Raw genomic sequence first — 72,089 nt, 5'->3', positions numbered from 1 at the left:
AAGGGAAAACTCAATTCATCACAAGAGAGTAGAGGGGGAGAAACATCATAACATCCAACTATAATAGCAAAGCCCGCGATACATTAAGATCGTATCACCTCAAGAACACAAGAGAGAGAGAGAGATCAAACACATAGCTACTGGTACATACCCTCAGCCCCGAGGGAGAAATACTCCCTCCTCGTCATGGAGAGCACTGGGATGATGAAGATGGCCACCGGAGAGGGATTCCCCCCTCCGGCAGGGTGCCGTAACGGGTCTAGATTGGTTTTCGGTGGCTACGGAGGCTTCTGGAGGCGGAACTCCCGATCTATTCTGCTCCCTGATGTTTTTAGGGTATATGGATATATATAGGCGAAAGAAGTCGGTCGGGGGAGCCACGAGGGGCCCACAAGGGTGGGGGCGCGCCCAGGGGGCAGGCGTGCCTCCCTGCCTCGTGGCCACCTCGAAGCTTCCTTGACTTCAACTCCAAGTCTCCTAGATCACGTTTGTTGAGAAAATCACGTTCCCGAAGGTTTCATTCCGTTTAGACTCCGTTTGATATTCCTTTTCTTCAAAACCCTAAAATAGGCAAAAAAAACAGCAATTTGGGCTGGGCCTCCGGTTAGTAGGTTAGTCCAAAAAATGATATAAAAGTGTAAAATAAAGCCCATTAACATCCAAAATAGATAATATAATAGCATGGAGCAATCAAAAATTATAGATACGTTGGAGACGTATCATGGGCCCCCTCTGGAACTTCTTTCGCCCAATATTTTTTTATATATTCTAGAAGTAACTTCCGTGAAGTTTCAGGACTTTTGGAGCTGTGCGGAATAGGTCTCTAATATTTGCTCCCTGTATAGCCCCTGTTTTTCTGTTTTTTGTTATATCCTTGCATTTTCAAAAGACATAAATTATATATATATAGTTTCAACCTCAAACATAGCCCATGTATCCGTCATCTAGCTGTCCATCAATGCAACAGAACACATAGGGTATTAAAACGTCCAATACATACATAGTTTCACGGAGTTCATCAACATACATGATACATGCATAGTTTCACGGAGTTATTCAACATACATTGTTTATCAACGCAAAATCAAAACAGAAACTAAAACTAGCAGTCCATTGGTCCAGCTTCCATGAAGTGAATCAAATCTGCAAAAATGGGAGTAAGCAAGTTAGAAGAAGAAGAAGAAGGAGGAGAAGAAGAAGGTATTTACCCTTTTCCTTCTCATTCTTCTTCTTTTATTCTTTCCTTTTCTTCTGTTTCTTCTTCTATTCTTTCTTTTTCTCCTCTTCCTTGTTTTTCTTCTTCTCATTCCTTATTTGTGTCATTTTAGAGCTTACATAGGTAATTATGCCATTTTTAGCTAACTAAGCTTATTATGTCAATTTGGAGGGAATTAAGGTAAGTATAGGTCATTTTTGTGCTAACATAAGTAATTATGCCATTTTTAGCTAACGTAGGTAAAATGGATCATTTTGGAGCTAACCTAGCTAAAATGGATCATATTGGAGCTAAAGTAGGTAAAATGGATCATATAGAAGCTAATCTAGGTAAACTTGCTCATTTTGGAGCTAACCTAGATAAAATTGATCATATTGGAGCAAACCTAGGTAAAATGGGTCATTTTGGAGCTAACTTAACTAATTATGCCATTTTTGAGTTAACTAAGCATATTATGCCATTTTTGACATAAGTAAGCTAAGTATAGGTCTTTATTTAGCTAACCTAGGTAACTAAGCATATTAGAGCTAATTTAGTTAAGTATAGATCATTTTGGAGCTAAGTCAGCTAATTATGTCATTTGTAGGAAGATTAGCTAAGTCTAGGTCATTATGGTAACCATTTTGGAGGAAATAAAGCTAAGTCTAGGTGTTTATGCATTTGGTAGGCAAAACACTGGAGAAATGTTACCGTCATCACGGAGGTGAAGGGCCGGTCGGGTTTACGCCAGTGTCAGACGGAGAAGGACTGGTGGTGGTCGGGGTTGCGCCACCGCGAGACAAAGAAGGATCGGTCGGTGCTTGTCGGGAGGCATGCTGCACCAAAGATCATTTGCAATGTATCGTTAGCATGATGCAACTAAAATGTGAATACTAGTAAATAATGACCATTCAAATGAAACTCACTGTGTCCGCTATAGCAATCTGAGGCATCGGTAGAGGGGTCTAACCGTTTTTCTTGCACACGGTCTGCACATTTTGATTTCACGAGTCAGTGATATTAGTTAGTAATGAAACAAACATTACATGCATGATTTGGCTAATAAGCAGGAGAAACTTACCACGAGGAGCTCGTATAGGGCCCGGTTAGACGCGTCGTTCCGGTTCCTCTCCTCCTCCAGCATCCTAGCTGTCCTCTACTCCAGCTCGGTCTCCCTCTCCTTGGCATGCCTGTTTGCCTCCGCCAGAAGCTCCTGGGCCCTAGCCTCGATGGCGAGGTCCACTTGCCGTCGTCGAGGCGGTATGTTAAGAAGAGACCTCGCGTGGCGCTTCTTGATCTCCGGGAGACTGCTAGGACAACGTATCAGTCCATCCCCAATGGCTACCGAGCCATGTTTCCTCCCATCACTAGATATCATCACGAGCTCTGTATCAAAAGGACTCTAGCTTGGGTTGAAGTCATCCCCTTTCGTCGCCTTCCCCCAGTCTCTGTACCTCACAAGCTTGTTGTGGGAGGAGATGTTGGTGAAGCTCTCTGGATGATCGAGATCATCCTCAGAAAATGCCTTGGCCTTCTTGAATGGGGCCATATGGGCCATGGCATAGAGGTCGTACAGCGGTGGCACTTCCTTCTTGTTGTGTTTCTCCTAAAAGAGAGGGACAACATATTAGTTAAGGACTGAAGCTAGCATGAAGAATGAAATTGCATGAATCGTTAAGGGCTGAAACCACATACCCAGTGATCCCCGTACTCAAACAAGTTGGAGCTCCCTTGATGGTGTGGCACACCTCACATTTGGGAACGCTTATCCCTGGCCTTGTTGTGTTCGGCTAGCCATTGGGGAGAGCACCACTCATCCACCAACGCCTCCCAACAGTCCATCAAATCCGCACACCATCTCGGGGGCACCTAAGTTTGGCAAAGAGAAATTTCAGCGCTACGCCTACAAATGAAATCAAGGAAACTAAGTACAAGGCCTTAAGAATAGTTAATTACCTTCATGTACTTCTCCTTACTCAGATACTTGAGGTGGCACTTCTTCTTGGCCCTCCTAGTGTTATTCAAGGCGTAGTAGTCTCGAACAGCCTGCACCCTAGCCTCGTGTCGTAAGTTCTGAAGTAGGCGCTTGCACTCGGCTTCGAGAACCCTAGCCGCCTCCGCCTTGTGTTCCTCAGCAACCCTATAGAAGGTCTGCAATCGAACAAGACAATACTGATTAGTACAATCACTAGGTAATGTTGATTTTTAATTCTATAAAGTAGAAATTAACCAAAACCGCCGCCTCACAATGTCGGCCACCGTCTCGCACATGACACCGTCGACCCTCTCCTCTAGCGGGGCCGGGGCAGCCACGTACAGCTCCCAGCTCATTGCTAGCGGTGGAGCCTGACCCTCACCGGGCAGCATGACCCACCCCGCGAAGTGGTGCCAGACTAGAGTACCAAGGACCTGGTTGGGCTTGCGGACACCATCGGGGTGTATCCAACCCCTGCAGTATGAAAAGGCCAACACATTAGATATTAGTTTTAAGAAACATGAAGGACAAAGGTTAAAATAGAGTAAATGCGCTTACTTCTCCCCGTTAGGCTGAATCAACCACCTCTGATCGCGGGTCGCCGGCACGGGCGGGAGCTTCATACCACCACACTAGTAGACCTTCTTGCCCTGCTCAGCCAGCTCGCCATCGCTAAAACTATCGTCAGACCAGGTCTCCTCGCCATCATCATGGCCACTAGTCTCCGGAGTCACCTGGGACGAAGACTCTGGGACCGGAGTCTCGTGGCACGAAGACTCTGGGGCCCGAGTCTCCTGGGACGAAGGCTCTGCGACACAAGGCTCGTCAGCCCGAGGCTCGTGGAGCGGAGTCCGAGACGGGTCCAAGTCTGATGGCTCCACCTAAGACAGAGCACTCTGGTGGTCCGGAGAATCATCTTTGGGTGGCGGCGAGGAAGGCACAACAGCCTTCCTATCTTTCCCGCCGCCATGTCCACCTCTAGATCCCCTCTTCGTCTTTTCCCGACCTCTCCCAGCCGAAGAAGAAGGGCCTGCCGGTGTTGCCATGCTGTCTACGAGCGCTCTATGAAGCTGCTGGGGTGGAATATAGCCACCCCTCCCAGCACGCGCCGAGGAAGAAGGAGGCTCGGAGCGCTCTCGACCCACGCCCACCATCTTTCAACACCTGTAGTGACAAAGAGTAAACAAAATTAGTATAACATAAACATAATAAAAAATTGGTGGGTGAAAACAACACCAAAACCCCTTTTTTGATAATTCAAGATTTTGGAATATTTACATAGGAAATATTCTCTATAAATTCCAAGAAAATTCTAGCATGTATGACAATGCCATATTTGGTTATCTTGCCAAGTATCATCTCTTGGAGAACAAAATGACATCACCAAAACCCCTCAAACTACTTAACCTAACTAACCTAGAAACTAGCCTAACTAACCTAGTCTAAAGATAACTAACCTAGAAAATCAAACTGACCTAACTAACACATTCTACTTATTCTAAATATAACTAACCTAACCTAACTAACCTAGAAACTAACCTAACTAGTCTAAAGATAACCAACCTAACCTAACTAACCTAGAAACTAACCTAGCTACCTAAACTAAACTAAATTAACCTAAAATAAACTCCTTTCCCCCTCGATCTTTCTTTTTCTTCTTCTTCCTTCTTTTCCTTCTTCCTCTTGTCTTCTTTTTTTCTTCATTTTCCTCATTTTCCTTTTTCCTCTTCACTTCTACTTTTTCTTCTTGTCTTCTTAATATAAAAAACTAACCTAAAATCTAACCTACAATCTACTAACCTAAAAAAGCTAACCTACAATATATAATCTACTAACCTAATTAAAGCAACTAAATCTACTAACCTAATTAAAGCAACTAAATCTACTAACCTAATTAAAGCAACTAAATCTACTAACCTAAAGCAACTAAATCAACTAACCTAAATCAACTAACCTAAAGCAACTAAATCTACTAACCTAAAGCAACTAAATCAACTAACCTAAATCAACTAGCCTAAAGCAACTAACCTAAAGCAACTAAATGTACTAACCTAAAGCAACTAAATCAACTAACCTAAATCAACTAATTAACCTAAAGCAACTAAATCTACTAACCTAAAGCAACTAAATCAACTAAATTTACTAACCTAAAGCAACTAATTAACCTAAAGCAACTAAAACAGCAAGAAAAACAAGAAAAAAAATAAAGGGCAGAACCTCACCAGGGGGCGGAGCGGCGACGGGCGGCGGGGGCGGCTGGACGGAGAAGCACCGGGCAGCGGGGGCAGAGCGGCGCCGGGCGGCGGGGCGGCGGGCGGCCTGAGCACCGGGCGGCGGCGGCCTCGGGGGCCGGGTGCGGTGGGGGTCGGCGGCGGCAAGGGTGGTGGGGGTCGGCGGTGGGGGCGGCTCGGGCACGAGGACAGCACGGTGAGGGAAGAGAGACAGAGGGAAGAGAAAGAGGATGGCGTGGGCGCTGACCTTTTTTGATAGGTCAAATCTCTTTGTTGTCTGCTAGCATACGGCAAAGAGCCTAGGTAGTGGCGTGGGGCCGGGGGGAACGGCCGTTAGGAGGGCCACTTTCTTTGTCGTCCGCTAGCGGACGGCAAAGAAAGTGGCCGTTAAGTTCTTCTCATTAGTGGGCCACCCACCCTCTTTGTTATCAGCTGGTTGATGGCAAAGCTTCTAAGCCGTCAGCGAGCAGACGGCAAAGAGCAGGCTCACGGCAAACATGTTCTTTGTTGTCAGCTCATTCTTTGTCATCAGTTTTCTTCAAGCTGATGGCAAAGACCCTCTTTGCCATCAGCTAGCTGACGGCAAAGAGCTGGCTGACGGCAAAGATCCTGTTTCCAGTAGTGTAATATCTTTTATGGTCATGCACCCTTGATGAGTGGTCTATTTTTGTTGAATCTCGATAGTAGTGATATACATATTCATAATATTTAAGCCAAAAGATACAAGGTTAATAATGATAGTGCAACTAATTTGTGGCACTGCCGTTTAGGTCATATTGGTGTAAAGCGCATGAAGAAACTCCATGCTGATGGGATTTTGGAATCACTTGATTATGAATCACTTGATGCTTGCGAACCATGCCTCATGGGCAAGATGACTAAGACTCCGTTCTCCGGAACAATGGAGCGAGCAACAGACTTATTGAAAATAATACATACTGATGTATGCGGTCCAATGAGTGTGGAGGCTCGCGGCGGGTATCGTTATCTGACCTTCATAGATGATTTGAGCAGATATGGGTATATCTACTTGATGAAACATAAGTCTGAAACATTTGAAAAGTTCAAATAATTTCAGAGTGAAGTGGAAAATCATCGTAACAAGAAAATAAAGTTTCTATGATCTGATCGTGGAGGTGAATATTTGAGTATGAGTTTGGTCTTCATTGGAAACAATGCAGAATAGTTTTGCAACTCACACCACCTGGAACACCACAGCGTAATGGTGTGTCCGAACGTCATAACCGCACTTTATTAGATATGGTGCGATCTATGATGTCTTTTACTGATTTACTGCTATCGTTTTGGGGTTATGCTTTAGAGACGGCTGCATTCACGTTAAATAGGGCGCCATCTAAATCCGTTGAGACGACACCATATGAACTGTTGTTTGGCAAGAAACCCAAGTTGTCGTTTCTTAAAGTTTGGGGCTGCGATGCTTATGTGAAAAAGCTTAAACCTGATAAGCTCGAACACAAATCGGAGAAATGTGTCTTCATAGGATACCCAAAGGAAACTGTTGGGTACACCTTCTATCACAGATCCGAAAGCAAGATATTCGTTGCTAAGAATGGATCCTTTCTAGAGAAGGAGTTTCTCTCAAAAGAAGTGAGTGCGAGGAAAGTAGAACTTGATGAGGTAATTGTACCTTCTCCTGAATTGGAAACTAGTCCATCGCAGAAATTAGTTCCAGTGATTCCTACACCAATTAGTGAGGAAGCTAATGATCATGATCATGAAACTTCTGATCAAGTTACTACCGAGCCTCGTAGGTCAACCAGAGTAAGATCCGCACCAGAGTGGTACGGTAATCCTGTTCTGGAGGTCATGTTACTTGACCATGACGAACCTACGAACTATGAGGAAGCGATGATGAGCCCAGATTCCGCGAAATGGCTTGAGGCCATGAAATCTGAGATGGGATACATGTATGAGAACAAAGTGTGGAATTTGGTTGACTTGCCTTATGATCGGCAAGCCATAGAGAATAAATGGATCTTCAAGAAGAAGACTAACGCTAACGGTAATGTTACTGTCTACAAAGCTCGACTTGTTGCGAAAGGTTTTCGACAAGTTCAAGGAGTTGACTACGATGAGACCTCCTCACCCGTAGTGATGCTTAAGTCTATTTGAATCATGTTAGCAATTGCCGCATTTAATGATTATGAAATTTGGCAAATGGATGTCGAAACAACATTTCCTTAATGGATATATTAAAGAGGAGTTTAATATGATGCAACCAGAAGGTTTTGTCGATCCAAAAGGTGCTAACAAAGTGTGCAAGCTGCAGCGATCCATTTATGGACTGGTGCAAGCCTCTCGGAGTTGGAATATACGCTTTGATAGTGTGATCAAAGCATATGGTTTTATACAGACTTTTGGAGAAGCCTATATTTACAAGAAAATGAGTGGGAGCTCTGTAGAATTTCTGATATTATATGTGGATGACATATTGTTGATCGGAAATAATACTGAATTTCTGGATAGCATAAAAGGATACTTGAATAAGAATTTTTTTCAATGAAAGACCTCGGTGAAGCTGCTTATATATTGGGACTCAAGATCTATAGAGATAGATCAAGACGCTTAATTAGACTTTCACAAAGCACATACCTTGATAAAGTTTTGAAGAAGTTCAAAATGGATCAGTCAAAGAAAGGGTTCTTGCCTGTGTTACAAGGTGTGAAGTTGAGTCAGACTCAATGCCCGACCACTACAGAAGATAGAGAGAAAATGAAAGTCATTCCCTATGCCTCGGCCATAGATTCTATCATGTATGCAATGTTGTGTACCAGACCTGATGTGTGCCTTGCTATTAGTTTAGCAGGGAGGTATCAAAGCAATCTAGGAGTGGATCACTGGACAGCGATCAAGAACATCCTGAAATACCTAAAAAGGACAAAGGATATGTTTCTCGTTTATGGAGGTGACAAAGAGCTCGTCGTAAATGTTGGGGAACGTAGTAATTTCAAAAAAAATTCCTACGCACACGCAAGATCATGGTGATGCATAGCAACGAGAGAGGAGAGTGTTGTCTACGTACCCTCGTAGACCGGCAATGGAAGCGTTGACACAACGTAGAGGAAGTAGTCGTACGTCTTCCCGATCCGACCGATCCAAGTACCGAACGTACGGCACCTCCGAGTTCTGCACACGTTCAACTCGGTGATGTCCCTCGAGCTCCGATCCAGCAAAGTGTTGAGGGAGAGTTTCGTCAGCACGACGGCGTGATGACGGTGATGATGTTCTACCGACATAGAGCTTCACCTAAGCACCGCTACGATATGACCGAGGTGAAATATGGTGGAAGGGGGCACCGCACACGGCTAAGGGACGATCACGAAGATCAACTTGTGTGTCATGGGGTGCCCCCTTGCCCCCGTATATAAAGGAGGGAGAGGGGGAGGTGCGTCCGGCCCAAGGGGTGCGCCTGGAGGAGTCCTACTCCCACCGGGAGTAGAACTCCCCCCTCTTGCCTTGTTGGAAAAGGAAGGGGGAAGGGAGAAAGAGGAAAGGGGGGCGCGCGCCCCCCCTTCATTGTCCTATTCGGACTAGGGGGAGGGGGCACGCGGCCTGCCCTGGCCGGCCCTCCTCTTCTCCCTTAGGGCCCATGTAGGCCCAATAACCCCCGGGGGGGTTCCGGTAACCCACCGGTACTCCGGTAAAATCCCGATTACACCCGGAACGTTTCCGATATCCAAATATAGGCTTCCAATATATCAATATTTATGTCTCGACCATTTCGAGACTCCTCGTCATGTCCGTGATCACATCCGGGACACCGAACAACCTTCGGTACATCAAAACACAAAAACCCTAATTACGATCGTCACTGAACTTTAAGCGTGCGGACCCTACGGGTTCGAGAACTATGTAGACATGACCGAGACACGTCTCCGGTCAATAACCAATAGCGGAACCTGGATGCTCATATTGGCAACTACATATTATACGAAGATCTTTATCGGTCAGACCACATAACAATATACGTTGTTCCCTTTGTCATCGGTATGTTACTTGCCCGAGATTCGATCGTCGGTATCTCAATACCTAGTTCAATCTCGTTACCGGCAAGTCTCTTCATTGGACCCGATCTTTTTCATTGGACCCGATGCACTAGGTATGACACCTAGATCGGATATGAACTCCTTCATCCAGACTCCTTCGTTTGCTGCTTCCGAAGCAGCTATGCACTCCGCTTCACATGTAGATCCCGCCACAACGCTTTGTTTAGAACTGCACCAACTGATAGCTCCACCGTTTAATGTAAACACGTATCCGGTTTGCGATTTAGAATCGTCCGGATCAGTGTCAAAGCTTGCATCAACGTAACCATTTACGATGAGCTCTTTGTCACCTCCATATACGAGAAACATATCCTTAGTTCTTTTCAGGTATTTCAGGATGTTCTTGACCGCTGTCCAGTGATCCACTCCTGTATTACTTTGGTACCTCCCTGCTAGACTTATAGCAAGACACACATCAGGTCTGGTACACAGCAGTGCATACATGATAGAGCCTATGGCTGAAGCATAGTGAACATCTTTCATTTTCTCTCTATCTTCTGTATTGGTCGGGCATTGAGTCTTACTCAATTTCACACCTTGTAACACAGGCAAGAATCATTTCTTTGCTTGATCCATTTTGAACTTCTTCAAAACTTTGTCAAGGTATGTGCTTTGTGAAAGTCCAATTAAGCGTCTTGATCTATCTCTATAGATCTTAATGCCCAATATGTAAGCAGCCTCGCCGAGGTCTTTCATTGAAAAACTCTTATTCAAGTATCCCTTTATGCTATCCAGAAATTCTATATTATTTCCAATCAATAATATGTCATCCACATATAATATCAGAAATGCTACAGAGCTCCCACTCACTTTCTTGTAAATACAGGCTTCTCCAAAAGTCTGTATAAAACCAAATGCTTTGATCACACTATCAAAGCGTTTATTCCAACTCCGAGAGGCTTGCACCAGTCCATAAATGGATCGCTGGAGCTTGCACACTTTGTTAGCTCCCTTTGGATCGAGAAAACCTTCTGGTTGCATCATATACAACTCTTCTTCCAGAAATCCATTCATGATCATTATCATTAGCTTCCTCACTAATTGGTGTAGGTGTCACAGAAACCGGTTTCTGTGATGCACTACTTTCCAATAAGGGAGCAGGTATAGTTACCTCATCAAGTTCTACTTTTCTCCCACTCACTTCTTTCGAGAGAAACTCCTTCTCTAGAACAACTCCGAATTTAACAACAAAAGTTTTTCCTTCGGATCTGTGATAGAAGGTGTACCCAACAGTCTCCTTTGGGTATCCTATGAAGACACATTTCTCCGATTTGGGTTCGAGCTTATCAGGTTGAAGCTTTTTCACATAAGCATCGCAGCCCCAAACTTTCAGAAACGACAACTTTGGTTTCTTGCCAAACCATAGTTCATAAGGCGTCGTCTCAACGGATTTCGATGGTGTCCTATTTAACGTGAATGCAGCCGTCTCTAAAGCATAACCCAAAATGATAGTGGTAAATCAGTAAGAGACATCATAGATCGCACCATATCTAATAAAGTACGATTACGACATTCGGACACACCATTACATTGTGGTGTTCCGGGTGGCATGAGTTGCGAAACTATTCCGCATTGTTTCAAATGTAGACCAAACTCGTAACTCAAATGTTCTCCTCCACGATCAGGTCGTAGAAACTTTATTTTCTTGTTATGATGATTTTCAACTTCACTCTGAAGTTCTTTGAACTTTTCAAATGTTTCAGACTTATGTTTCATTAAGTAGATATACCCATATCTGCTTAAATCATCCGTGAAGGTGAGAAAATAATGATATCCGCCACGAGCCTCAACATTCATTGGACCACATACATCTGTATGTATGATTTCCAACAAATCCGTTGCTCTCTCCATAGTACCGGAGAACGGCATTTTAGTCATCTTACCCATGAGGCACGGTTCGCAAGTACCAAGTGATTCATAATCAAGTGGTTCCAAAAGTCCATCAGTATGGAGTTTCTTCATGCGCTTTACACCGATATGACCTAAACGGCAGTGCCACAAATAAGTTGCACTATCATTATCAACTCTGCATCTTTTGATTTCAACATTATGAATATGTGTATCACTACTATCGAGATTCATTAAACGGTCGATCTTTTTCATTGGACCCGATGCACTAGGTATGACACCTAGATCGGATATGAACTCCTTCATCCAGACTCCTTCGTTTGCTGCTTCCGAAGCAGCTATGTACTCCGCTTCACATGTAGATCCCGCCACAACGCTTTGTTTAGAACTGCACCAACTAATAGCTCCACCGTTTAATGTAAACACGTATCCGGTTTGCGATTTAGAATCGTCCGGATCAATGTCAAAGCTTGCATCAACGTAACCATTTACGATGAGCTCTTTGTCACCTCCATATACGAGAAACATATCCTTAGTTCTTTTCAGGTATTTCAGGATGTTCTTGACCGCTGTCCAGTGATCCACTCCTGTATTACTTTGGTACCTCCCTGCTAGACTTATAGCAAGACACACATCAGGTCTGGTACACAGCAGTGCATACATGATAGAGCCTATGGCTGAAGCATAGGGAACATCTTTCATTTTCTCTCTATCTTCTGTATTGGTCGGGCATTGAGTCTTACTCAATTTCGCACCTTGTAACACAGGCAAGAATCCTTTCTTTGCTTGATCCATTTTGAACTTCTTCAAAACTTTGTCAAGGTATGTGCTTTGTGAAAGTCCAATTAAGCGTCTTGATCTATCTATATAGATCTTAATGCCCAATATGTAACCAGCTTCACCGAGGTCTTTCATTGAAAAACTCTTATTCAAGTATCCCTTTATGCTATCCAGAAATTCTATATTATTTCCAATCAATAATATGTCATCCACATATAATATCAGAAATGCTACAGAGCTCCCACTCACTTTCTTGTAAATACAGGCTTCTCCAAAAGTCTGTATAAAACCAAATGCTTTGATCACACTATCAAAGCGTTTATTCCAACTCCGAGAGGCTTGCACCAGTCCATAAATGGATCGCTGGAGCTTGCACACTTTGTTAGCTCCCTTTGGATCGAGAAAACCTTCTGGTTGCATCATATACAACTCTTCTTCCAGAAATCCATTCATGATCATTATCATTAGCTTCCTCACTAATTGGTGTAGGTGTCACAGAAACCGGTTTCTGTGATGCACTACTTTCCAATAAGGGAGCAGGTATAGTTACCTCATCAAGTTCTACTTTTCTCCCACTCACTTCTTTCGAGAGAAACTCCTTCTCTAGAACAACTCCGAATTTAACAACAAAAGTTTTTCCTTCGGATCTGTGATAGAAGGTGTACCCAACAGTCTCCTTTGGGTATCCTATGAAGACACATTTCTCCGATTTGGGTTCGAGCTTATCAGGTTGAAGCTTTTTCACATAAGCATCGCAGCCCCAAACTTTCAGAAACGACAACTTTGGTTTCTTGCCAAACCATAGTTCATAAGGCGTCGTCTCAACGGATTTCGATGGTGTCCTATTTAACGTGAATGCAGCCGTCTCTAAAGCATAACCCAAAATGATAGTGGTAAATCAGTAAGAGACATCATAGATCGCACCATATCTAATAAAGTACGATTACGACATTCGGACACACCATTACATTGTGGTGTTCCGGGTGGCATGAGTTGCGAAACTATTCCGCATTGTTTCAAATGTAGACCAAACTCGTAACTCAAATGTTCTCCTCCACGATCAGGTCGTAGAAACTTTATTTTCTTGTTATGATGATTTTCAACTTCACTCTGAAGTTCTTTGAACTTTTCAAATGTTTCAGACTTATGTTTCATTAAGTAGATATACCCATATCTGCTTAAATCATCCGTGAAGGTGAGAAAATAATGATATCCGCCACGAGCCTCAACATTCATTGGACCACATACATCTGTATGTATGATTTCCAACAAATCCGTTGCTCTCTCCATAGTACCGGAGAACGGCATTTTAGTCATCTTACCCATGAGGCACGGTTCGCAAGTACCAAGTGATTCATAATCAAGTGGTTCCAAAAGTCCATCAGTATGGAGTTTCTTCATGCGCTTTACACCGATATGACCTAAACGGCAGTGCCACAAATAAGTTGCACTATCATTATCAACTCTGCATCTTTTGATTTCAACATTATGAATATGTGTATCACTACTATCGAGATTCATTAAACGGTCGATCTTTTTCATTGGACCCGATGCACTAGGTATGACACCTAGATCGGATATGAACTCCTTCATCCAGACTCCTTCGTTTGCTGCTTCCGAAGCAGCTATGTACTCCGCTTCACATGTAGATCCCGCCACAACGCTTTGTTTAGAACTGCACCAACTAATAGCTCCACCGTTTAATGTAAACACGTATCCGGTTTGCGATTTAGAATCGTCCGGATCAATGTCAAAGCTTGCATCAACGTAACCATTTACGATGAGCTCTTTGTCACCTCCATATACGAGAAACATATCCTTAGTTCTTTTCAGGTATTTCAGGATGTTCTTGACCGCTGTCCAGTGATCCACTCCTGTATTACTTTGGTACCTCCCTGCTAGACTTATAGCAAGACACACATCAGGTCTGGTACACAGCAGTGCATACATGATAGAGCCTATGGCTGAAGCATAGGGAACATCTTTCATTTTCTCTCTATCTTCTGTATTGGTCGGGCATTGAGTCTTACTCAATTTCGCACCTTGTAACACAGGCAAGAATCCTTTCTTTGCTTGATCCATTTTGAACTTCTTCAAAACTTTGTCAAGGTATGTGCTTTGTGAAAGTCCAATTAAGCGTCTTGATCTATCTATATAGATCTTAATGCCCAATATGTAACCAGCTTCACCGAGGTCTTTCATTGAAAAACTCTTATTCAAGTATCCCTTTATGCTATCCAGAAATTCTATATTATTTCCAATCAATAATATGTCATCCACATATAATATCAGAAATGCTACAGAGCTCCCACTCACTTTCTTGTAAATACAGGCTTCTCCAAAAGTCTGTATAAAACCAAATGCTTTGATCACACTATCAAAGCGTTTATTCCAACTCCGAGAGGCTTGCACCAGTCCATAAATGGATCGCTGGAGCTTGCACACTTTGTTAGCTCCCTTTGGATCGAGAAAACCTTCTGGTTGCATCATATACAACTCTTCTTCCAGAAATCCATTCATGATCATTATCATTAGCTTCCTCACTAATTGGTGTAGGTGTCACAGAAACCGGTTTCTGTGATGCACTACTTTCCAATAAGGGAGCAGGTATAGTTACCTCATCAAGTTCTACTTTTCTCCCACTCACTTCTTTCGAGAGAAACTCCTTCTCTAGAACAACTCCGAATTTAACAACAAAAGTTTTTCCTTCGGATCTGTGATAGAAGGTGTACCCAACAGTCTCCTTTGGGTATCCTATGAAGACACATTTCTCCGATTTGGGTTCGAGCTTATCAGGTTGAAGCTTTTTCACATAAGCATCGCAGCCCCAAACTTTCAGAAACGACAACTTTGGTTTCTTGCCAAACCATAGTTCATAAGGCGTCGTCTCAACGGATTTCGATGGTGTCCTATTTAACGTGAATGCAGCCGTCTCTAAAGCATAACCCAAAATGATAGTGGTAAATCAGTAAGAGACATCATAGATCGCACCATATCTAATAAAGTACGATTACGACATTCGGACACACCATTACATTGTGGTGTTCCGGGTGGCATGAGTTGCGAAACTATTCCGCATTGTTTCAAATGTAGACCAAACTCGTAACTCAAATGTTCTCCTCCACGATCAGGTCGTAGAAACTTTATTTTCTTGTTATGATGATTTTCAACTTCACTCTGAAGTTCTTTGAACTTTTCAAATGTTTCAGACTTATGTTTCATTAAGTAGATATACCCATATCTGCTTAAATCATCCGTGAAGGTGAGAAAATAATGATATCCGCCACGAGCCTCAACATTCATTGGACCACATACATCTGTATGTATGATTTCCAACAAATCCGTTGCTCTCTCCATAGTACCGGAGAACGGCATTTTAGTCATCTTACCCATGAGGCACGGTTCGCAAGTACCAAGTGATTCATAATCAAGTGGTTCCAAAAGTCCATCAGTATGGAGTTTCTTCATGCGCTTTACACCGATATGACCTAAACGGCAGTGCCACAAATAAGTTGCACTATCATTATCAACTCTGCATCTTTTGATTTCAACATTATGAATATGTGTATCACTACTATCGAGATTCATTAAACGGTCGATCTTTTTCATTGGACCCGATGCACTAGGTATGACACCTAGATCGGATATGAACTCCTTCATCCAGACTCCTTCGTTTGCTGCTTCCGAAGCAGCTATGTACTCCGCTTCACATGTAGATCCCGCCACAACGCTTTGTTTAGAACTGCACCAACTAATAGCTCCACCGTTTAATGTAAACACGTATCCGGTTTGCGATTTAGAATCGTCCGGATCAATGTCAAAGCTTGCATCAACGTAACCATTTACGATGAGCTCTTTGTCACCTCCATATACGAGAAACATATCCTTAGTTCTTTTCAGGTATTTCAGGATGTTCTTGACCGCTGTCCAGTGATCCACTCCTGTATTACTTTGGTACCTCCCTGCTAGACTTATAGCAAGACACACATCAGGTCTGGTACACAGCAGTGCATACATGATAGAGCCTATGGCTGAAGCATAGGGAACATCTTTCATTTTCTCTCTATCTTCTGTATTGGTCGGGCATTGAGTCTTACTCAATTTCGCACCTTGTAACACAGGCAAGAATCCTTTCTTTGCTTGATCCATTTTGAACTTCTTCAAAACTTTGTCAAGGTATGTGCTTTGTGAAAGTCCAATTAAGCGTCTTGATCTATCTATATAGATCTTAATGCCCAATATGTAACCAGCTTCACCGAGGTCTTTCATTGAAAAACTCTTATTCAAGTATCCCTTTATGCTATCCAGAAATTCTATATTATTTCCAATCAATAATATGTCATCCACATATAATATCAGAAATGCTACAGAGCTCCCACTCACTTTCTTGTAAATACAGGCTTCTCCAAAAGTCTGTATAAAACCAAATGCTTTGATCACACTATCAAAGCGTTTATTCCAACTCCGAGAGGCTTGCACCAGTCCATAAATGGATCGCTGGAGCTTGCACACTTTGTTAGCTCCCTTTGGATCGAGAAAACCTTCTGGTTGCATCATATACAACTCTTCTTCCAGAAATCCATTCATGATCATTATCATTAGCTTCCTCACTAATTGGTGTAGGTGTCACAGAAACCGGTTTCTGTGATGCACTACTTTCCAATAAGGGAGCAGGTATAGTTACCTCATCAAGTTCTACTTTTCTCCCACTCACTTCTTTCGAGAGAAACTCCTTCTCTAGAACAACTCCGAATTTAACAACAAAAGTTTTTCCTTCGGATCTGTGATAGAAGGTGTACCCAACAGTCTCCTTTGGGTATCCTATGAAGACACATTTCTCCGATTTGGGTTCGAGCTTATCAGGTTGAAGCTTTTTCACATAAGCATCGCAGCCCCAAACTTTCAGAAACGACAACTTTGGTTTCTTGCCAAACCATAGTTCATAAGGCGTCGTCTCAACGGATTTCGATGGTGTCCTATTTAACGTGAATGCAGCCGTATCTAAAGCATAACCCAAAATGATAGTGGTAAATCAGTAAGAGACATCATAGATCGCACCATATCTAATAAAGTACGATTACGACATTCGGACACACCATTACATTGTGGTGTTCCGGGTGGCATGAGTTGCGAAACTATTCCGCATTGTTTCAAATGTAGACCAAACTCGTAACTCAAATATTCTCCTCCACGATCAGGTCGTAGAAACTTTATTTTCTTGTTATGATGATTTTCAACTTCACTCTGAAATTCTTTGAACTTTTCAAATGTTTCAGACTTATGTTTCATTAAGTAGATATACCCATATCTGCTTAAATCATCCGTGAAGGTGAGAAAATAATGATATCCGCCACGAGCCTCAACATTCATTGGACCACATACATCTGTATGTATGATTTCCAACAAATCCGTTGCTCTCTCCATAGTACCGGAGAACGGCATTTTAGTCATCTTACCCATGAGGCACGGTTCGCAAGTACCAAGTGATTCATAATCAAGTGGTTCCAAAAGTCCATCAGTATGGAGTTTCTTCATGCGCTTTACACCGATATGACCTAAACGGCAGTGCCACAAATAAGTTGCACTATCATTATCAACTCTGCATCTTTTGATTTCAACATTATGAATATGTGTATCACTACTATCGAGATTCATTAAAAATAGACCACTCTTCAAGGGTGCATGACTGTCGGTGTCAAAACCGGCGGATCTCGGGTAGTGGGTCCCGAACTGTGCGTCTAGGCCGGATGGTAACAGGAGGCAGGGAATACGATGTTTTACCCAGGTTCGGGCCCTCTTGATGGAGGTAAAACCCTACGTCCTGCTTGATTAATATTGATAATATGGGTAGTACAAGAGTAGATCTACCACAAGATCAAGGAGGCTAAACCCTAGAAGCTAGCCTATGGTATGATTGTTGTATATGGAGTTGATTGCCTACGGACTACAACCCTCCGGTTTATATAGACACCGGATAGGGTTAGGGTTACATAGAGTCGGTTATAATGGTAGGAGATCTTGAATATCTGCATCACCAATCTTGCCTTCCACGCCAAGGAAAGTCCCATCCGGACACGGGACGAAGTCTTCAATCTTGTATCTTCATAGTCCAGGAGTCCGGCTGAAGGTATAGTCCGGCTACCCGAACACCCCCTAATCCAGGACTCCCTCAATGACCATAAAAGATATCACTCATATAAATAGAACAACCATTACTCTCTGATTTAAATGAATAACCGTATCGCATCAAACAAGATCCAGATATAATGTTCATGGTCAACGCTGGCAGCAAATAACAATTATTTAGGTCTAATACTAATCCCGAAGGTAGATGTAGAGGTAGCATGCCGACCGCGATCACATCGACTTTGGAACCATTTCCCACGCGCATCGTCACCTCATCCTTAGCCAATCTTCGCTTAATCCGTAGCCCCTGTTTCGAGTTGCAAATGTTAACAACAGAACCGGTATCAAATACCCAGGTGCTACTGCAAGCATTAGTAAGGTACACATCAATAACATGTATATCACATATATCTTTGTTCATTTTGCCATCCTTATTACCGCCAAATACTTGGGGTAGTTCCGCTTCCAGTGACCAGTCTGCTTGCAGTAGAAGCACTCAGTCTCAGGCTTAGGTTCAGACTTGGGTTTCTTCTCCTGAGCAGCAACTTGTTTGTTGTTCTTCTTGAAGTTCCCTTTCTTCTTCCCTTTGCCCTTTTTCTTGAAACTGGTGGTCTTATTGACCATCAACACTTGATGCTCCTTCTTGATTTCTACCTCCGCGGCTTTTAGCATCGCGAAGAGCTCAGGAATAGTCTTATTCATCCCTTGCATATTCATCATGAAGCTTTTGTAGCTTGGTGGCAGTGATTGAAGAACTCTGTCAATGACACTATCAACAGGATGATTAACCCCAGTTGAGTCAAGTGATTATGATACCCAGACATTTTGAGTATATGTTCACTGACAGAACTATTCTCCTCCATCTTGCAGCTATAGAACTTATTGGAGACTTCATATCTCTCAATCCGGGCATTTGCTTGAAATATTAACTTCAACTCCTCGAACATCTCATATGCTCCATGATGTTCAAAACGTCGTTGAAGACCCAGTTCTAAGCCGTAAAGCATGGCACACTGAACTATCGAGTAGTCATCAGCTTTGCTCTGCCAGACGTTCATAACATCTGGTGTTGCTCCTGCAGCAGGCTTGGCACTTAGCGGTGCTTCCAGCACGTAATTCTTCTATGCAGCAATGAGGATAATCCTCAAGTTACGGACCCAGTCCGTGTAATTGCTACCATCATCTTTCAACTTTTCTTTCTCAAGGAACGCATTAAAATTCAACGGAACAACAGCACGAGCCATCTATCTACAATCAAACATAGACAAGCAAGATACTATCAGGTACTAAGTTCATGATAAATTTAAGTTCAATTAATCATATTACTTAAGAACACCCACTTAGAAAGATATCCCTCTAATCCTCTAAGTGATCACGTGATCCAAATCAACTAAACCATGTCCGATCATCATGTGAGATGGAGTAGTATCAATGGTGAACATCAATATGTTGATCATATCTACTATATGATTCACGCTCGACCTTTCGGCCTCCGTGTTCCGAGGCCATATCTGTTATATGCTAGGCTCGTCAAGTTTAACCTGAGTATTCCGCGTGTGCAACTGTTTTGCACCCGTTGTATTTGAACGTAGAGCCTATCACACCCGATCATCACGTGGTGTCTCGGCATGAAGAACTTTCGCAACGGTGCATACTTAGGGAGAACACTTATACTTTGATAATTTAGTGAGGGATCATCTTATAATGCTACCGTCAATCAAAGCAAGATAAGATGCATAAAAGATAAACATCACATGCAATCAATATAAGTGATATGATATGGCCATCATCATCTTGTACTTGTGATCTCCATCTCCGAAGTACCATCATGATCATCATCGTCACCGGCGCGACACCTTGATCTCCATCGTGGCATCGTTGTCGTCTCGCCAATCTTATGCTTCCACGACTATCGCTACCGCTTAGTGATAAAGTAAAGCATTACAGCGCGATTGTATTGCATACAATAAAGCAACAACCATATGGCTCCTGCCAGTTGCCGATAACTTGGTTACAAAACATGATCATCTCATACAATAAAATTTAGCATCATGTCTTGACCATATCACATCACAACATGCACTGCAAAAACAAGTTAGACATCCTCTACTTTGTTGTTGCAAGTTTTACGTGGCTGCTACGGGCTTAGCAAGAACCGTTCTTACCTACGCATCAAAACCACAACGATAGTTTGTCAAGTTGGTGCTGTTTTAACCTTCGCAATGACCAGGCGTAGCCACACTTGGTTCAACTAAAGTTGGAGAAACTGACACCCGCCAGCCACCTGTGTGCAAAGCACGTCGGTAGAACCAGTCTCGCGTAAGCGTACGCATAATGTCGGTCCGGGCCGGTTCATCCAACAATACCGCCGAACCAAAGTATGACATGCTGGTAAGCAGTATGACTTATATCGCCCACAACTCACTTGTCTTCTACTCGTGCACAACATCAACGCATAAAACCTGGCTCTGATACCACTGTTGGGGAACGTAGTAATTTCAAAAAGTTCCTACGCACACGCAAGATCATGATGATGCATAGCAACGAGAGAGGAGAGTGTTGTCTACGTACCCTCGTAGACCGGCAACGGAAGCGTTGACACAACGTAGAGGAAGTAGTCGTACATCTTCCCGATCCGACCGATCCAAGTACCGAATGTACGGCACCTTCGAGTTCTGCACACGTTCAACTCGGTGACGTCCCTCGAGCTCCGATCCAGCAAAGTGTTGAGGGAGAGTTTCGTCAGCACGATGGCATGATGACGATGATGATGTTCTACCGACGCAGAGCTTCGCCTAAGCACCGCTATGATATGACCGAGGTGGAATATGGTGGAAGGGGGCACCGCACACGGCTAAGGAACGATCACAAAGATCAATTTGTGTGTCATGGGGTGCCCCCTTGCCCCCGTATATAAAGGAGGGAGAGGGGGAGGTGCGGCCGGCCCAAGGGGTGCGCCTGGAGGAGTCCTACTCCCATCGGGAGTAGGACTCCCCCCTCTTGCCTTGTTGGAAAAGGAAGGGGGAAGGGAGAAAGAGGAAAGGGCCCCCCTTCCTTGTCCTATTCGAACTAGGGGGAGGGGGCGCGCGGCCTGCCCTGGCCAGCCCTCCTCTTCTCCCTTAGGGCCCATGTAGGCCCAATAACCCCCGGGGGGTTCCGGTAACCCCACGGTACTCCGGTAAAATCCCGATTTCACCCGGAATGTTTCCGATATCCAAATATAGGCTTCCAATATATCAATCTTTATGTCTCGACCATTTCAAGACTCCTCGTCATGTCCGTGATCACATCCGGGACACCGAACAACCTTCAGTACATCAAAACACAAAAACCCTAATTACGATCGTCACCGAACTTTAAGAGTGCGGACCCTACGGGTTCGAGAACTATGTAGACATGAACGAGACACATCTCCGGTCAATAACCAATAGCGGAACCTGGATGCTCATATTGGCTCCTACATATTCTACGAAGATCTTTATCGGTCAGACCGCATAACAATATACGTTGTTCCCTTTGTCATCGGTATGTTACTTGCCCGAGATTCGATCGTCGGTATCTCAATACCTAGTTCAATCTCGTTACTGGCGAGTCTGTTTACTCGTTCTGTAATACATCATCCCGCAACTAACTTATTAGTTGCAATGCTTGCAAGGCTTGAGTGATGTGCATTACCGAGAGGGCCCAGAGATACCTGTCCGACAATCGGAGTGACAAATCCTTATCTCGAAATACGCCAACCCAACAAATACCTTCGGAGACACCTGTAGAGCACCTTTATAATCATCCAGTTACGTTGTGACATTTGGTAGCAGACAAAGTGTTCCTCCGGTAAAGGGGAGTTGCATAATCTCATAGTCATAGGAACATATATAAGTTATGAAGAAAGCAATAGCAACAAACTAAACGATCAAGTGCTAAGCTAATGGAATGGGTCAAGTCAATCACATCATTCTCCTAATGATGTGATCCCATTAACCAAATAACAACTCATGTCTATGGTTAGGAAACATAACCATCTTTGATCAACGAGCTAGTCAAGTAGAGGCATACTAGTGACACTCTGTTTGTCTATGTATTCACACATGTATTATGTTTCCGGTTAATACAATTCTAGCATGAATAATAAACATTTATCATGATACAAGGAAATAAATAATAACTTTATTATTGCCTCTAGGGCATATGTCCTTCAGTAAATGGTTACGTCGATGCAAGCTTTGGCACTGATCCGGATGACTCTAAGTCACAAACCGGATATGTATTTATATTGAATGGTGGAGCTGTCAGTTGGTGCAGTTCTAAGCAGAGCGTCATGGAGGGATCTACATGTGAAGCAGAGTACATAGCTGCTTCGAAAGCAGCAAATGAAGGAGTCTGGATGAAGGAGTTCATATCCAATCTAGGTGCAATACCTAGTGCATCGGGTCCAATGAAAATCTTTTGTGATAATACTGGTGCAATTTCCTTGGCAAAGGAATCCAGATTTCACAAGAGAACCAAGCACATCAAGAGACGCTTCAATTCCATCCGCGATCAAGTCAAGGAGGGAGACATAGAGATTTGCAAGATACATACGGATCTGAATGTTGCAGACCCGTTGACTAAGCCTCTCTCATGAGCAAAACATGATTAGCACCTAGACTCCATGGGTGTTAGAATCATTACTATGTAATCTAGATTATTGACTCTAGTGCAAGTGGGAGACTGAAGGAAATATGCCCTAGAGGCAATAATAAAGTTGTTATTTATATTTCCTTATATCATGATAAATGTTTATTATTCATGCTAGAATTGTATTAACCGGAAACTTAGTACATCTGTGAATACATAGACAAACAGAGTGTCCCTAGTGTGCCTCTACTTGACTAGCTCGTTAATCAAAGATGGTAAAGTTTCTTAGCCATAGACATGTGTTGTCATTTGATGAACGGGATCACATCATTAGAGAATGATGTGATGGACAAGACCCATCCGTTAGCTTAGCATAATGATCGTTTAGTTTTTTTGCTATTGCTTTCTTCATGACTTATACATGTTCCTCAGACTATGAGATTATGCAACTCCCGAATACCGAAGGAACACCTTGTGTGCTATCAAACGTCACAACGTAACTAGGTGATTATAAAGATGCTCTACAGGTGTCTCCGATGGTGTTTGTTGAGTTGGCATAGATCGAGATTAGGATTTGTCACTCCGTGTATCAGAGATGTATCTCTGGGCCCTCTCGGTAATGCACATCACTATGAGCCTTGCAAGGAATATGACTAATGAGTTAGTCACGGGATGATGCATTACGGAACGAGTAAAGAGACTTGCCAGTAACAAGATTGAACTAGGTATGAGGATACCGACGATCGAATCTCAGGCAAGTAACATACCGATGACAAAGGGAACAACATATGTTGTTATGCGGTTTGACCAATAAAGATCTTCGTAGAATATGTAGGAGCCAATATGAGCATCCAGGTTCCGCTATTGGTTATTGACCGGAGATGTGTCTCGGTCATGTCTACATAGTTCTCGAACCCGTAGGGTCCGCATGCTTAATGGTCGATGATGATTTGTATTATGAGTTATGTGATTTGATGACTGAAGTTTGTTCAAAGTCCCGGATGAAATTACGGACATGACGAGGAGTCTCAAAATGGTTGAGACATAAAGATTGATATATTGGACAATGTTATTCAGACACCGGGTGAGTTTCGAGAGGTACCGGATAATTATCAGAGTGTCGGAGGGTTATGGGAACCGCCGGGGGAACTAATGGGCCATGATGGGACTTAGTGGGAAGAGAGAAGGGCCGCAAGGGGGCTGCCCCCCGGGTCCGAATTGGACTAGGGGAAGGGGGCGGCGCCCCCCTTTCCTTCCCTTCCCCCTCTCCCTTCCTTCTTCACCCTTTCCTCGGGTGGAATCCTACTAGGACTTGGAGCCCTAGTAGGACTCCCCTCTCCTGGCACGCCCTACAGGGCTGGCCGGCCTCCCCCTCCCCTCCTTTATATACGGGGGTAGGGGCACCCTAGAACACACAAGTTTCTCTTAACCGTGTGTGGTGCCCCCTCCATAGTTACACACCTCGGTCATATCGTCGTAGTGCTTAGGCAAAGCCCTGCATTGGTAACTTCATCATCACTGTCGTCACGCCGTTGTACTGACGGAACTCTCCCTCGTCCTCAACTGGATCAAGAGATCGAGGGACGTCATCGAGCTGAACGTGTGCTGAACACGGAGGTGTCGTATGTTCAGTGCTTGGATCGGTTGGATCGCGAAGATGTTCGACTACATCAACCGCGTTACTAAACACTTCTGCTTTCGGTATACGAGGGTACGTGGACACACTCTCCCGTTGCTATGCATCTCCTAGATAGATCTTGCATGATCGTAGGTAAAAAAATTGAAATACTGCGTTCCCCAATAGACCCTTCACCGGTCGTGACTTGTCCACGGCCGCCTCCTCGCCACCCACAAGGTGTTTGGTTGATTCTGTTGCCCGGACGAGGCTCATACAAGCCCTCCAATGTCTAGTAAGGTATGGATTCATCACTCCAAAGGATCATGGCGGATAGCTCAAATGAGTTGTTTACAATAACATCATATGTTCATCATCGACCCAAGAATCATCTGACGATGATGATGTTGTGGTTGCTATTGTCATTGTCAATGACCACATAGCAAGGCATCGGCCGTTGTTTAGGGGATCAGCCATGTCCTACTCTACAACGATTATTTCGATCTCACAAAATCACTATTTAACACCAAGCTTTTTCGGCGACAGTTCCTGATGATGAGACCATTATTCAACTATATTCAGGAGGGAGTGATGGGGTATAATGATTAATTCCAATGCATGCCCTTGGAAAGATCGGCTTCTCCTCTTATCAGAAATGTACCGCAGTTGTTCGCATGCTTGCATATGTAATTCCCAATGATCTTGTTAATGAGTACGTAGGCATGAATGAGTCCACATGCCTTGAGGCATTGTACTGATTCTGCAAAACTGTGATGGTCGTGTTTGGCCCGGAGTACTTGAGACAACCAAATGTTGCAGATATAGCCCGGTTGTTAGCGGTCAATGAATCGAGAGTATTTCCAAGAATGCTTGGAAGCATAGATTGTATGCACTAGAAGTGGAATAACTCTCCATTTTCCTGGCAGGGGTAGTATAAGGGACATGTTAAAGCTTTTGCACGGTCATACTTGAAGTTGTTGCATCACAAGATCTACGGATTTGTCACTCTTTCTTCGGCATGGCAGGTTCTCACAATGACATCAACGTGCTTCAGCGCTCTCCGATGTTCACTAGGCTTTCAGAATGCAAGTTCCCATATGTCAACTTTGAGATCAATGGCCACCAATATAACAAGAGATACTATCTAGCTGATGGTATCTATCCTCGATGGTCTATGATTGTGAAGACAATCTCCGATCCCTAAGGAGAGAAGAGGGCTTGGTTTCTAAAGAATAAGAGGGTACTAGGAAGGATGTGGAGCGTGTTTTTGGTGTGCTCAAATCTCGATGGGCTATTGTTCGACATCCTGCTAGAACATGGAGCACTCAGACTATGTGGGAGGTGATGACTGATTGTGTGATCATGTACAACATGATCGTAAAGGATGAGCGTGATGAGAGCCTCTATGACCAAGGGTGGGATTTTCAGGGTGAAAATGTTGAACTTGAGACTGGAACGGCAACATATGCACAGTTCATTCAATTTCATCAAGAAATGTGTAATTAGACAACTCACATTCAACTTAAATAATTTGGTTGAGCATATGTAGACTCCATAGGAAACCAATAGTTGTATGTACTCTTTTTCTTCTAATGTCTTTGGTACAATTTTAAATTCATTTGGTTGTAAACTATGTGATATTTCTTTATTAGTATAAACTATGTCACTTTTATTTGTTTAATAATTTATAATGTTTCATTCACATGTTATATTGGTCGTGGAAAATTCGACTAAAATGGACGGGCGGACCAAATGGGTCGACCAATTGGCGCACTGCCCAGAAATGCATAGACAAGGGGCGGATGCCAACCCTACTAGTAACCCAAGCGGACAAAAGGTGGACGAAATCCATGTCAATTTGAATCCGCACGTTGAAGTTGGCTTAAAACTTTTTCTGGAGTTGTTGTAGAATTCAAGTGGGGAATGGGAAGAATAGAGAACACACTACTCCTGATTTTTTTTTGGAAAGGGGAAGATCCCCGGCCTCTGCATCAGAACAAAGCATACGGCCACATTTATTAATAGGCAAATAAGTTCAATAGAGGCCTTGAAGTCTCAAACAAAAGAACCAAAAATGCTCACAAAGAGCAGAAGAGTAAAAGTAAAGCCACAACCGATTGGCAAAAAAAGATAGGAAAACTAATTGCCTATCCTATTACATAACCGCCATCCAAACCGGTTGAAAATAATCCGTGCTACCATCTCCCATCGGATAGATCCAGTAACCAAATGCTCTCTGGCCTCCGTCGGAGTGAGTAGCGACCACATACGGATCAACACATTGGCTCGGAAGATAACCTGCAAAAAATGAGTATTTGTTGTTCTGTTAAAGACCAAATCATTTCTGCAGTTCCAGACTACCCATAATAAAGCACATACTCCTACACGAATGTGTCTCGCTGTTTCGGAATCTATCTCGTCAAGCCACGTCCCAAATAACGTGTTGATATTATTCGGAGGAGTAATATTAAAGGCTATGTGAATTGTCCGCCATAAAAATTTTGCCAACGGGCAGTCAAGAAAGAGGTGTTTGATGGATTCATCCCGATCACAAAAACTACATCTTGTAGATCCAGTCCAGTTGCGTTTTGCCAAGTTGTCCTTAGTTAAAATGACTTGTTTGTGTACAAACCACATAAACATTTTAACTCTCAAAGATATTTTGACATTCCAAACATGTTTCGAACTAGGAGTAGAGTTAGAGTTGATAACATCCAGATACATGGATTTAACCGTAAACTCTCCATTCTTAGTTAGCTTCCAGCACAACTGATCAGGTCATTGAGAAAACTGAACATCAATCAGTCGTCTCACAAGATGGAGCCAAGCTCCCCAATGGTTTCCGGCTAGCGTTCTCCTAAAGTGAATATTGAGAGGAGTGAACTGAAGTACTGTCGCACTACTTCTGTTGTCGCGGTGCATGAGATGAGAATAGCTCCAATAGGTGAACGTTGGAACAATGGAATAACCTGAACGTTGTGTGTGTTGATTTTGCATGTGGTGAAGAGGAGGATAAAATGATCTGGACACTCTCCTTTAGGGGAGTTCAATGTCAGTTCTTCTATTTGGCGATGCAGAATGTGAAGAGAATGCCCAAGATCACCCCCATACCCACCTCAAACCCCCCGGCGGGCTGCCCGAACGCAAAAGTCGCACCAAACCCCGCTGCTTAAATCCGGCTCAAACGCCCGGACTAACCGACAATCCCCATATTTTGTCTATATATTGGGTGGATATATGGAGGCATTGGATGCGCTCGGCACCGCCGCCACGTCGGACCGGTCCGGTCTAGCCCATGCTGCCCCACCACCTTCCTCACAAAAAACTCATTCGCTCAGACGAACCCTAGTCGCTCTCGGTCCTCTCGTCTCCTCCACTTCCTCTCTCCCAATCCATCCGCCCCTCCGCCATGGCCAAGTCCGGCCATGACTCCGGCAACGAGGAGGACGCCGGCTCCGGCAGTGATGCATCGAACGAGGAGCTCGCGGTTCCGCATCGCCATCCAGCACTCGTTGTTGGACACCGGTGGGAGCTCGAGCTCCATGGCGTCCGCTGCCAGCTCCTTCGGGCCCCGCCGCCACAATGTGGCCCGCGCTCGCTTGTCCTGCTCTGCGTCGCTCCAGATCCAGAGCAGGGCGAACGTCTCCCCTTCCCCTCCAGTGCTAGCACCGCCTGGGCAGCATTCGGTGCTCGTGCACGTGGCTCCCCTGCGGCTACGCATGCCAGAGATGGGGGCCAAGGTGGCCCCGTGCGAGCGGCGGCGGGCCGTGGTTGCGGCAGAACCCGCTTCTTCCCACCAGCATTCCCACTCCCCCCTCCCTCGACTCGGAGGAGGCGCTCCTCCGTGAGGTCATGCGCCGATCGCTGACCACGGCGGAGTTGGACATCAGGTCCATACAGCACAAAAACACGACGGCGCTCCTGCTCGGGTTCGAAGCATCTGAGTGCCTCGCGGGGGAGAAGGAGTTCTCCACCGCCAAGGCGGCTCGTCACACGAGCGATCAGTCCCGCACCATCTTCCGCCTGTTCGGCTACTTCTCCTTGGCATCGAAGAGTGGCACCACCAACACGGACAAAGACGACGACGATCCTCCTGACGCGGGTGCGTACACGGAGTAGATGGATCGACGTGGAGGTGCCACAAGGGCAAGTTTTATCTCGTTGGATGTTGATCTATGTTGTTTTGTTTACGTTGTTACATGCGTTGTATGGATTTGGTGCGGGCATATGGGGACTACGGTTGTGGACAAAGAAAAATGGGATTGTCCAGTTACTGCCAGCGACGCGTCCGCGGGCGTATAGGGACTCATATTAGGCAACTATGGTTGTACATGCTCTTATAGATTCATGCGGTGTGTTAAGATCCCACTTTTTTCGCAAAGTGTTAAGATCCCACTTAGAATCAAAACTTTCCTCTGGTGTGTTAAGACCCACCTGTCTTTTTTATGGATACGATGAAATTAAAACATCAATCATATTTGCCCTTTGGCCAGGTACGTTAGGAATGCAAGGCATTGATCAGCACTTAAAAACCTGCAGCTGGTGCTCTTTGGGGAATATGGAGAGTAAGGGCATGGCCAATGGTCCAGCTTGGACAGCTGCCCCATGGTTCCACATCAGATGCATGCTGCCGTGGAGAAAATCGATGAAAAAGACTATAGCTTGCAGAGGCCTGGTGTAGCTTGCATAGGAGCTAGGTTCTTCGCCAAAAAGTGTGGTCCTCCAGGTGACAAAGGTAAGAGAGAGAGTGTGTGCTATGAGGAAAAACCGAACAACATGACTGATGGAGGAAGAGTCACCGTGGGACCTGGTAATATGCATGAGACCACCCATGCATTGGGTAATTTTTGTAATGCATGTAGCTTCAGATTTTTTTTATCTAGTTGGAAGATGGGGCAGTAGCATGAACATTTAAGTGTTTTGCAGCGGAGGGAGGACGCAAGCAGTGCGATAGTTTTTTTCCTCAAAGGAAAAAGACTATCGCACTGCTCCGCTGCACGAAAATGCTGGAACACATCACTGCTGAAATCTTCAATGCTGGGAGATTCCAAGATTGTGCTAAAACCTGTAGCTTTCTCTTCCTGCTGTTGTTGCCCTTGGTTTTACATGGAATGTTTCCTTTTCTCCTCCTCCCACCTGGTTGTCTATCCTTTTTCTTCTTATGGTGGTCTTTTGCTGCGTGAGGTAGTTGGATTGATGTGGTTGGATGTCAAAACTTGGTTTCTCTTCATGGAAGTCAGGGGAACCCCTTTTACTAAAAAAACACGCCATGATCATGATCATGACATATCAAAGAGAACAACTTGATCACCATGTTCCCAAGTCAGTAAGTGACATTGACTGCAAATGCCTGAACACCATACCAGCATGGTTTAGTAGGTGATAAAAGCAAAGGCAAACGATTTGCATTGTAGCAATGCAAATCAATCGACACTTTTAGTAATAAAATGGTCAAAAGGAAGTATGGAAGGTAAGCTACAGGTGGGGCGATGCGGGCGAGTGTTTTTTCACCGTGTAGTCACTGCTAGGGTATTTACTCTTCACCCATGGAAATGGGCGGCTGAGGTCACGATGAGAGAAGATCCGATGTCCAAAAGTCGTGAAGCTCTAAGAGCCGGCCTTATTTGGCACATATTATGCAGAGAGATAGGGCTAATTGGTTGGTCCAACAATTCAAATCTAATATATTTAAATAGGCTACAGTGTGAAGCCAAGTGTATGTTGGTTCTACTTCTACCTACAACTTCATAAAGGCATTGATATTCTTCTGGGACCACACAAAACTGAAAGGAAAATTTGGATCTGGACACAGCACTTGGTAGGAATTGTTGCCACATTTGACTAACTGAGCCAACCTGCCTGTTATATGTCCCACTTCTCTTCTCTCTTCTAGCTGCCCCCTCGTCTCTTTTGGGGGGAAGTAAGACATTTCACACCCCTTTTTCCCTCCTAAAAATGACGATTTTGATAATTCAGTCAACATGTTGTGCAATGCGCATCTTATCCATTAGCAAATGATAGATCATTGTTATTAAGGCGTCCCATCTTGGACGCTTGGGTGACAAGGCGCCCTGGCAGCACCTTACAATTTTGCCCACCTCGCTTAGTCGACACTTAGGCATCAAGGAGGTGGGTGCTCACCTTAGGACGTGTTACCGCCATGAGCACAATGTGATAGATTATGTGATGATTTAACAGATGCAGTATCGAGGACCCAATTATGCCAAACCTAAAGTATACTTGAGAACCCATACTTCTATGGTTCTATCTAGGAATCATTTGATTCCTCGGGTGTTATTCGGTTTCTACACGCCATTTACCTCTGTAACTAACCGAGTTGAAGTCAGTTATTGGCTTGTATTCTATAACTACCAGAGCTATTAAATATCTGAATGTCTATCTCACCTAGAGCTTGATGTCTTAGATTATGAGAGGTCAAGAATGTCAGAATTATTTGCCTGAATCTTTAAATTCGAACAGATGCAAAAATATTACTCAGCCAATATCAAATTATTTATCTTCTCATCCAAACGGGGTCCATTTTTGTTTTCTTTGCTATTAACCATCTACATACAAAATAATGGCACAAGCAACCATTATTGCGCTCAAGTATGGAGTTGCATATATATTAATTCTATGCTATTTTTTCTCACAAATTTGCAATGCATTTTTATCCTTTTTGCTCTTCACCAAATTCTGCACCATACTGGTAGTTGATGCATGCTGGATTGCGATTAGTCCTATCCTGCTGCAAAATACGTTACATGGAAAGGATTAAGATTTAAGGATATAACTAATGTTATATGGATAGATTCTCTCCATTCATCCATTACAAGTATACAAGGCCACCTTGTAATTTGGGTCTAATTTTGTCCATAGATTTTAGCAATAAAATATATGTTTATGCCACAAAAAATATACCATTGGAAACTTCTTTCAAATACGACTCTAATGGTATACTTATTGTGGCATATAACATATATTTTCTTGATCAAATCGATGGTCAAAGTAAGACCCTATGAGATGGTTTGTGTCATCTGTGGTTCCATCGGAAGTGACTACTTAATACTGAAAATACCCACGAATTAGACCCTGGAAGAATTAAAACAAGTTAGCGGAACTAAAGACCAGATATTATCTAGTATCCCTTCCTTCAGCATGATACCACACAAACAAAGCAACAACGTGGCTTATATACTGGGTCCTGGCTATATAGCAACCTCTTTCGTACGTCTTAATCCACCAATTACCAGCCAACCCATCTAAAGATAAACAGCCGGCCAGCTGGAAACGATACATATTTATTTGACTTTGGCAACTAAGAGAGGCTAGCAAGGAAACTATAGAAATACGGCTTCTTGATGACAAGGTGTCCCACAAGGAAAAAGATGAATCTAACTCACCTCAGATTATCTTCCTAGCTAGTTGATTATGTTACTATGTCTGCTATGTAAGTACATCAGATGGTTTCACAGTAGCAAAGTGTAGTTTATCTTACTGTTTTAGTAAAAGGGTCTCATTTGGTCAAATGGACCAGTGAAGTACTCCTTAAGTATGTTATACTACATGAAAAAGAAAAGAATGGAAGTGTATTTATGCAAAATACTTCAGACAAGGGCTATCAAAATCATACTATATGATGCAGAGGCCGGGGTTATCCCCTTTTCGGGGAAAATAAATAAATCATACTATCTATCAGAATATCTTTTACAATCAGGAGGGCTGGCTTTAAGAACTTCGAGCCTAACAAGGTGAAATGTGAAACATCTTACAGCAAAAACATGATAATGTGCCTGTAAGATACAACAACTAAGTACCTAAATGGCATGTTAGGAAGCAAAAAACCTCTCACTGGTCTGCAGAGTGAGGGTTAAAACCCATCCCCGCTACACAAACCGCCACATATTCTATACACTACAGCTTTGTGACGTCTTGGTTAAATAGATAAATAATCAACATGATACTGTGCCTGTCGAGAGATCGTTCCTAAACCCAATTAGAGCTACGAAAAGTGGCACCAAGATCTGATGTTGATAGTTCGATGCACTTCATTTATAACTTCTGGAAATACCAAACAAAGGAAGCCAGTGTACATACTTTTTTGGAACATCATGCAAATCCAGCTTCCCTCATATCTTTTATGGTTGCCTCAAGTCTTTGATGCAAGTCAAACCTCCGAAATCCAGCAACTAATATATCATAGCTAGAGCGGGTGAGCATGTACAAACTTTGGATGCGGTTTAAAAAGATCTCCAACCTATCAAAGGCCCTGTGACGAAAATATGAACAAATAACAGCCTCAACATCCTCTGGGCACAGAAACATCATGCCATCATCCAACATCTGGTCTATTGCATGTTCCATATCTGACAAGAGATCTGCACTAGCATAGAACCTGATAATTCCACAATGCAGTTGAGTTACAGAACTAAAGTGTGCTTCTTTTTGTATTAGGGCGAGCAGCTGCTCCATTACATCAATTTCACCTCCATCCAGGCATAGTCTTGTTAGTCTGTCAACCAGAGCTTTATTCAACTCCCAGTTGCCATCACTGACAAGTTTTATGAAACTTTTGACCCTATTAACCTCTTCTGTTCTAGAAAGCACCTCAAGCTTGGCCTCCAAAATAGTACAGGTTGGCTTCATTTCAAATGAAACCATTTCTTCGAAGACCAACTCAGCATCATCTAGCTTGTTCAACAGAATAAATCCCACTATCAAAGATTCGAAAGCTTGAGTACCCGGAATAAACCCTGCATTCTTTGTAGCCAAGTACCAGCTCATCATAGCATCGCCACTTCGGAGTCGCGAAAATGCAGATATGAATGCATCATATGTAGCACGGTCAGGTTTGGAGTCCTCTATTCCTTCCATGGTCTCGTATAAGGTCACTGCAGCAAGGAGATCTCCGACAGACAAGAAAGTTTTAATAAGGGCATTGAAAATGCCAGTGTTCAGTTGAATTCCCTGTGCCTCTGCACACTCAAAGACTCTCATTCCAAGAGCTGCATTCCCTGTCTCTCCACAGAAACGGATTATTGTCGAGTAGGGTTCACAATTATAACTATTAACCCCTTCCTTTAGTAGCTTCTCTAGCTTCCATTCCAAGACCTGATCCAATGTTAGTCTCATATTAGTTCACCTAATAAAGATCTGTCATTACAAATACAAAGAAGAAATCTCATGAATCCGGAAAAACTACCACACAAAACTCGCTGATCATATTGGCTATAGACTAAGCTATATCTGCTATACCTCAAGCCACCACATGCATCGCAGATCTGATTCTAACACGTGGGAGAAGGGGGCAGGGGGGTTTCTCTACCGCTTCTACTAAATAAAACTATGAACAAAGATGTCAGCCTGCATCTTTGAATCCCCCCTCTTCGCCTGAACTATCTGTTCTGAAGAAACAAGAGCATACCACTTTGACAGGTTAACCAGACGAGTTAAAATCCACGGTGCTAGAGTCACCCTCTTACCAAGTCGTTGTGTTGGCTGTTAATTGCCCATATTTAGTTACTTTTATCTTTCAGTTAGGATTGTTACCTTAGTAAACCTGTCGGCTATAAAACACGGGGTGGAAAAGAGTTGAAATATCGCCTGGTGACTTGGTTTGCTATTTCTCCAGTGTAAGGAGTAAACCTAGTTGATCTGTTTCTGAATCTGGGGAATTTCTCTAACTTATCAATACGAACCCGGAAATCCTGCCTGAAATTCCATTTCCTTGTTTGATTTCTGCTGTTGTTCTTGTGAGAGCTTTCGGGATCTCGAATGCTAGTACTAAATAGAACTATGAAGAAATCACAAATGGATTGGAACTGGAAATACAGGGTATGAGGAGCTCACGAGGTGCGCCTTGGCTGGGTAGGACGCGCGGAGGAGGGTCGCGGCAAGGGGCTCCCAGAAGGCGCCGTCGCGGTGCGGGACCGAGGAGGTCGCCTCCTCCATGGTGGCCTTCACGCGGCACTCCGGCTCCGCCACCAGGCGCGAGAGCAGGGACGCGTACAGCTCCTCGCCTGACGCGGTGGTGGCGGCGGCTGCAGTTTGCATCCCGCGCCACAGGCGGCGACGAGCGGCGGCGACAGCCATCGACGATGAACTCGCAGTAAGGCGTTTTTGGTAGCCTGCATAAGCCTGTATGTTCCCTAATCGAACCACTTTTCGTTGTTTGGTACCCTGCGCGGGGTCTCCTCAGCTGCTATGCTCTGCTCACCCCGAATACCCCCGTAGCCATGCTCAGGAGAGAACATGTGAAAGGAGGTTCGCTGGTCAGCATGCATGGGTCGAACCCATGAAAAATCTGAGCCCAACCCACCGGTTCCCATCTGGACCCACTAACGCTAGGGTTACCCCAACTCTCCCAACTCCCCAGTGATCCTGTACTCTCCTCGCCGCCTCGTCATCTTCTGGTCGCCGCGCGCCGCCGCTGCTCCAACTCGCCATCGCCATCGCCTAGCAAGGTATTCCCTTGTACCTCTTGTTCCTCGTTCTACTGTCCTCCCTCCCGTTCCTACTCCTTCCTCAATCTTCCACCCTCCTGCTTATAATCAGCTAGCACGTAATGAGAAATAGATGGACCTTGAGAGAGAAAATAGATTAGAAGATGTCTGCGTTTGATGTTTGAAGAAAAAAAAGCTATCCTCTCTTTTGTTTGTCCTTTGATATTTGGTGCTAGATTCCCAGGTTGCATCTGCATTATTCTTTTCGATTGAAAAGAATGATCTTTGACATATACGATAGATGTAGTTGATTTGCTAGATGGCTTTTCCTAGTACGTCATGACTGCTAGATGTCCAGGTTGCATCGGCATACTCTTTTACTAATAACAGACTGATCTTTTAAATACAGTAGATGTCCAAGTTGTTTTGCTAGATGTCTTTTCCTAGTACGACATGACTGCTAGATGCTCAGGTTGTATCATTTGAGAGAGATGGTGCTAGTTTATATAGCACTGATTTTTTTTCTAAACGCAGATCATGTTTCCCATTCATCACAGTTTGTGTTGATTTTCTTATTTGTTATTTGTTTGTGAATCGTGCTTATTTTTTAGTTGGTATAATTTGCAAGATATCACATTTTTTTTCTTTATCTGCCATTTATTTTCTTCAAACATGGAACACTCATGTATTTCTATTTGTTTAGATGGATGACTTGGCTAGAAAATGACGCCAACTAATTGTAAGAGGAGCCAGTCTAGTAGCCGCATTGTGTGCTTATCTGACATTTGTGTTAAGAAGAGCTAGGGAACAAACCCCGGGGATAATTGTGGGTACTATGGCTGAACGTGCCGTAGCTAGGGAGTCCAACTTGAGATACATTTATCACTCTAGCGACATAAATTGCTCAAATCAGCTTAGAATGAGAAAAGCTCCCTTTTTCCGTTTGTGTACTTTGCTTAGAGAGAGAGAATTGTTGGTGGATAGCATCCATACTTCTATTGAGGAACAAGTAGCCATGTTTCTTCTAGTGGTCGGGCACAACCAAAGGTTTAGGACACTACAACCGATCTTTAGAAGATCTATTGAAGTAATTAGTAGGTATTTTAAGGCGGTGCTTTATGCTGTTGGAGAGTTGTGAGATGAGATGATTCGGCCTCCCTCCAATCGATGCCACCCTAAAATACAACAAAGCACCTGCTTCAATCCATATTTCAAGGTAAATTATCTTGTTTCCAAATAAGGTCAAAAAATTGATGAGACTTATGAATAACAAATATTTGTCTTCATTAATTAGGATTGTGTTGGAGCAATTGATGGAACTCATGTGCTTGCTAGAGTCCCAAGAAGGATCTCGGCTGCCTTTAGGGGTAGAAAAGAAGGGACTACCCAAAATGTCATGACCGCGGTAGACTTTGATCTAAAGTTTACCTACGTACTTGCGGGGTGGGAGGGTTCAGCCCATGATGCCCTTATACTTGCAAATGCATTGGAGAGGGATGATGGGTTGAAAGTTCCTATAGGTAATAAACTAGACTTGTAACTAAATACATAAATATTTTTCTCCTGTAGCTAATAGTTGTTGTTTCATAGGGAAATTTTACCTTGTTGATGCGGGGTATGATGTGAGACCGGGTTTTCTTCCACCATACCGTGCCACAAGGTACCACTTGAAGGAGTATGGGCGAGGGAATCATCCTCAAAATGAGAAAGAGTTGTTCAACTTAAGACACTCTTCTTTGAGGACATCGGTCGAAAGGGCTTTCGGTGCGTACAAAAATCGGTGGAAGTTTGTTTACAATAAGCCATTTCATCCTTTCAAGACCCAAGTAAAAGTAGTCATTGCTTGTGCAATTTTCCACAACTGGGTACTTCAATTTGGTGAGGATGAATATTTCCCTCCCGAGGAAACTTGGAACCCGGAACCCACCGACGAAGATGATATAGTCCATGACAATAATTCTTGGGCTCATAAGAGGGACCAGTTAGCAAATCAGATGTGGGCGAATAGGGGGGGAGGGCAGCACACATTTGATGTATCGTGTTGAAACTTGATCTTGTAATCCTAATAATTGAGTTGTGACTCGTGTTGTAATCCCTCTATTTGAATTGAGTGGTGCATTGTGAAACAATTTGTGGATGTTATATTGATGTACTGAAATTTGTTTTTTAATTGTTGGAATGTTTATATTGTAGCGTTGCACTGTTATAACGAAATGTTGAAAAAAGTCAAACCTAGGATTTTGAATATGTTACTAATTCCTGGAATATATGTTGTAGATGGATAATTACGTGCAAGAGATTCCGGATCTTGGTGCTAAAGCCAAGAAGGCCCCAAAGGTCATGAATTGGACCCCGCCTATGTCTGCTATCATGTTGAAAGGTCTTGCAGATGTAGCAGCAAAAGGTGTTAGGACTGACAAAGGATTCAAGGAGGCCGATAAAATGAAAGTTGCAAAGGCTTTGACCGCTTTTGTTGGCTATGATGTGAGTAACACCCAGGTGCACAATCATCTTCGCAAGTGGCGGACTAGGTGGCAAAGAATTGTTCATCTCCGTGGATTAAGTGGTGCACTTTGGGACGATGACAAGAAAATGATAGTCCTAGAAGAGCAACACTATTTAGGCCACACTCAGGTATGATTGCAATTTTTTTAAATGCTCAAATGGATTACTTCATTGATGAAATGGTGCTGAAACAAGTTACTCTTTGTGCTGAAATTAGTTACTTATGTTGCTTAAATGTTGAAATGTCGTTTTATTTTGTAGGACCATCCAACGAATGCTGAATTACTGAACACACCACTTGAGCACTACAATTATATGGAACTTTGCTTCGCTGATAAGCTCGCCACTGGGAGGTTTTCAATGGGCTCTGGAGGGCAAAGGAAAACCCATTGTTGTGGAGGGGCAAGGAACAAGTGGCGAGGGATTTGTGAATGGTCCTGTTGGGGCTAAGTTCGTATTTGTTGGTGCTAGTGAAACTAATGATCCTTCTCCTAGTACAACTAAGAAGAGGAAGAGGACATCTGTTATGACTGAGGAAGACTCAATCCAGGTTAACAACATGTCTGATGCTGTGCGTGAGATTGCAAGTGCTATCAACAACACATGTCATACTGAAACACACCCTGAGTTGTACAAGGCTGTAATGGACCTTGTTGAGTATGATCTTGCTAAGCGGTTGGCTGTTTTAGATTATCTGACCGAACATAAGGGAAAAGGCCTTAATTTTGTGAAGATGGATGAGAAAGTCCTCAAAGCATCGTTCAAGCGTATCTTGGAGAAGAATCCTGATCTTGTTTGAGTTGATGTTAGTTGGTGCTTTTTGAGAACTATCCCTTTAATAAGTTGAATTTGGAATGAGACTATATGTAATATGGATCTAAAGATTTATTGGTTCAACCAAGTTACTTTTCTTAATAACATGGTTCTTAAATAGTTCAACATGTCTGTTGTCGTTCGATGCCACAAGATTTCTTTAAGTGTATTTGTATCTATGTCACAAAAAATCAAGCACGCATGCTATGCAATTTTGCCTCTATATAAAATACACCTACCAATTTTCACATGTTCATTCTTTTTGTTTGCGAGAAGATGTCGTGTTGATTCACAGATTTTTTTAAGAATGAACAACATTATGTATTTATTATTGAAAATAAATTAATAATTGCCGACAAATATATATGTCTAAATATTTTAAGTGGTATTTTTTTCTTCATATTTACATATTGTCGAAATGTTGGTCAAATGATGTATGCTGCCAAGAACCCTTTGAATTGTGCACATGAATTTTTATCATGTATTTGTAATTATGGTATCCTAACCATCTCAGATACAGCCTATCAAACAAAGTCTAAGCCCAGCATGTCCTGACAGATACATGCTACCAAACAAAGTCTCAACTCAGCATGTCCGTACACATGCAGGCTACCAAACAACTGCAGTTGTATGTACTCAGCATGTCTGTACTTAACATGTCTCAGGGGGGAACACTATGACAGGATCATGCAGGCTACCAAACAAGGTGGTAGTTTCTGCTTGAGATTAGACGAAAAAGGGTTTCCCCGCTATTAGCAAAACTGTTATAACAAATCACACCAAGCATCCAACCACAACAAGGCTCAAGGTTCAAATGTTTAAACGGAAAACCAAAGAAAGTGCAACAGGGACCAAATATTTTTTTGAGATAAACCAAAACTTTATTCATTAGAGATAAAAAGCACATTGTTTGTGAGGATCATTATAATTTTATTTGAAGGTTCCTCAAACCAATCAGAAATCAACAAAAATCTCGCTAAACTCGCAAGCTCATGAGCTACTTTATTTGCTTCTATGTTACAATGTTCGAATCTAATATCAACGAAATCACAAGCATAATGAAAACAATCGTCTAAAATTTCCGCCGCCGCACCCGCCGACTGTCCTTCGTTCTTCATGGTATCAATCACCATCGTGCCCCTAAGTAGATCGTGGTCAAAAGAAGCGTCAACGTTAAGTTTCACAAAACCCCTAGAAGGACATGACCAACCCCCTTTTTCATAGAAGCCTTGGGGATGATGCATTTACGAAGTTTGACGTAAGGGCTAGAATCCCCATTGAAATCTGAAGTGCATTCTGAGTTGTCTCCTTGTGCACTAACTTCTGTCTTTCCCACCATAGATACCAGGTTGAGACAGCAATCATTTCACGCATATTGTGATAACCTATTATCCTCAATTATTAGTCTGTCAGAAGTAGTAGGTACTCAAACACCGCATCTTTAGCAAGGTCAACCTCGCAAGCTTTATCATTGATATCATCTATCCAAGCCTTGTCCAAACCTCATTTGCTTTACTGCAAAGGAAAAGCATATGCTTTGTATCTTTGGAACCCTCAGAGCAAGTAGGACAAATGGGCATAACCTTTATATGTCTATTTGCAAGCGTAACCCGGCATGGAAGCGTTCCATGTAATATATGCCATATAAAAATTTTGACTTTTGCCGGACATGATAACTTTCATATCTTACTCCAAATAGAATTTACTCAGGTTCGCCCCATCCCATTAAAATGTCTTAGTTTACTTCCATACTGATGATCCCACTCCACAAAATAAGCAGACCGAACTGAGAACATATTACTTTTCGTATAACTCCCAGCAATGAAATCTGACATATCATGTTGCGAGATTGAAATTGAGAGAATCCGTTGAACATCAATGGGCAAAGGGGACCAAATAAGTCAAGATGGGGGCACAACATAACTGTTAGAGATATATTTGGTAGTTAGAGATTGTCCAGAATTAGATAGCAATTGTTTCTATCTTATTTTTAGAAGGCATCTTTAACTCTTGTACTCAATATATACTCACCATCGATGCTCAATAATACATCCAACACATTATGTCAATCATCCCTCCCTGTCCTTTCTAACATGGTATCAGCCTAACCGATCAAAACCCTAGCGCCGCCGTCGCGTCCGCGACGTGACACCGTCCACGACACTCCCGTTACGACTGCGGGGGATGTCAGCGGGCGGCTGCTATTTGTTGGAAATATGCCCTAGAGGCAATAATACATTAGTTATTATTGTATATATTTCATTGTTCATGATAATCGTTTATTATCCATGCTAGAATTGTATTGATAGGAAACTCAGATACATGTGTGGATACATAGACAACACCATGTCCCTAGTAAGCCTCTAGTCGACTAGCTCGTTGATCAATAAGATGGTTACGGTTTCCTGACCATGGACATTGGATGTCGTTGACAATGGGATCACATCATTAGGAGAATGATGTGATGGACAAGACCCAATCCTAAGCCTAGCACAAGATCGTGTAGTTCGTTTGCTAAAGCTTTTCTAATGTCAAGTATCATTTCCTTAGACCATGAGATTGTGCAACTCCCGGATACCGTAGGAGTGCCTTGGGTGTGCCAAACGTCACAACGTAACTAGGTGGTTATAAAGGTACACTACAGGTATCTCCGAAAGTGTCTGTTGGGTTGGCACGAATCGAGACTGGGATTTGTCACTCCGTGTAAACGGAGAGGTATCTCTGGGCCCACTCGGTAGGACATCATCATAATATGCACAATGTGACCAAGGAGTTGATCACGGGATGATGTGTTACGGAACAAGTAAAGAGACTTGCCGGTAACGAGATTGAACAAGGTATTGGATACCGACGATCGAATCTCGGGCAAGTACAATACCGCTGGACAAAGGGAATTGTATACGGGGTTGATTGAATCCTCGACATCGTGGTTCATCCGATGAGATCATCGTGGAACATGTTGGAGCCAACATGGGTATCCAGATCCCGCTATTGGTTATTGGCCGAAGAGTTGTCTCGGTCATGTATGCATGGTTCCCGAACCCGTAGGGTCTACACACTTAAGGTTCAGTGACGCTAGAGTTGTTATGGGAAATAGTATGTGGTTACCGAAGGTTGTTCGGAGTCCCGGATGAGATCCCGGACATGATGAGGAGCTTCGGAATGGTCCGGAGGTGAAGATCGGTATATTGGACGAAGGGTATTGGAGTCCGGAATTGTTCCGGGGGTACCAGGTGATGACCAGCGTGTCCGAAAGGGGTTTCGGAGGCCCCGGCAAGCATTGGGGGGCCTTATGGGCCAAGGGGAGAGGGCACATCAGCCCACTAAGGGGCTGAGCGCCCCTCCCACCCCATCTCATGTAACCAGGAGAGGTGGGGGCGCCACCCCTAGGGCAGCCGCCCCTCACGGCTTGGGGGGCAAGTTTCCTAGGGGGTGGGGGCGCCCAAACCCATCTAGGGTTTCCCCTGTGGCCGCCGCCCCTCCCCTAGGGAACCCTAGGGCGCCTCCCCCTCCTCCCTTCCCCATATATATAGTGAGGGAGAGAGAGGGCGGCCGCACCTCTTCCCTGGGGCAGCCCTCCCTCCTCCTACACCTCCTCCTCCTCCATAGTGCTTGGCGAAGCCCTGCTGGAGAACCACGAGCTCCATTGCCACCATGCCTTCGTGCTGCTGGAGTTCTCCCTCAACTTCTCCTCTCCCCTTGCTGGATCAAGAAGGAGGATACGTCCCCAGGCTGTACGTGTGTTGAACGCGGAGGCGCCGTCCATTCGGCGCTAGATCGTAATCAACTGCGATCTGAATCGCTGCGAGTACGACTCCTTCATCCACGTTCTTGCAATGCTTCCGCTTAGCGATCTACAAGGGTATGTAGATGCACTCTCCTTCCCCTCGTTGCTAGATTACTCCATAGATTGATCTTGGTGATGCGTAGAAAATTTTAGATTTCTGCGACGATCCCCAACAGTGGCATCATGAGCTAGGTCTATGCGTAGTTTCTATGCACGAGTAGAACACAAAGCAGTTGTGGGCGTCGATATTGCCAATTTGCTTGCCGTTACTAGTCTTATCTTGATTCGGCGGCATCGTGGGATGAAGCGGCCCGGACCGACCTTACACGTACGCTTACGTGAGACTGGTTCCACCGACTGACATGCACTAGTTGCAAGGTGGCTAGCGGGTGTCTGTCTCTCCCACTTTAGTCGGATCGGATTCGATGAAAAGGGTCCTTATGAAGGGTAAATAGAAATTGGCATATCACGTTGTGGTTTTGGCGTAGGTAAGAAACGTTCTCCTATAGCAGCCACGTAAAAACTTGCAACAACATTTAGAGGACGTCTAACTTGTTTTTGCAGCATATGCCTTGTGATGTGATATGGCCAAAAGGATGTGATGAATGATATATGTGATGTATGAGATTGATCATGTTCTTGTAATAGGAATCACGACTTGCATGTCGATGAGTATGACAACTGGCAGGAGCCATAGGAGTTGTCTTAATTTATTTATGACCTGCGTGTCAACATAAACGTCATATAATTACTTTACTTTATTGCTAAAGCGTTAGCCATAGTAGTAGAAGTAATAGATGATGAGACAACTTCAAGAAGGCACGATGATGGAGATCATGGTGTCATGCCGGTGACAACGATGATCATGGAGCCCCGAAGATGGAGATCATAAGGAGCAAAATGATATTGGCCATATCATGTCACTATTTGATTGCATGTGATGTTTATCATGTTTTACATCTTATTTGCTTAGAACGACGGTAGCTTAAATAAGATGATCCCTCACTAAAATTTCAAGAAAGTGTTCCCCCTAACTGTGCACCGTTGCGAAGGTTCGTTGTTTCGAAGCACCACGTGATGATCGGGTGTGATAGATTCTAACGTTCGAATACAACGGGTGTAAGCCAGATTTACACACGCAATACACTTAGGTTGACTTGACGAGCCTAGCATGTACAGAAATGGCCTCGGAACACGGAAGACCGAAAGGTCGAACATGAGTCGTATAGAAGATACGATCAACATGAGATGTTCACCGTTGATGACTAGTCCGTCTCACGTGATGATCGGACACGGCCTAGTCGATTCGGATCATGTTTCACTTAGATGACTAGAGGGATGTCTATTTGAGTGGGAGTTCATTAAATAATTTGATTAGATGAACCCAATTATCATGAACATAGTCTAAATTGTCTTCGCAAATATGTTGTAGATAAATAGCTCACGTTGTAGCTCCCTGTTTCAATACGTTCCTAGAGAAAGATTAAGTTGAAAGATATTGTAAGCAATGATGCGGACTAGGTCCGTAGTCCGAGGAGTGTCCTCACTGCTACACAGAAGGCTTACGTCTTTGATGCACCGCTCGATGTGCAAACCCCTACAACGTCGTCTGTGGATGTTGTGAACACCTGACAGACACATCCTGATGACTACATGATAGTTTAGTGCACCATACTTTACAGCTTAGAATCGGGATTCCAATGACGTTTTGAGCGCCATAGAACATATGAGATGTTACAAGAGCTGAAATTGGGATTTCAGGCTCATGCCCGTGTTGAGAGGTATGAGACCTCTGACAAGTTCTTTTGCCAACAAGATGGAGGAGAATAGCTCAGCTAGTGAGCATGTGCTCAGAATGTCTGGGTGCTACAATCACTTAAATCAAGTGGGAGTTAAACTTCCAGATAAGATAGTGATTGATAGAGTTCTCTAGACACTATCACTAAGCTACTAGATCTTCGTGATGAACTATGACATGCAAGGGATGGAGTTGATCCCAGAGCTGTTCGCGGTGCTTAAGACCGCAAAAGGTAGAAATCAAGAAGGAGCATCAAGTGTTGATGGTTTAACAAGACCACTGGTTTCAAGAAGGGCAAGGGCTAGAAGGGAAACTTCATGGATGGCAAACCAGTTGCCGCTCCAGTGAAGGAACCCAAGGTTGAACCCAAACCCAAGACTAAGTGCTTCTATTGTAAGGGGAACGGTCACTGGTAGCGGAATTACCCCAAATGCATGGTAGATAAGAAGGCTGGCAACTTCAACAAAGTATATACGTGTTATTAATGTGTACCTCACTAGTACTCCTGGTAGCACCTGGGTATTGGATACCGGTTCAGTTGCTATTAATGGTGACTTGAAGCAAAAGCTACGGACTAAACGGAGACTGGCTAAGGGCGAGGTGACGATGTGTGTTGGAAGTGTTTCCAAAGTTGATGAGATCCCCATCGCACACTCCATCTGCCTTCGGGATTAGTATTGAACCTAGATAAATGTTATCAGGTGTCTACATTGAGCATGAATATGATTAGATCATGTTCATTGCAATACGGTTATTCATTTAAGTTAGGGAATAATGGTTATTCTGATTACATGAATAATACCTTTCATGGTCATGCACCCTATGTGAATGGTTCATTGAATCTCGGTCGTGGTAATACACATGTTCACGCCAAAAGATGTAGAGTTAATAATGATAGTACCACTTTCTTGTGGCACTGCCGCTTAGGTCATATTGGCGTAAGATGCATGAAGAAACTCCATGTCGATGGATGTTTGGAGTCACTTGATTTTGAATCACTTGACACATGCAAGCCATGCCTCATGGGCAGGATGACTAAGACCCCGTTTTCAGGTACAATGAAACGGGCAAGTGACTTGTTGGAAATCATGCATGCTGATGCGTGTGATCCAATGAGAATTGAAGCGTGCGGTGGATATCGCTATTTTCTCATCTTCACTGATGATTTGGGTAGATATAGGTATATCTACTTAATGAAGCACAAGTCTGAAACGTTTGAAAAGTTCAAGCGATTTCAGAGTGAAGTTAAGAATCATCATAACAATAAGATCATGTTCCTACGATCTGATCAAAAGGGGATTTTCTGAGTTATGAGTTTGGCAATCACTTAAGACATTGTGGAATTGTTTCACAGTTCAAGCCACCTGGAACACCACAAGGTAATGGTGTGTCCGAGCATCGTAATCGAACCCTATGAGATATGGTGCGATCTATGATGTCTCTTACCAATCTACCATTTTCATTTTGAGGTTATGCGTTAGAGACAGCTGCATTCACTTTAGATAGGATACCATCTAAGTCCGTTGAGACGACGTCATATGAACATTGGTTTGGCAAGAAACCAAAGTTGTCGTTTCTTAATGTTTGGGGATGCGATGCTTAGGGCTTCAGCCGGAGAAGCTCGAACCCAAAGCGGACAAACACATCTTCATAGGATACCCAAGGGTGACAGTTGGGTATACCTTCTATCTCAGATCCGAGGGCAAATTGTTTGTTGCTAAGAACGGGTCCTTTCTCGAGAAGGAGTTTCTCTCGAAAGAATTGAGTGGGAGGAAGATAGAACTTGATGAGGTTGTCGAACCTTTACTTCAACCAGAGAGTGATGCAACACAGAAAGATGTTTTCTGTGGCGCCTACGTCTGTTGAATAGGAAGTTAATGATAGTGATCATGAAGCTTCGGATCAAGTTGCTATCGAACCTCATAGGTCGACAAGGATATGTACTACTCATGAGTGGTACGGTAATCCTGTCTTAGATATCATGTTGTTGGACAACAATGAACCTACGAACTATGGAGAAGCGATGGTGGGCCCGTATTCCGACAAATTGTTAGAAGCCATGAAATCCGAGATAGGATCCATGTATCAGAACAAAGTATGGACTTTGGTGAACTTGCCCGTTGATCGGCAAGCCATTGAGATAAATGGATCTTTAAGAAGAAGACGGACGTGGGCGGTAATGTTACCGTCTATAAAGCTCGACTTGTGGGAAAGAGTCTTTTCACAAGTTCAAGGAGTTGACTACGATGAGAATTTCTCACCCGTAGCGATGCTTAAGTCCGTCGGAATCATGTTAGCATTAGTTGTATTTTTTGATCATGAAATCTTACAGATGGATGTCAAAACAAGTTTTCTTACCAAGTTTTCATAAGAAAAGTTGTATGTGATACAATAAAAGGTTTTGTCGATCCTAAGGATGCTAAAAGGTATGCTGGCTCCAGCAATCCTTCTATGGACTAGAGCAAGCATCTCGGAATCGGAATATATGTTTTGATGGAGTGATCAAAGCTTTTAGGTTTTATACAATGTTTGCTAGAAACTTGTATTTACAAGAAAGTGAGTGGGAGCACTACAACATTTCTGATAAGTATATGTGGATGACATATTGCTGATTCGAAATAATGTAGAATTTCTGGAAAGCATAAACGGTTGTTTGAAGAGTGTTTTTCAAAGGAAGACCTGGATAAAGCTGCTTACAAATTGGGCATCAAGATCTATAGATATAGATCAAGACGCCTGATGATACTTTCAAAGAACGCACACCTTGACATGTTTTTGAAGGAGTTCAAAATAGATCAGTCAAAGAAGGGGTTCTTACCTGAGTTGTAAGGTGTGAAGTTGAGTAAGACTCAAAGCTTAACCACGGCAGAAGAAGGAGGAAGGACGAAGGTCGTCCCCTATGCTCTTGTCATATGCTCTATACGGTATGCCATGCTGAAGTACCGCACCTGATGTGTGCCTTGCCACATGTCTGGCAAGAGGGTACAAAGGTGATCTAGGAGTAGATCACCGGATAGCGGTCAAAAATTATCCTTAGAGGAATAAGGAAATGTTTCTCGGTTATGGAGGTGATAAAGAGTTCGACGTAAAGAGTTACATCGATGCAAGCTTAACACCTATCCGGATAGCTCTGAGTAGAGATACCGGATACGTATAATGGAGCAACAATTTGGAATAGCTCCAAGTGGAACGTGGTAGCAGCATCTACGATATAAAGTTTTGCGAAATACATAGGGATCTGAATATGGCAAGACCCGTTGACTACAACCTCTCTCACAAGCATAACATGATCAAACCCAGAACTCTTTGAGTGTTTATCACATAGTGATGTGAACTAGATCATTGAGTCTAGTAGACTCTTGGATGTTGGTCACATGGCGATGTGACCTGTGAGTGTTAATCACATGGCGATCTGAACTAGATTATTGACTCTAGTGCAAGTGGGAGACTGTTGGAAATATGCCCTAGAGGCAATAATAAATTAGTTATTATTGTATATATTTCATTGTTCATGATAATCGTTTATTATCCATGCTAGAATTGTATTGATAGGAAACTCAGATACATGTGTGGATACTTAGACAACACCATGTCCCTAGTAAGCCTCTAGTTGACTAGCTCGTTGATCAATAAGATGGTTACGGTTTCCTGACCATGGACATTGGATGTCGTTGATAACGGGATCACATCATTAGGAGAATGATGTGATGGACAAGACCCAATCCTAAGCCTAGCACAAGATCGTGTAGTTCGTTTGCTAAAGCTTTTCTAATGTCAAGTATCATTTCCTTAGACCATGAGATTGTGCAACTCCCGGATACCGTAGGAGTGCCTTGGGTGTGCCAAACGTCACAACGTAACTGGGTGGCTATAAAGGTACACTACAGGTATCTCCGAAAGTGTCTGTTGGGTTGGCACGAATCGAGACTGGGATTTGTCACTCCGTGTAAACGGAGAGGTATCTCTGGGCCCACTCGGTAGGACATCATCATAATATGCACAATGTGACCAAGGAGTTGATCACGGGATGATGTGTTACGGAACAAGTAAAGAGACTTGCCGGTAACGAGATTGAACAAGGTATTGGATACCGACGATCGAATCTCGGGCAAGTACAATACCGCTGGACAAAGGGAATTGTATACGGGGTTGATTGAATCCTCGACATCGTGGTTCATCCGATGAGATCATCGTGGAACATGTTGGAGCCAACATGGGTATCCAGATCCTGCTGTTGGTTATTGGCCGAAGAGTTGTCTCGGTCATGTATGCATGGTTCCCGAACCCGTAGGGTCTACACACTTAAGGTTCAGTGACGCTAGAGTTGTTATGGGAAATAGTATGTGGTTACCGAAGGTTGTTCGGAGTCCCGGATGAGATCCCGGACATGACGAGGAGCTCCGGAATGGTCCGGAGGTGAAGATCGGTATATTGGACGAAGGGTATTGGAGTCCGGAATTGTTCCGGGGGTACCAGGTGATGACCAGCGTGTCCGAAAGGGGTTTCGGAGGCCCCGGCAAGTGTTGGGGGGCCTTATGGGCCAAGGGGAGAGGGCACATCAGCCCACTAAGGGGCTGAGCGCCCCTCCCACCCCATCTCACGTAACCAGGAGAGGTGGGGGCGCCACCCCTAGGGCAGCCGCCCCTCCCGGCTTGCGGGGCAAGTTTCCTAGGGGATGGGGGCGCCCAAACCCATCTAGGGTTTCCCATGTGGCCGCCGCCCCTCCCCTAGGGAACCCTAGGGCGCCACCCCCTCCTCCCTTCCCCCTATATATAGTGAGGGAGAGAGAGGGCAGCCGCACCTCTTCCCTGGGGCAGCCCTCCCTCCTCCTACACCTCCTCCTCCTCCATAGTGCTTGGCGAAGCCCTGCTGGAGAACCACGAGCTCAATTGCCACCATGCCGTCGTGCTGCTGGAGTTCTCCCTCAACTTCTCCTATCCCCTTGCTGGATCAAGAAGGAGGAGACGTCTCCGGGCTGTACGTGTGTTGAACGCAGAGGCGCCGTCCATTCGGCGCTAGATCGGAATCAACTGCGATCTGAATCGCTGCGAGTACGACTCCTTCATCCGCATTCTTGCAACGCTTCCGCTTAGCGATATACAAGGGTATGTAGATGCACTCTCCTTCCTCTCGTTTCTAGATTACTCCATAGATTGATCTTGGTGATGCGTAGAAAATTTTAGATTTCTGCGACGATCCCCAACACTATTCTCTCCATTCTGACCATCTGTGACGCTCCTGTTGTTCGCAACGCTACCGTGCTACGACTGCGGGAGTGTCAAAGATATATTTGGTAGTTAAAATTATCCGAGATTAGATAGAAATTGTTTCCATCTTTATCTCTAAGAGGCGTCTTGCCCTCCAAGCCTTGTACTCAATATATACTCGCCCTAAGAGAAACTCCAACGGGCCGACCCAGACGGGCGACAATTTTGTCTACTTTTTATCCGTTTGGGTTGGCCAGGCGGACACGAACGTCCGCTTCCACGTTTGGGTTGGCGCGTGCGCCCAACGGTGGCCCGACCCATTTTGACGGCGCTAGAAAAAAAGAAAGAATGCATGCATGTTTAAAATAATAACAACATTAATTAAACATTAAAGCCGGCCACGAAGGCTGGCAAGAATCCACGCGTCCACATTTGCATTTAAGAAAAATAAAAACAAACTAAACTGCGAGGCGGCGCGCTGCCCTAGGCGGCGGCGTCGTCATCCTCGGGGACCGTGAGGTCGATGAGCGTCGGCACCGGGCCGGCTCAGGGGAACGCCGTGTTCTAAGGGCGTTCATGTCAGGCACGGGCTGTGCCGCCGCCTGTGCCGCCGCGGCCTGGCAAGCCTCCTCCTCGACCTCGCGCTGCTTGTCCTCAGCGTCGCGCTCGAGCATCTCGAGGTACTCGCCATGGCAGCGCTCCTCGGCCAGCCATCATCGGCGCCAGTGCCCGAGGTACGCCGCCTCCTGCGCCGGCGTCGTCCCCATCCAGACCGGTGGCGTGCTGACCCGCTCGTGCACTACTCCCGTTCAGGAGTAGCGCTCGATGGGGGACAGCTCCGGCTCCTGCACGGCTTTCACAGGGGACGGCGGGGTCACCGGCGGCAGGACGCAGTCACCCGCCACGGAAAGGGCCACGGCCGCCTCGTACGTCGTCTCCTCTTCCTCGGTCGCCGCCGACCTGCGCCACTCGTCCTCCTCGCTCTCCCGGTTGACCACCGCAAGGGCAGCCTGGTAGGCGGCCTCCGCCGCCTGGTTCTCCTCGCGGACGACGAGCGGGGACGGTGGCACAGTGCGGTCGACTTCGCGGACGCCGCGTCGCCTCGCCTCCTCGTGCTCGAAAGCGAACCAACGCGCCCAGTTGGGCGAGTCGGAGGTGTAGGCGGGGTCGCGGCGCTGCTCCGACATCAGGAGCACCCGCCGGCATCGCACCTCCTCCGTGTGCGCCCTAGCCGACCGCGGCACCGCCGGCACTGGGATCCTCTCCGGATCCAGGTGACAGTCATGCGGCAGGGTGGCATCGGGGTACGGGAGAGGCACGCGGTTCTGCCAGTGCCACTCCGCCTGGTGCACCTGTTGGGGAACGTAGTAATTTCAAAATTTTCCTACACACACGCAAGATCATGGTGATGCATAGCAACGAGAGGGGAGAGTGTGATCTACGTACCCTCGTAGACCGACAGCGGAGGCGTTATGACAACGCGGTTGATGTAGTCGTACGTCTTCACGGCCCGACCGATCAAGCAACGAAACTACGGCACCTCCGAGTTTTAGCACACGTTCAGCTCGATGACGATCCCCGGACTCTGATCCAGCAAAGTGTCAGGGAGGAGTTCCGTCAGGACGATGGCGTGGTGACGATCTTGATGTTCTACCATCGCAGGGCTTCGCCTAAGCACCGCTACAATATTATCGAGGAGTATGGTGGAAGGGGGCACCGCACACGGCTAAGAAAATGATCACGAGGATCAACTTGTGTGTCTAGGGGTGCCCCCTGCCCCCGTATATAAAGGAGCAAGGGGGGAGGCCGGCCGGCCCTAGGGCGTGCCAAGGAGGAGTCCCCCTCCTAGTAGGAGTAGGACTCCCCTCTTTCCTACTCCTACTAGGAGGGGGAAAGGAAGGGGGAGAGGGAGAAGGAAAAGGGGCCGCCGCCCCCCCTCTCCTAGTCCAATTCGGACCAAAGGGGGAGGGGGGCGCGGACCACCCTGGCCGCCCCTCTCTCTCTCTACTAGGGCCCATAAGGCCCATTACTTCTCCCGGGGGGTCCGGTAACCCTCTGGCACTCCGGTTTTCTCCGAAATCACCCGGAACACTTCCGGTGTCCGAATATAGCCGTCCAATATATCAATCTTTATGTCTCGACCATTTTGAGACTCCTCGTCATGTCCGTGGTCACATCCGGGACTCCGAACTAACTTCGGTACATCAAAACTCATAAACTCATAATATAACTGTCATCGAAACCTTAAGCGTGCGGACCCTACGGGTTCGAGAACAATGTAGACATGACCGAGACACGTCTCCGGTCAATAACCAATAGTGGAACCTGGATGCTCATATTGGCTCCCACATATTCTACGAAGATCTTTATCGGTCAGACCGCATAACAACATACGTTGTTCCCTTTGTCATCGGTATGTTACTTGCCCGAGATTCGATCGTCAGTATCTCAATACCTAGTTCAATCTCGTTACCGGCAAGTCTCTTTACTCGTTTCTTAATACATCATCTCGCAACTAACTCATTAGTTGCAATGCTTGCAAGGCTTATGTGATGTGCATTACCGAGAGGGCCCAGAGATACCTCTCGGACAATCGGAGTGACAAATCCTAATCTCGAAATACGCCAACCCAACATTTACCTTTGGAGACACATGTAGAGCTCCTTTATAATCACCCAGTTATGTTGTGACGTTTGGTAGCACACAAAGTGTTCCTCCGGCAAACGGGAGTTGCATAATCTCATAGTCATAGGAACATGTATAAGTCATGAAGAAAGCAATAGCAACATACTAAATGATCGGGTGCTAAGCTAATGGAATGGGTCATGTCAATCACATCATTCTCCTAATAATGTGATCCCGTTAATCAAATGACAACACATGTCTATGGTTAGGAAACATAACCATCTTTGATTAACGAGCCAGTCAAGTAGAGGCATACTAGTGACGTTTAGTTTGTCTATGTATTCACACAAGTATTATGTTTCCGGATAATACAATTCTAGCATGAACAATAAACATTTATCATGATATAAGGAAATAAAATAATAACTTTATTATTGCCTCTAGGGCATATTTCCTTCAATCTCCCACTTGCACTAGAGTTAATAATCTAGATTACACAGTAATGATTCTAACACCCATGGAGCTTTGGTGTTGATCATGTTTTGCTCGTGGAAGAGGCTTAGTCAATGGGTCTGCTACATTCAGATCCGTATGTATCTTGCAAATCTCTATGTCTCCCACCTGGACTAGATCCCGGATGGAATTGAAGCGTCTCTTGATGTGCTTGGTTCTCTTGTGAAATCTGGATACCTTTGCCAAGGCAATTGCACCAGTATTGTCACAAAAGATTTTCATTGGACCCAATGCACTAGGTATGACACCTAGATCGGATATGAACTCCTTCATCCAGACTCCTTCGTTTGCTGCTTCCGAAGCAGCTATGTACTCCGCTTCACATGTAGATCCCGCCACAACGCTTTGTTTAGAACTGCACCAACTGATAGGTCCACCGTTTAATGTAAACAAGTATCCGGTTTGCGATTTAGAATCGTCCGGATCAGTGTCAAAGCTTGCATCAACGTAACCATTTACGATGAGCTCTTTGTCACCTCCATATATGAGAAACATATCCTTAGTCCTTTTTCAGGTATTTCAGGATGTTCTTGACCGTTGTCCAGTGATCCACTCCTGTATTACTTTGGTACCTCCCTGCTAGACTTATAGCAAGACACACATCAGGTCTGGTACACAGCAGTGCATACATGATAGAGCCTATGGCTGAAGCATAGGGAACATCTTTCATTTTCTCTCTATCTTCTGTATTGGTCGGGCATTGAGTCTTACTCAATTTCACACCTTGTAACACAGGCAAGAATCCTTTCTTTTCTTGATCCATTTTGAACTTCTTCAAAACTTTGTCAAGGTATGTGCTTTGTGAAAGTCCAATTAAGCGTCTTGATCTATCTCTATAGATCTTAATGCCCAATATGTAAGCAGCTTCACTGAGGTCTTTCATTGAAAAACTCTTATTCAAGTATCCCTTTATGCTATCCAGAAATTCTATATCATTTCCGATTAGTAATATGTCATCTACATATAATATCAGAAATGCTACAGAGCTCCCACTCACTTTCTTGTAAATACAGGCTTCTCCAAAAGTCTGTACAAAACCAAATTCTTTGATCACACTATCAAAGCGTTTATTCCAACTCCGAGAGACTTGCACCAGTCCATAAATGGATCGCTGGAGCTTGCACACTTTGTTAGCTCCCTTTGGATCGACAAAACCTTCCGGCTGCATCATATACAACTCTTCTTCCAGAAGTCCATTCAGGAATGCAGTTTTGACATCCATCTGCCAAATTTCATAATCATAAAATGCGGCAATTGCTAACATGATTCGGACAGACTTAAGCATCTCTACGGGTGAGAAGGTCTCGTCGTAGTCAATCCCTTGAACTTGTCGAAAACCTTTTGCGACAAGTCGAGCTTTGTAGACAGTAAAATTACCGTCAGTGTCAATCTTCTTCTTGAAGATCCATTTATTTTCAATTGCTTGCCGATCATTGGGCAAGTCAACCAAAGTCCACACTTTGTTCTCATACATGGATCCCATCTCGGATTTCATGGCTTCAAGCCATTTTGCAGAATCTGGGCTCACCATCACTTCTTCATAGTTCGTAGGTTCATCATGATCTAGTAGCATGACTTCCAGAACAGGATTACCGTACCACTCTGGTGCGGATCTTACTCTGTTTGATCTACGAGGTTCAGTAGTATCTTGTTCTGAAGTTTCATGATCATCATCATTAGCTTCCTCACCAATTGGTGTAGGTGTCACAGAAACTGGTTTCTGTGATGTACTACTTTCCAATAAGGGAGCAGGTACAGTTACCTCATCAAGTTCTACTTTCCTCCCACTCACTTCTTTCGAGAGAAACTCCTTCTCTAGAAAGTTTCTGAATTTAGCAACAAAAGTCTTGCCTTCGGATCTGTGATAGAAGGTGTATCCAATAGTTTCCTTTGGATATCCTATGAAGACACTTTTCTCCGATTTGGGTTCGAGCTTATCAGGTTGAAGCTTTTTCACATAAGCATCGCAGCCCCAAACTTTCAGAAACGACAACTTTGGTTTCTTGGCAAACCACAGTTCATAAGGCGTCGTCTCAACGAATTTTGATGGTGCCCTATTTAACGTGAATGCGGCCGTCTCTAGAGCATAACCCCAAAACGATAGCGGTAAATCAGTAAGAGACATCATAGATCGCACCATATCAAGTAAAATACGATTACGACGTTTGGACACACCATTACGCTTTGGTGTTCCGGGTGGCGTGAGTTGTGAAACTATTCCGCATTGTTTCAAATGTACACCAAACTCGTAACTCAAATATTCTCCTCCACGATCAGATCGTAGGAATTTTATTTTCTTGTTACGATGATTTTCAAATTCACTCTGAAATTCTTTGAACTTTTCAAATGTTTCAGACTTATGTTTCATTAAGTAGATATACCCATATCTGCTTAAGTCATCTGTGAAGGTGAGAAAATAACGATATCCGCCACGAGCCTCAACATTCATCGGACCACATACATCTGTATGTATGATTTCCAACAAATCTGTTGCTCTCTCCATAGTACCGGAGAACGGTGTTTTTGTCATCTTACCCATAAGGCACGGTTCGCAAATACCAAGTGATTCATAATCAAGTGGTTCCAAAAGTCCATCGGTATGGAGTTTCTTCATGCACTTTATACCGATATGACCTAAACGGCAGTGCCATAAATAAGTTGCACTATCATTATCAACTCTGCATCTTTTGTATGAATATGTGTGTCACTACTATCGAGATTTAATAAGAATAGACCATTCTTCATGGGTGCATGACCATAAAAGATTTTACTCATATAAATAGAACAACCATTATTCTCTGATTTAAATGAATAACTGTCTCGCATCAAACAAGATCTAGATATAATGTTCATGCTCAATGCTGGCACCAAATAACAATTATTTACGTCTAATACTAATTCCGAAGGTAGATGTAGAGGTAGCGTGTCGACCGCGATCACATCGACTTTGGAACCATTTCCCACGCGCATCGTCACCTCGTCCTTAGCCAATCTTCGCTTAATCCGTAGTCCCTGTTTCGAGTTGCAAATGTTAGCAACAGAACCAGTATCAAATACCCAGGTGCTACTGCGAGCATTAGTAAGGTACACATCAATAACATGTATATCGCATATACCTTTGTTCACCATGCCATCCTTCTTATCCGCCAAATACTTGGGGCAGTTTCGCTTCTAGTGACCAGTCCGCTTGCAGTAGAAGCATTCAGTTTCAGGCTTAGGTCCAGATTTGGGTTTCTTCTCTTGAGCAGCAACTTGCTTGCTGTTCTTTTTGAAGTTCCCCTTCTTCTTCCCTTTGCCCTTTTTTCTTGAAACTAGTGGTCTTGTTGACCATCAACACTTGATGCTCCTTCTTGATTTCTACCTCCGCAGCTTTCAGCATTGCGAAGAGCTCGGGAATAGTCTTATTCATCCCTTGCATATTATAGTTCATCACGAAGCTCTTGTAGCTAGGTGGCAGTGATTGGAGAATTCTGTCAATGACGCAATCATTTGGAAGATTAACTCCCAATTGAATCAAGTGATTATTATACCTAGACATTTTGAGTATATGCTCACTGACAGAACTATTCTCCTCCATCTTGCAGCTATAGAACTTATTGGAGACTTCATATCTCTCAATCCGGGCATTTGCTTGAAATATTAACTTCAACTCCTGCAACATCTCATATGCTCCATGACGTTCAAAACGTCATTGAAGCCCCGATTCTAAGCTGTAAAGCATGGCACACTGAACTATCGAGTAGTCATCAGCTTTGCTCTGCCAGACGTTCATAACATCGGGTGTTGCTCCAGCAGCAGGCCTGGCACCCAGCGGTGCTTCCAGGACGTAATTCTTCTGTGCAGCAATGAGGATAATCCTCAAGTTACGGACACAGTCCGTGTAATTGCTACCATCATCTTTCAACTTTGCTTTCTCAAGGAACGCATTAAAATTCAATGGAACAACAGCACAGGCCATCTATCTACAATCAAACATAAACAAGCGAGATACTATCAGGTACTAAGTTCATGATAAATTTAAGTTCAATTAATCATATTACTAAAGAACTCCCACTTAGATAGACATCCCTCTAATCCTCTAAGTGATCACGTGATCCAAATCAACTAAACCATGTCCGATCATCACGTGAGATGGAGTAGTTTCATTGGTGAACATAACTATGTTGATCATATCTACTATATGATTCACGCTCGACCTTTCGGTCTCCATGTTCCGAGGCCATATCTGTATATGCTTGGCTCGTCAAGTATAACCTGAGTATTCCGCGTGTGCAACTGTTTTGCACCCGTTGTATTTGAACGTAGAGCCTATCACACCCAATCATCACGTGGTGTCTCAGCACGAAGAACTTTCACAACGGTGCATACTCAGGGAGAACACTTCTTGATAATTAGTGAGAGATCATCTTAAAATGCTACCGTCAATCAAAGCAAGATAAGATGCATAAAATATAAACATCACATGCAATCAATATAAGTGATATGATATGGCCATCATCATCTTGTGCTTGTGATCTCCATCTTCGAAGCACCGTCATGATCACCATCATCACCGGTGCGACACCTTGATCACCATCGTACCATCGTTGTCGTCTCGCCAATCTTATGCTTACACGACTATCGCTACCGCTTAGTGATAAAGTAAAGTATTACAGCGCAATTGCATTGCATACAATAAAGCGACAAGCATATGGCTCCTGCCAGTTGCCGATAACTCAGTTACAAAACATGATCATCTCATACAATAAAATTTAGCATCATGTCTTGACCATATCACATCACAACATGCCCTGCAAAAACAAGTTAGACGTCCTCTACTTTGTTGTTGCAAGTTTTACCTGGCTGCTACGGGCTTAGCAAGAACCGTTCTTACCTACGCATCAAAACCACAATGATAGTTTGTCAAGTTGGTGTTGTTTTAACCTTCGCAAGGACCGGGCGTAGCCACACTCGGTTCAACTAAAGTTGGAGAAACTGACACCCGCCAGCCACCTGTGTGCAAAGCACGTCGGTAGAACCAGTCTCGCGTAAGTGTACGCGTAATGTCGGTCCGGGCCGCTTCATCCAACAATACCGCCGAACCAAAGTATGACATGGTGGTAAGCAGTATGACTTATATCGCCCACAACTCACTTGTGTTCTACTCGTCCAAAACATCAACGCATAAAACCTAGGCTCGGATGCCACTGTTGGGGAACGTAGTAATTTCAAAATTTTCCTACGCACACGCAAGATCATGGTGATGCATAGCAACGAGAGGGGAGAGTGTGATCTACGTACCCTCGTAGACCGACAGCAGAAGCGTTATGACAACACGGTTGATGTAGTCGTACGTCTTCACGGCCCGACCGATCAAGCACCGAAACTACGCACCTCCGAGTTTTAGCACACGTTCAGCTCGATGACGATCCCCGGACTCCGATCCAGCAAAGTGTCGGGGAAGAGTTCCGTCATCACGACGGCGTGGTGATGATCTTGATGTTCTACTGTCGCAGGGCTTCGCCTAAGCACCGCTACAATATTATCGAGGAGTATGGTGGAAGGGGGCACCGCACACGGCTAAGAAAACGATCACGAGGATCAACTTGTGTGTCTAGGGGTGCCCCCTTCCCCCGTATATAAAGGAGCAAGGGGGGAGGCCGGCTGGCCCTAGGGCGCGCCAAGGAGGAGGAGTCCTCCTCCTAGTAGGAGTAGGACTCCCCTCTTTCCTACTACTAGAAGGGGGAAAGGAAGGGGGAGAGGGAGAAGGAAAGGGGGGCGCCGCCCCCCTCTCCTAGTCCAATTCGGACCAGAGGGGGAGGGGGCACGCGGCCCACCCTGGCCCATAAGGCCCATTAGTTCTCCCGGGGGGGTTCCGGTTACCCTCCGGCACTCCGGTTTTTTCTGAAATCACCCGGAACACTTCCGGTGTCCGAATATAGCCGTTCAATATATCAATCTTTATGTCTCGACCATTTCGAGACTCCTCATCATGTTCGTGATCACATCCGGGACTCCGAACTAACTTCGGTACATCAAAACTCATAAACTCATAATATAACTGTCATCGAAACCTTAAGCGTGCGGACCCTACGGGTTCGAGAACAATGTAGACATGACCGAGACACGTCTCCGGTCAATAACCAATAGCAGAACCTGGATGCTCATATTAGCTCCCACATATTCTACGAAGATCTTTATCGGTCAGACCGCATAACAACATACGTTGTTCCCTTTGTCATCGGTATGTTACTTGCCCGAGATTCGATCGTCGGTATCTCAATACCTAGTTCAATCTCGTTACCGGCAAGTCTCTTTACTCGTTTCTTAATACATCATCTCGCAACTAACTCATTAGTTGCAATGCTTGCAAGGCTTATGTGATGTGCATTACCGAGAGGGCCCAGAGATACCTCTCCGACAATCGGAGTGACAAATCCTAATCTCGAAATACGCCAACCCAACATTTACCTTTGGAGACACCTGTAGAGCTCCTTTATAATCACCCAGTTACGTTGTGACGTTTGGTAGCACACAAAGTGTTCCTTCGGCAAACGGGAGTTGCATAATCTCATAGTCATAGGAACATGTATAAGTCATGAAGAAAGCAATAGCAACGTACTAAACGATCGGGTGCTAAGCTAATGGAATGGGTCATGTCAATCACATCATTCTCCTAATAATGTGATCCCGTTAATCAAATGACAACACATATCTATGGTTAGGAAACATAACCATCTTTGATTAACGAGCTAGTCAAGTAGAGGCATACTAGTGACGTTTAGTTTGTCTATGTATTCACACAAGTATTATGTTTCCGGATAATACAATTCTAGCATGAACAATAAACATTTATCATGATATAAGGAAATAAAATAATAACTTTATTATTGCCTCTAGGGCATATTTCCTTCAGCACCGACATGTTGACGCGCTGCCTCGGCCAGAAAGCTGGCGACGGCGAAGGCGGGAGAAACTCCAGGGGAGAAGGAATGGCGAACGACTTGCCCTCGGCCTTGCTGCTGCCAGCGCCGGAGAAGAGCCCCATCTGTGGTGGCTGGGGTGGCTAGGGTTTGCCGGCGACGAGGGGGCGAGTGTGGCTAGATGGGGACGGGAGCTGGCTGGAAGCGGGTGAGGACGGCCCCGCCGCACGGTCGGCTTAAAAAAGGACGACCGCCGTCACTGACGCGTGGGTCCGAGGTCATAAATTAAGCTGACCAAGTAGGCAGCGGGTAGTTGGACGACCGCCAGGTGGGACGCAACGAACACCAAGAAGGCCTGCGTGGCGTCCGTTCCGCGTCCACGCCGATGCATTTAGGACCGCAAATGCGTCGGCGCAGACGCGAAGCGGACTCGATTTGGGTTTGGGTCGGTGCGTTGGGCCTCCTTTTTTGTCCGCGCCAACCCAAACGGATGTGATGGACGAAATACGTCGCCTCGTTGGAGTTGCTCTAAAGGCTCAATAATACATGACACATTACGTCAATCATCCCTCCCTATCCCTTCTAACAATAACAAACCCCTGCAAGTAACCGATAACTGCTACTCCCTTCGTTCTAAATTACTTGTCGCATGCATGGATGTATCTAAATGTATTTTAGTTTCAAATACATTCATTTCTGCTACGAGTAATTTGGAACGGAGGGAGTAGCTAATCCGGCTTAGGTGAAGGCGGTGGAAGTGATCCTTGAACTGTTCCACTTGCTATGCTCGGCCTTCCCACTTGATGAAGAGATTGCTGATCTTCTGTTGTACTTCCTCTGTTCGGAATTACTTGTCGCGGAAATGGATGTATCTAGACGTATTTTAGTTCTAGATACATTCATTTTCAAGACAAGTAATTCCGAACGGAGGGAGTACTACCAAATCGAGCGCGTCGAAACGGTCCGCCAAGAACTTGATCTCGGCGAGCAGCTTCTCTTCTACGTTTCCAATCCCAGCAACGATGTACTGCGACTAGGCGCTGGTCTTGAACCACCAAGTTGTGGCGATCAGACGAACTCAGGATTCCCTCCTTTCCTCGCTTCCCTCGCTCGACATGTACTTCTTCAGTTTCGTCAGTTAGCGACTGAACTTCTTAGCCTGCATCTCTGTTGCTCTCTGCCATGCTCTTCTCGATCCCCTCTACAGCTTATGCCCTTGTCACGCTGCTAGAGCTAGCTAGGAGTGTGACAATTAAACTGAGCTGGAGAATTTAAACGTCATGCTCGTCAGATACAATGCACCAATTCCAGCAAACAAAGTGCGGAAAATTGACATAACCAAGACATCACTGAAGCTGAAACCGGAGCAGTTTTGAAAACTTTTTCAGCAAGAGATCTAACCAGTCGGATAAACCACACCGTTTGCTGAAATCGTAAAAAGGGGCAGTGGTTTAAGCTCAGATTGGCCACTTCCCAAGTCCCACTGATGATGGCAATAAAATAGTAACATTAGATACTGCATCACAGCACAAACGATGAACATTACTACCAGAGCCCACAGGCTAACGAGAAGAAACTAGCACATCTCTACACCTTCATATCCGAAACCAGGAAACTGCAAGCAACTAGGCCGAGGTAGGCCTCGGCCCCCTCCTACAGCGCGTAGACGGCAGAGCTCTGGATAATGTGGTTTTCACAGCGAAGTTGCATTGAAGAGATGAGAGAACAGAAACAGAAAACCTTGGAGCAATAAGAAGCACAACGCCGACAGTTGAGCTAATGTTTGCTAGGTAGGTACTCCAGTAGCCATCGCCCGTCAGCCATAGATGATGCAGCAGCTGCTATGTACTACAATCCCGAACAAATGCTTGCTAACAAAACGAAAACTAGCATCACACCTTTTTGGTTCTGAAATGATGCAAATATATAGTACTAGTACATCCTATTACATAATGTTTCCTTTTTGGTTCTGAAATGATACAAAATATATAGATTTGGAAGGACTTGTATAGAGGGCTGATTTGAATGGCTATTAGTTTAGTCAACGCATAATAGTGTCGTAAGACTAGCGTCAGAAGTGGTTAAAAATATGTCAATCACACTGCTTTATAGTCAAGAAAATGAAGCCGTAATCTTACTTTTGCTAGTTCAGGAAAGGGAAATAGGGACTTCCAAAGATTAGATGACATAAGCATACAAATTGGCAGGCCTTGCTTTGCCAAGTTGCCATGTCACTCATAGGTTAAAGATGATCTCAGTACAAATGCAACAAGCAAGTAATATCAATAAGAAGCTGCCCAGTACAGCTACTGACCAAGGCACTAAGCCATCAATGAATTGAATGATTGTGGTAGATACAGCAAATGCAATGGTTCAAACTAACAGTACTCAACTTCAACAAAAAAAACTAACAGTACACTAACCTGGGACAGATTTTAGACAATTCAGATGTTTCAGTAACAAGATCAAATAATTTAGATCGGTGCACTAGCGTTCAAAGTATACAAGATTCGTTCCAAAGCACACACTAAACATGAGAGGGAACAAACTGAAAACTGGAGGAACAAAGCGCCACTTCATTGGGGCTTCAGGCTTAAAATCCAGGAAATACCAATCAACGCCATGGATAAAGCTAAGAAACCCCATTCGTTGATATTTCAGGTTTGAATCACGAAGCATGAAATTAAGATCTGAGGCCCGGAAACAGCAAAGCGCATCACGAAGCACAAAGTTAAGATCTGAGAGCCAACTTTCACATTGCTGATGGCAACAAGAGGGTAACATCAGACAGTACACACTAGAACATAACACAGCCATACTGGCACGAACGAGGGATCTTCCTACCACGATGCAAGATCAGACACATGCTAACGAGACGAAGCTAACATCTCTACACCAGTCTCCAGATCAGACAACTACGAGGCAACCTAGGCCCTCTCGCCACGGATGCGGCGGGCGAGCTGGATGTCCTTGGGCATGATGGTGACGCGCTTGGCGTGGATGGCGCAGAGGTTGGTGTCCTCGAACAGCCCCACGAGGTAGGCCTCGGCGGCCTCCTGGAGCGCGGACACGGCGGAGCTCTGGAAGCGGAGGTCGGTCTTGAAGTCCTGCGCGATCTCCCGCACCAGGCGCTGGAAGGGCAGCTTGCGGATGAGCAGCTCGGTGCTCTTCTGGTACTTGCGGATCTCCCGGAGCGCGACGGTGCCGGGGCGGAAGCGGTGCGGCTTCTTCACGCCGCCGGTGGCCGGGGCCGACTTGCGCGCCGCCTTGGTCGCCAGCTGCTTCCGCGGCGCCTTGCCGCCGGTGGACTTCCTCGCCGTCTGCTTCGTGCGGGCCATCGGGGCTGGCTGGTGGGCGCGGCGGACTCTCGGGGGTTGAGGAGGGGAACTGCTTGGGGGCTGGGAAGAGGATGAGGAAGACGGGGAGGGGATCCGGTGGTTTTAAGGAGCGGGAGGCGGCCGGTGGGCGCGAGTCTGGGGAAAATTTCGCGTTTCTGGGCGCGGTGTGCTTTGGGAGGGGGGAGGAGTTCCGAGCGTTGGATCTGCGGGAAATGGGTGGTGAGGATTTAGTTTCAGATGAGTCACGCGGATCGTGGGGGAGCGATCCGTGGCGCGCTGGTTTCTCGATTCTGATTGGCTCGGGCGTGGTGGAACTGTGGGCTGCGTAGACCCCTCTTTGGTTCTCTTTTTTTTTAGGTGTTCTTCGGTTCTCTGATGAGTGGTGTGATGGAGCACGGGCGGAAGCTGGGATATGTGACGCTGCATTTCTCCCTTTTCCAGTTTTACGCCAGAATTCAGACTGTGTTCTTGTGGTTTGCGATAGGAGCAAAATTTATCCATAGTATACTTAAACTTGAGTCGGCGTTTGACTTTGGTCATTGGATTTCACTATACTTTAAATACGGTCACTACACATGCTCTCGGTATTGTACATAGTCACTGTATAAGATACATTTCTATATGTTTTTCTTGCTTACGTGACCTTAATTTCCCAGTCAAGCCGATGACTGCTTTCGCAAAAAAAAAAACCGATGACTGCGCAGATAAGACCAGTGGACGGTGACCGAGGGGTCAACGGTATCGTCATCTAAATTACTAGGCCAAGTAGCAAACGATGACCTCGCACCGCCATCATCGTCCATGTCGTCGTAGTCGGCTTTGTCTGAGCCGTCATCGTCGCCGCCACACCGCTTGAGGATGGTGTCATGGCGTCCCTCATCGGTCGCGGTGTCGCGCTCGCCGTGCAGACGCATTTCTTCCTCCACCTTGCATCACCTCTCACCGACTTGTTGACGGACCGTGCGCTCAAACTCGACCATCCCAGCTTGGATGAGCTCGGCAACCCCACAATGGTCTTGGACGGATCAAGAGCCCAAGCCTCCGCAAGCACAGGGTCCACAAGCAAGCAGGTCGGCAGTAATTGGGTTTTCACGAACGCTATCGAACGATGCGCCCGGCCGCTCCCAGCGCGCCTCCACCTCGAACAGACATTTATTGTGTTGCATGAACTGCAAACTTAGAGGTAGTGGACATGGCTCTGCGAGAGCGGAGCCACCTCATACTTAACGGGCGGCGGGCGCGGTTGACCATGAGGCCGGATGCAACAAGCGTGAGCGCGTAAGGTGGTTGGCAGCACTTTGTCGGGAGGAAGAGGGAGAGGTGGCTGGGAGCGTGGGATTCCTCTTCATTGCGGATTTTAGTGAGGCTGACATGTGGGTCCCACCGGTTATAAAAACAGTCAAACTTAATTGTTCGATACAGTTTCCCCAGTCGTGTCCACTACCTCATCAGTGTTTTTTGAAACGGGAAACCAAGTTTGTGGTAGTCTTCGTCGAATTTTAAAAATAGATAGTTTTTAGAACCCTTGTCCTAATACTGATAGATTTATCTTTTATGCTATATACTCTCCCCTCCCTGACTCCACCATGCCACCTCAATATTCATATGTAAAAAAGATCACTTGCATATTCCTTAATTCAGTGTTATAGACTCCACTTGAACTTCATATTTGCTGCAAAAGCAGTAATGCAATTTCTACGAAACTTAATAGAGAGTACAATATTTTTTTTTTCTCCAGGAGTGTCTATGATGATCTATGTTCACCGAACAATTGTTAGCCAATGGACAGATGCATAACCAAATTGAACTATCTAAAATGAACTGTGCATATCTTGCTACCCATACTTAATTGTTTATCATGGATATGAAATTTTAGCACGATTATCATTAAAAAAATGCGCAATTTCTTTTAATGTGGCTATAACAATTGCCGCGGTTAAACAGGCGTGCCAGTACTTCTGAAGTGATGATGGAGGTGCACAGATTAGTTCGTTACTGCTATCCCAGATGCAGAACTGTACATAATACTGCCGTCTCAGGTCACAAACTTCTGAATTATTCAGTTCTGTGCGGATATTTCACATTCCATTTGAAGTCCAAACCCTACAAGCAGAACAGTCGCTAGATAAAAAATTAGAACTAGTCCATGATACCGGCACGCCAGGTCAACAACTACAGGTAGCAGACCATTGCTTGAATGGATTCACTAACAGTCCATAAAATTCAGAATTGTAACTTATGTTCGATAAACAGCAAGGGTACTAGAGATAACCAAATTTGCTTATAGGAACCAACTTCTGGATGATACTGATGCTGCAAATTACAGCAACTGTCAAACTTGACATTTTAATAGTGTCAACAAGGTGCTGCAAACATGCTGGCTAGATGATGATACTAATTGAAAAGCAATGCTAACTTCTAGCGTTACAAACCAAAAGCACGAGCAAGGCAAAATCATGGCGTTGATGTTGTTCATCATTACCTTGACATGAACACAGCGGTACTCATAAACTCATAACCTGAATTGTTGCAACCAATCCAATAAGTTTCAGAGAACTGAAACCTACCATTAACAATACAGATGTTCAGTCCAGTGGCACAGTTCGGTTCAGAAGAGCAGAAAAGCAAACAACAGTCAGATCATAAGCGACGCTGCTAAATCTCAGCTTGCAAAAGCGGCACCGTAAGGTTCATAATTCTGTTCTTACAGCGAACGAAGCATCGGTAAGCATTCAGCAACTCCCATCCAGCACTAGCACTACTTCTACTTGGCGATAACCGAAGTGAACAACCACATCTGGTACTAGATACAGGCAACGGAATCTAAGAGGAGGTGAACTTGGTGACGGCCTTGGTGCCCTCGGAGACGGCGTGCTTGGCGAGCTCCCCGGGGAGGACGAGGCGGACGGAGGTCTGGATCTCCCGGGAGGTGATGGTGGGCTTCTTGTTGTAGCGGGCGAGCTTGGCGGCCTCGCCGGCGAGCTTCTCGAAGATGTCGTTGATGAAGGAGTTCATGATGGACATGGCCTTGGAGGAGATGCCGATGTCGGGGTGCACCTGCTTCAGCACCTTGAAGATGTAGATCTTGTAGGTCTCCACGCTCTTCTTGCCCTTCTTCCGGCCCCTCTTCTCGCCGCCGCCCTCCTTGGAGGCGGTCTTCTTGCCCGCCGGCAGCCGCTTCTCGGCCTTGGGCTTCTTCCCGGCAGGGGTCTTCTCGGCCTTCTCCGCCGCGGGCTCCTCCTCCGCGGGCTTCTTCGCCGCCGGCTTCTTCTCCGCCTTGGGGGCCATCGCTGCTCCGGGAAGATGGGTGGGGATTGGGGGCTACGGTGGAGAGTTGTGTGCAGGGGAAGGTGGGTGGCGGATATGGAATTGGGGAAAGACGGAGCACGGTGCTGGGTTTATAGTGGGAGAGAGGTCACCGCTGATTGGTGGATTCGTGGGTGCCGCGGATCCGTGACATGGCATCGTATGAACCGTTCGTTCGATATTGCTTGCAACGATCCAGATTTGCTGCGGTGGGTATATAGCTTTTTTTAGGCTGGTCATAGTGGGGGAAAACTTAGACTAGTGTCATACCTTCATAGTACAAAGTATCTTAGGCTTTGTTTGGTTCCAAATAAGTCATCAACTTATAAGTCCAAAAGTGCAAAAAGTGACTTATTTTGCCAAACGGACCCAACTTATAAGTCACCCCAACTTATAAGTCATAAGTTGCTCCACCCCAACTTAAAACTTATAAGTCACCCCTTTTACATGGGTTCCATCACTTTTACATTAAAAAACAAGGTGGAAAAGTGTGCTCAGATGACTTATAAGTCAGATGACAACCAAACAAGCGTGACTTATAAGTCAGGTGACTTATTGGAACCAAACAGGCCCTTAGTAGTAGTGTCATAGTTTGTTTCATTTATTGCCTTATAGACTCATTTTACCTCGGGAAGCGCTATGTGACAGTAACATATTATGTTACTCCAAGCACCTCTCTCCTCATTAAATACTTGCCACATAAACAAAATTGTCTTGGAATGTGTTAAGTTTTATCTAAGTTATCCCTACTATGACTAGCCTTAGGGGTTTGCGTATATAGCTGTGGTGGGGAAAAACGTGTACGGCATTTTTTGTTTTGTTTTGTTTTGTTTTGAAAAAAGACAAGCAAAGGATATCGGAACGGCAGAATAGAATTTCGGAGAATGGATGGGTCGGATGATATATTTTTCCATATACGCATACTCATGTTATTTAGATGTATTTTTTATTTGAATTTTATGCATGTGAGTATTGTTTTTAAATATAATTTTTAAAGTATTTTATCTAAAATGACAAAAGGAGTTTGTGGCACAAAATTGAAAAAATCGTGGGGACACCATGAACTCCATGACGGACGAACTTGTGTGCTTGTACCCTGGTAAGCGTGGGCAATGCGTGGTTGGCCGTATCCATGGCTTCTGAAGTTTTACACACATACACATCACATCCTTGTGTGCTTGTATAATTTTTTTTAGATTTTTCTGAAGCTAAAATGTTTGAAATTTGTTTTTTTTCAAAAAATTCGGCCTCCATGAAGGCTGAGTTCCAAAGTGTCGTTCTCAATTAGCTGTTGGCTATATGATATTGCCACATCATCTATAACAAACCTTATAGTCGACAAAAATATAATAGTCAGATGTAAGGGCATCTTCAACACCGATCCTCAAACCGTCTGTATACATTCGGACCGTGCGGTTCAGACCGTGGAAACCATCCAAGGCGGCCCTGTATTGCTCCGCTGAGCGGTCTGGCGTGTTTTCTCTCACATATTGGAGACAAAAGGGGTTGCAGGAGTCCGAAGAACAACCACGTAGGACCCCCCCCCTCCCCCTTACTTTGCATCCGCCCCTCCACCTTCACCGATGTACGTCTCCGGCTGCCAAAGAGGCATTGCCGGACTTCCACAGCCGACACTGACGTGCCTGCTCCCCTTTACGACAATGTTGTCCACCCCGGAGCCGTTTGTACCCTGGTACACTTTGCCCTCCCCTGTCGACGACCTCCATGACGGACACCATGCTCGGCTCGGCAGGTGTTTGGTTAAATGGCACTGAGCTTTTTTTCGAATGCTATGTCGTTTTTTAGAGTATGAAGGATGGCGAGCTACTCGACCATGAAGGATGAGTTGTTGTGCGATGCGTGGTTGGCCGTATCCATGGCTTTCGTAGGCAGGAGCAAAGGGGGGGACCTTCTGGCAGCAAGTGCATGAATCATTTCACGCACGAAAGCATATTGCGCCCTACGACATGTACGCCATTTAATAACACAATGTGAGGTCATTATCGTATCGCTGGTATACTATCCAGACCAGCGTCACCAAGTTTTGTAACGTGGTTCGTCAGCTGGAGATAAGGTGGCCACTGCACGCGGATGTGGACGAGGTCGTAAGTTTTGCTTCCTCTTGCTCAACTTGTTGATGGATTCGTTCACTCAATGTTGGTCTACACATTATCACTGCTAGGGAAAAGCTTATAAGCAGACGCTTACTAGTAGTGAGGGTTTATACCCCTCGCTAGAATTGTATTAACTGAAAACCTTAATACATGTGTGAATACATAGACAAAACACCGAGTCCCTAGCGAACCTCTACTTGATTAGTTTGTTGATCAAAGATGGTTAAGGTTTTCTAACCATGGACATGAATTGTCATTTGATAATGGGATGATGTGATGGACACGACTCATCTGTTAGCTTACATATTGATTGTTTAGTTTTATTGTTATTGCTTTCTTCATGTCGAATACATATTCCTTCGACTATGAGATTATGCAACTCCCGGATACCGGAGGAATACCTTGTGTGCTATCAAACGTCGCAACGTAACTGGGTGATTATAAAGATGCTCTACAGGTATCTCCAAAGGTGTTTGTTGGGTTGGCATAGATCGAGATTAGGATTTGTCACTCCGAGTATCGGAGAGGTATCTCCGGGCCCTCTCGGTAATGCACAACATAATAAGCCTTGCAATCAATGTGACTAATGAGTTAGTTGCGGGATGATGTATTATGGAACGAGTAAAGAGACTTGCCGGTAACGAGGTTGAACTAGGTATGAAGATACCGACGATCGAATCTCGGGCAAGTAACATACCGATGACAAAGGGAATAACGTATGTTGTCATTAAGGTACGACCGATAAAGATCTTCATAGAATATGTGGGAACCAATATGAGCATCCAGGTTCCGCTGTTGGTTATTGACCGGAGAGGTGTCTCGGTCATGTCTACATGGTCTCGAACCAGTAGAGTCCGCACGCTTAACGTTCGATGACGATTTTGTATTATATGAGTTGTGTGATTTGGTGACCGGATGTTGTTCGGAGTCCCGGATGAGATCACGGACATGAGAGGAGTCTCGAAATGGTCGATAGGTAAAGATTCATATATTGGACTATGATATTCGGACACCGAAAGTGTTCCGAGGGTACCAGGTACATATCGGGTCACCGGAAGGGGTTCCGGGCATCCCCCCAGCAACTACATGGGCCTAAAGGGACAAGAAGGGGACATACCAGCCCCTAGGGGCTGGTGCGCCCCATGTAGGCCAAAATAAGGGGGAAGGAAAAAGGGGAAGAGAGAAAGGAAGGGGAGCAATTCAGCCTCCCCCTTCCTTCTCTCCTCCCTCCTCCTTCCTTCCCCCTCCGAATGAATATGGAAGGGGGGAGGCTGAATTGGGAGGCGCCCAAGTAGGATTCCTCCTACTTGGGGCGCCCCCTTGGCTGCCTCTCCTACCCTCCAACATATATATATGAGGGGGGCACCGCTAGAACACACAACAATGATTGTTAGCCGTGTGTAACGCCCCCCTCCACAGCTTACGCCTCCGGTCATATTATTGTTGGGGAACGTAGTAATTTCAAAATTTTCCTACACACACACAGGATCATGGTGATGCATAGCAACGAGAGGGGCGAGTGTTGTCTACGTACCATCGTAGACCGTTCGCGGAAGCGTTATATCAATGCGGTTGATGTAGTCGTACGTCTTCACGATCCGACCGATCCAAGTGCCGAAAGCACGACACCTCCGAGTTCTGCACACGTTCGGCTCGGTGACGTCCTCGCCTTCTCGATCCAGCAAGAGGGGCGAAGTAGTAGATGAGTTCCGGCAGCACGACGGCGTGGTGACGGTGTTGGTGAAGAACAATCTCCGCAGGGCTTCACCTAAGCTCTACGAAAACTATGACGGAGGATAAACTAGAGGGGGCAGGGTTGCCGGCACACGGCTTGGTGTTTCTTGATGTGTCTTGGGTGCTAGCCCTACCCCTCCATTTATATGTTGAGCCTTAGGGTCGAAACTTGGAGTAAAAGCCTCCACAAAGTCGGTTTCACCCGAAAGGAAAGAGTCCTTCTCGGACTCCAGGGCCAGACGCCAGGGTTCCCGGCGTCTGGCCCCAGACGCCAGGGACCCTGGCGTCTGGCCCCTGGACTCCGCAAAACTTCCTTTGCGCTTTCCAAAAACCTAGTGGGCTTTCCCCTTTGGCCCAAATAAAGTGTTCTCGTACCCAAACATTTCGGGAAACATCCAGAACCCCTTCCGGTGAATTCCGGAACCCCTTCCGGAGTCCAAACACTATTATCCCATATATCAATCTTTATCTCCAGACCATTCCAGAGTTCCTCGTCATGTCCGTGATCTTATCCGGAACTCCGAACAACATTCGGTCACCAACATACATAACTCATAGTACTATATCATCAACGAACGTTAAGCGTGCGGTCCCTACGGGTTCGAGAACTATGTAGACATGACCGAGACACCTCTCTGGTCAATAAACAATAGCGGGACCTGGATGCCCATATTGGCTCCTACATATTCTACGAAGATCTTTATCGGTCAGACCGCATAACAACATACGTTGTTCCCTTTGTCATCGGTATGTTACTTGCCCGAGATTCGATCGTCGGTATCTCAATAGCTAGTTCAATCTCGTTACCGACAAGTCTCTTTACTCGTCCCATAATACATCATCCCACAACTAACTCATTAGTTGCAATGCTTGCAAGGCTTATAGTGATGTGCATTACCGAGTGGGCCCAGAGATACCTCTCCGATAATCGGAGTGACAAATCCTAATCTCGAAATACGCCAACCCAACAAGTACCTTTGGAGACACCTGTAGAGCACCTTTATAATCACCCAGTTATGTTGTGACATTTGGTGGCACACAAAGTGTTCCTCCGGTAAACGGGGGTTGCATAATCTCATAGTCATAGGAACATGTATAAGTCATGAAGAAAGCAATATCAACAAACTAAACGATCAAGTGCTAAGCTAACGGAATGGGTCAAGTCAATCACATCATTCTCCTAATGATGTTATCCCGTTAATCAAATGACAACTCATGTCTATGGTTAGGAAACTTAACCATCTTTGATCAACGAGCTAGTCAAGTAGAGGCATACTAGTGACACTTTGTTTGTCTATGTATTCACACATGTATTATGTTTCCGGTTAATACAATTCTAGCATGAATAATAAACATTTATCATGAAATAAGGAAATAAATAACAACTTTATTATTGCCTCTAGGGCATATTTCCTTCAGTCTCCCACTTGCACTAGAGTCAATAATCTAGACCACATTGCCATGTGATTTAACACTAATAGTTCACATTACCATGTGATTAACACCCATAGTTTACATCGCCATGTGACCAACACTCAAAGGGTTTACTAGAGTCAGTAATCTAGTTCACATCGCCATGTGATTAACACCCAAAGTGTACTAAGGTGTGATCATGTTTTGCTTGTGAGAGAAGTTTAGTCTACGGGTCTGCCACATTCAGATCCATATGTATTTTGTAAATTTCTATGTCCACAATGCTCTGCATGGAGCTACTCTAGCTAATTGCTCCCACTTTCAAAATGTATCCAGATTGAGACTTAGAGTCATCTGGATTAGTGTCAAAATTTGCATCGACGTAACCCTTTACGATGAACCTTTTGCCACCTCCATAATCGAGAAACATATCCTTATTCCACTAAGGATAATTTTGACAGATGTCCAGTGATCTACTCCTAGATCACTATTGTACTCCCTTGCCAAAAAAACAGTGTAGGGTATACAATAGTTCTGGTACACAGCATGGCATACTTTATAGAACCTATGGTTGAGGCATAGGGAATGACTTTCATTCTCTTTCTATCTTCTGCTGTGGTTGGGCATTGAGTCTTACTCAATTTCACACCTTGTAACACATGCAAGAACTCTTTCTTTGACTGTTCCATTTTGAACTACTTCAAAATCTTGTCAAGGCATGTACTCATTGAAAAAACTTATCAAGCGTCTTGATCTATCTCTATAGATCTTGATGCTCAATATGTAAGCAGCTTCACCGAGGTCTTTCTTTGAAAAACTCCTTTCAAACACTCCTTTATGCTTTGCAGAATAATTCTACATTATCTCCGATCAACAATATGTCATTCGCATATACTTATCAGAAATGTTGTAGTGCTCCCACTCACTTTCTTGTAAATACAGGCTTCACCGCAAGTCTGTATAAAACTATATGCTTTGATCAACTTATCAAAGCGTATATTCCAACTCCGAGATGCTTGCACCAGTCCATAGATGGATCACTGGAGCTTGCATATTTTGTTAGCACCTTTAGGATTGACAAAATTTTCTTGTTGCATCATATACAACTCTTCTTTAATAAATCCATTAAGGAATGCAGTTT

General features: G+C 44.7%; 3 protein-coding genes and 2 pseudogenes across 4 annotated transcripts; 2 read left to right on the top strand and 3 right to left on the bottom strand.

The window, feature by feature from the left end:
• Window positions 1-30,965: 30,965 nt before the first annotated feature.
• Window positions 30,966-34,693, bottom strand: LOC125552700 (pentatricopeptide repeat-containing protein At2g48000-like). Of its 2 annotated transcripts, XM_087518864.1 has the most exons (3): window positions 34,301-34,693; window positions 32,549-33,562; window positions 30,966-31,199 (listed from the first exon to the last, which is right to left on the bottom strand). In XM_087518864.1, exons 1-2 carry the CDS (start codon window positions 34,541-34,543, stop codon window positions 32,561-32,563), a joined length of 1,245 nt encoding a protein of 414 aa, XP_087374990.1. In that variant the 5' UTR covers window positions 34,544-34,693; the 3' UTR covers window positions 30,966-31,199; window positions 32,549-32,560. The 2 variants fall into 2 exon arrangements, with proteins under 2 accessions (XP_087374990.1, XP_048572308.2); XM_048716351.2 differs by lacking the exon at window positions 30,966-31,199 and having other exon boundaries at window positions 31,872-33,562.
• A 903-nt stretch (window positions 34,694-35,596) lies between these two features.
• Window positions 35,597-36,133, top strand: LOC147976552 (uncharacterized; annotated as a pseudogene).
• Window positions 36,134-37,170: 1,037 nt separating this feature from the next.
• LOC147976551 (uncharacterized) lies at window positions 37,171-38,197 on the top strand (annotated as a pseudogene).
• A 23,577-nt stretch (window positions 38,198-61,774) lies between these two features.
• Window positions 61,775-62,473, bottom strand: LOC125552709 (histone H3.2). Its single transcript, XM_048716382.2, has one exon. It carries the CDS (start codon window positions 62,379-62,381, stop codon window positions 61,971-61,973), a length of 411 nt encoding a protein of 136 aa, XP_048572339.1. The 5' UTR covers window positions 62,382-62,473; the 3' UTR covers window positions 61,775-61,970.
• Window positions 62,474-64,643: 2,170 nt separating this feature from the next.
• LOC125552699 (histone H2B.1-like) lies at window positions 64,644-65,750 on the bottom strand. Its single transcript, XM_048716350.2, has one exon. It carries the CDS (start codon window positions 65,667-65,669, stop codon window positions 65,205-65,207), a length of 465 nt encoding a protein of 154 aa, XP_048572307.1. The 5' UTR covers window positions 65,670-65,750; the 3' UTR covers window positions 64,644-65,204.
• Between the last annotated feature and the right edge of the window lie 6,339 nt (window positions 65,751-72,089).

This window comes from Triticum urartu, chromosome 4A, assembly GCF_056163025.1.
Source record: "Triticum urartu cultivar PI428250 chromosome 4A, HENAU_Tu73, whole genome shotgun sequence".
Taxonomy (NCBI): Eukaryota; Viridiplantae; Streptophyta; class Magnoliopsida; order Poales; family Poaceae; genus Triticum; species Triticum urartu.
This window is presented reverse-complemented; position numbering and strand designations above follow the sequence as displayed.

What these genes read in the sequence shown, in the direction of transcription:
- LOC125552709 (XM_048716382.2), bottom strand. Translation starts at nt 62,381, where the DNA reads ATGGCCCGCACGAAGCAGACGGCGAGGAAGTCCACCGGCGGCAAGGCG.
- LOC125552700 (XM_087518864.1), bottom strand. Translation starts at nt 34,543, where the DNA reads ATGGCTGTCGCCGCCGCTCGTCGCCGCCTGTGGCGCGGGATGCAAACT. An exon ending in ACCCAGCCAAGGCGCACCTC is followed by an intron (nt 33,563 to 34,300) that starts GTGAGCTCCTCA and finishes ACATTGGATCAG; the next exon opens with GTCTTGGAATGGAAGCTAGA.
- LOC125552699 (XM_048716350.2), bottom strand. Translation starts at nt 65,669, where the DNA reads ATGGCCCCCAAGGCGGAGAAGAAGCCGGCGGCGAAGAAGCCCGCGGAG.